Source organism: Bos mutus, chromosome 3 (assembly GCF_027580195.1).
Source record: "Bos mutus isolate GX-2022 chromosome 3, NWIPB_WYAK_1.1, whole genome shotgun sequence".
NCBI classification, from domain to species: domain Eukaryota; kingdom Metazoa; phylum Chordata; class Mammalia; order Artiodactyla; family Bovidae; genus Bos; species Bos mutus.
In genome coordinates this window covers 12,537,173-12,609,261 of record NC_091619.1, presented here as the reverse complement: position 1 = coordinate 12,609,261, position 72,089 = coordinate 12,537,173, and the positions used below count along the sequence as shown (strand labels likewise).

General features: G+C 40.8%; 1 protein-coding gene across 1 annotated transcript; it reads right to left on the bottom strand.

Annotated features, from left to right (window-relative positions):
* Positions 1 to 39,145: 39,145 nt before the first annotated feature.
* Positions 39,146 to 60,429, bottom strand: SFT2D2 (SFT2 domain containing 2). The gene is made up of 8 exons (XM_005896972.2): positions 60,263 to 60,429; positions 54,526 to 54,612; positions 54,189 to 54,274; positions 51,119 to 51,200; positions 48,707 to 48,742; positions 48,561 to 48,619; positions 46,659 to 46,688; positions 39,146 to 44,861 (listed from the first exon to the last, which is right to left on the bottom strand). Exons 1-8 carry the CDS (start codon positions 60,323 to 60,325, stop codon positions 44,822 to 44,824), a joined length of 483 nt encoding a protein of 160 aa, XP_005897034.1. The 5' UTR covers positions 60,326 to 60,429; the 3' UTR covers positions 39,146 to 44,821.
* Between the last annotated feature and the right edge of the window lie 11,660 nt (positions 60,430 to 72,089).

The following is a 72,089-nucleotide window of genomic DNA, read 5'->3' as shown; positions in this document are numbered from 1 at the left end:
GGTAATATACACAATGGAGTATTACTCAGCCATTAAAAAGAATACATTTGAATCAGTTCTAATGAGGTGGATGAAACTGGAGCCTATTATACAGAGTGAAGTAAGCCAGAAGGAAAAACATAAATACAGTATTCTAACGAATATATGGAATTTAGAAAGATGGTAACAATAACCCGGTGTGTGAGACAGCAAAAGAGACACTGATGTATAGAACAGTCTTATGGACTCTGCGGGAGAGGGAGAGGGTGGGAAGATTTGGGAGAATGGCAATGAAACATGTAAAATATCATGTAGGAAACGAGTTGCCAGTCCAGGTTCGATGCATGATGCTGGATGCTTGGGGCTGGTGCACTGGGACGGCCCAGAGGGATGGTATGGGGGAGGGAGGAGGGAGGAGGGTTCGGGATGGGGAACACATGTATACCTGTAATTCATTTTGATATTTGGCAAAACTAATACAATTATGTAAAGTTTAAAAATAAAAATAAAATTGGAAGAATAAAAAAAAAAAAAAAAATTCAATAAGAGCTTGGAAGTCAGAGTTTGTGAAATTTCTAAGAAAGTAAAAGAGTGACAATGAATTCCAAAGAGAAAGAACAGTGAACATAAAAGTGCAGAGATTCTTCAAGAAATAATACAGGAGATGTTCTTAGAATTGAAGAACATAAGTTTCCATATTGAAAAGTCCATGAAGGGCACAGAATAATGAATAAAAAATATTTATCTGCTCCAAGACACATACATCATCATGAAATCTTCTAGAGAAAAAGCAATTTGTTACAATAAATAACAAATTATAATGCTATCAACCTTCTCAATAACAACCTGAAAGCTACAAGAAAATTAAACAATGCTCTCAGGACTGTGATGGAAAATTACTATTCATTCAGAATTCTATACCCATTCAAAATACGTGGTTTGAGAGTAAAGACATTTCAGACCTACAAGGTATTTAAAAATTTACCTACCATGCACTTTTTCTCAGAAGTTGCTAGAGAACGTCCTTAAGTGAAACAAAAGAGTAAAATAAGAAAAGAGAGCAAAATACGAAACCTGGGAAACAGGAGACCCAACACAAGATAAAAACAAAGGAAAGCCCCTGGAATGATAAGTGTATAGACAAACGACAATTTACAGACAAATGTCAGTGGTAGGCTAGGCTTTATGAAGAGATCAGAAACTGAGAACATTTGGATAAATCAAAGTTTGTTTGCCTAACAGTTATGGAAGGCAGTGAGCACACAGAGCAGAGAAGTCAGCAACATTCCCCAGAGTACACAGAATGCAAATTTCTGTGTCCTAAAAAGTCCTCACCAGTAAACATATTGTTGACTGATGAATTTGAGTAAGTATGCCGACACACCTGCTCCCAAGACTAAATGCTCCCACATATACATCTATATTTTCTTCCAGTAGTCACGTATGGATGTGAGAGTTAAACTATAAAGAAAGCTGTGGGCCAAAGAACTGATGTTTTTGTACTATGGCATTGGAGAAGACTCTTGAGAGTCACTTGGACTGCAAGGAGATCCACCCAGTCCATCCTAGAGGAAATCAGTCCTGAATATTCATTGGAAAGACTGATGCTGGAGTTGAAACTCCGATACTTTGGCCACCTGATGCGAAAAACTGACTCATTTGAAAAGACCCTGATGCTGGGAAAGATTGAAGACAGGAGGAGAAGAGGACAACAGAGGATGAGATGGTTGGATGGCATCACCGACTCCATGGATATGAGTTTGAGTAAGCTCCAGGAGTTGGTGATGGACAGGGAAGCCAGGCATCCATCGGATCACAAAGAGTCGAACATGACTGAGCTACTGAACTGAACTGATACATCTAAATTTGAAAAAGTGCTACGCATGTATCAAGAACCGCCTCTTGGGGCCAGTAACCCCAGAATTCTTTAAGTTGTGCAATATTACAATAGCCAATGAGAAGTATAGCTAGTATTTGAGCCTAAGGACAGGTTATAATCTTAACCATTATGTTTTACTGACCGTTTATTATGGACCAGGCACTGTATTATGTTTTTATATACATGATTCATATCATAGTCATAACTTTGTAAAGAATCATTGCCACTCTTTTTTTAAAATGAGGCAGGTACTCCAATTCCGAGAGATTATGAATCCTCCCGATGTCACATAATAAGTAAATGGAAAAGTCATTTCAGTCTAGGTCATTCTCATTTTGAGTACAATTTATAGTCCAAATAGATAGACTTCATTTTAGCCCATCTATCTCCAGGAATTCATTCATTCAGCAATTTAATGATCAAATCAGGAGATGATAATTATCTCCATATTATAGGTGAAAAAACTTGGTAAGGGAGGAAAAATTATTTATCCAATCAGAAATGAACCAGGGAAAGAGTTAGAAAAGAAATGACCCTCCCACCCCCAAAATACAGTGCAAAAATAAGTGCATTTTTCAGGATCCAGAAAGAAAGACCTCATGAGTGGTCCTATATCCCCTTGCTGGGCTGAAAGGTTACCAGGGAACTAGCAGGTAGGATTCCCCACTTCACCCTCCCCTTGCTCCACTGAACATCCTTCAATCACAAAAATTCTTTTTCTACATTGGGTTGCCATGGAACTTCTTGTTTTAAAGAAAGGTGAGAAAAAATGGTCTCATAACACAATTTGTAAAGTTTAAAAATAAAATAAAATTTAAAATTAAAAAAAATACATTTCAAAATCCCTGGTATAAATGATGCCAAAGGTGTTTCCCAGCTCTAGCAATCTAGCATTCCTTTGATATATATTGGTGGTACTACTATAATTGTTGCTATTTTACCTACTAGCAAGGGACCAATTGGTTCATGTATTAAAAAAAAAAAAAGGGGGGGGGGTCAAAAATCCCTCATGGAAATCTTGTCTTCCTCAGATATAATATACTATTCTGACTTTCCATGGCAGTGTGTTACCACTTTCTGATGTTCTAAGGGCCTCATATTGGGGTCCTTGGCACATTTTATAAGTAGAGATGTTAATCAAGCTTCTTAAAAAACAAATCATTCATTTTATTCTCCCTTCAGTTGTCTTAACAGCACAATGCCTTCCTAAAGTACAGAGTTAAATCTTATATAATATGTAATTCACTATCAAATTTTCAATAGTTCAAATAGACCTTCATATCTACATTTTAGGATTAAATTGCTAAGTTGTTTTGCCTCCAATATCATGTCCTTACCGCCTTTATCCATAAAGTTAGTAGCCAGCCCATAGTAGATCCTCTATACTTACTGTTTGGTTTATTGCTTAAGGTCAGGTTGCAATAAGGTAAAAATTCATATTTATTAAGAAAACCCATTGTGTTTCTTTAATAACAAACTTTAAGGGGAATCACAATATATTTTTTATTAAAGTATCAGTTCAGTTCAGTCACTCAGTCGTGTCCGACTCTTTGCGACCCCAGGGACTGCAGCACGCCAGGCCTCCTTGTCCATCACCAACTCCTGGAGTTCACCCAAACCCATGTCCATCGAGTTGGTGATGCCATCCAGCCATCTCATCCTCTATCATCCTCTTCTCTTCCTGCCTTCAATCTTCCCCAGCCTCAGGATCTTTTCAAATGAGTCAGCTCTTCACATGAGGTAGCCAAAGTATCCAGGTTCGATGCACGATACTGGATGCTTGGGGCTAGTGCACTGGGACGGCCCAGAGGGATGGTATGGGGAGGGAGGAGGGTGGAAGGTTCAGGATGGGGAACACATGTATACCTGTGGTGGATTCATTTTGATATTTTGCAAAACTAATACAATTTTGTAAAGTTTAAAAATAAAATAAAAATTTTAAAAAAAAGTATTGGAGTTTCAGCTTCAACATCAGTCCTTTCAATGAACACTCAGAACTGATTTCCTCTAGAATGGATGGGTTGGATCTCCTTGCAGTCCAAGGGACTCTCAAGAGTCTTCTCCAATGCCACAGTTCAAAAGCATCAATTCTTTGGCACTCAGCTTTATTTATAGTCCAACTCTCACATCCATACATGACTACTGGAAAAATCATAGCTTTGACTAGACGGACTTTGGTTGGCAAAGGAATGTCTCTGCTTTTAATATGCTGTCTAAGTTCATGATACTTTTCCTTCCAAGTAGCAAGCATCTTTAAATTTCATGGCTGCAATCACCATCTGCAGTGATTCTGGAGCCCAAGAAAATAAAGTCTGACATTGTTTCCACTGTTTCCCCATCTATTTGCCATGAAGTGATGGGACTGGATGCCATGATCTTTGTTTTCTGAATATTGAGCTTTAAACCAACTTTTTCACTTTTCCTCTTTCACTTTCATCAACAGGCTCTTTAGTTCGTCTTCCCTTTCTTCCATAAGGGTGGTGTTATCTGCATATCTGAGGTTATTGCTACTTCTCCCAGCAATCTTGATTCCAGCTTGTGCTTCATCCAGCCCAGAATTTTGCATGATGTACTCTGCATAGAATTTAAATAAGCAGGGTGACAATATAAGCAAGGTGACATACTCCTTTTCCTATTTGGAACCAGTCTGTTGTTCCATGTCAAGTTCTCACTGTTGCTTCCTGACCTGCATACAGGTTTCTCAAGAGGCAGGTCAGGTGGTCTGGTATTCCCATCTCTTTCAGAATTTTCCGGTTTATTGTGATCCACACAGTCAAAGGCTTTGGCATAGTCAATAAAGCAGAAATAGATATTATATTAAAGTGTAGTTGATTTTAAATATTTTATTAATGTCAAGTGAACAGCATAGTGATTCAGTATTTTTATAGATTGTATTCCATTAAGAGTTATTGCAAGATAATAGATATACTTCCCAATTTTATGCAATATATCTTTGTGATGCTAGTGGTAAAGAACCTGCCTGCTAATGCAAGAGACATAAGAGATACAGGTTTGGTCCTTGCATTGGGGAGATCTTCTGGAGGAGGACATGGCAACCCACTCCAGTATCCTTTCCTAGAGAATTCCATGGGCAGAAGAGCCTGGCAGGGTGCAGTTCAAAGAGTCACAAAAAGTCGGACACGACTGAAGCAACTTAGCACAGCACATGCAGCACAGTCTGTATTTCTTACTCCCATCCCCATAACATGCCTCTCCCCCTCCCCCCCACCCAATAGAAACCACCTGTTTGTTTTTTTAATTTATCTATTTTTAAATTGAAAGATAATTTCTTTACAGTATTGTGTTGGTTCCTACAAAACATCAACATGAATCAGTCATACGTTTACCTATGTCTCCTCCTACTTGAACCTCCCTCCCATCACCTGCCCCATCCCACCCCTCTAAGTTGTTACAGAGCCACTTGGTGTTCCCTGAGTCATACAGCAAATTCCCATCGGTTAGCAGTTTTACATATGCTATTGTAAGTTTCCATGTTACTCTCTCCATGCATTTCACCCTCTCCTTCCTCCCACCATCCCAACATGTCCATAAGTCTGTTTTCTACATCTATGTCTCCACTGCTGCCCTGCGAATAATTTCATTAGTACCATCTTTCTAGGTTCCATATATATGCATTAGCATACGATATTTATCTTTCTCTTTCTGACTTACTTCACGTGATACATGTATATAATAGGCTCTAGGTTCATCCATCTCATTAGAACTGACTCAAATGCATTCCTTTTTATGGCTGAGTAATATTTCATGTAAATATGCACCACAGCCTCTTTATCCACTCATCTGTCAATGGACATCTAGATTTCTTCCATGTTCTAGCTATTGTAAATAATGCTGCAGTGAACATTGGGGTACCTGTGTCTCTTTCAATTTTGGTTTCCTCAGGGTATATGTCTAGTGGGATTTCTGGGTCAAATGGTGTCTTTATTCCTAGTTTTTTAAGGAAACTCCATACCGTCTTCCATAGTGGCTATATGAATTTATCTTCCCACCAACACTGCAAGAGAGTTCCCTTTTCTCCACACCCTCTCCACCATTTGTTTGTAGACTTTTTGATGATGGCCATTCTGTCTGGTGTAAGGTGTTATCTCATAGTTTTGATTTGCATTTCTCTAATAATGAATGATGTTGAGCATCTTTTCATATATTTGTTAGCCATCTGTATGTCTTCTTTGGAAAAATGGCTGTATAGGTCTTTTCCCCATTTTTTGATTGGATTGTTTGTTTTTCTGGTATTGACTTGCATGAGCTGCTTGAATATTTTGGAAATTAATCCTTTGTCAGTTGTTTCATTTGCTATTATGAGGGTTGTTTTTTCACCTTGTTTATAGTTTCCTTTGATGTGTAAAAGCTTTTAAGTTTAATTAGGTCCCACTTGTTTATTTTTATTTTTATTTCCATAACCCTAGGAGGTGGGTCATAGAGGATCTTGCTTTAATTTATATCATCAAGTGTTCTGCCTATGTTTGCCTCTGAAGTTTTATAGTTTCGGGTCTTACATTTAGGTCTTTAATCAATTTTGAGTTTATCATTGTGTGTGGTTTTAGAAAGTGTACCAATTTCATTCTTTTACATGTAGCTGTTCAGTTTTCCTAGCAGCACTTATATTGAAGAGGATATTTTTACCCCAATGTATATTCTTGCCTCCTTTGTCAAAAATAAGTTACCCATAGCTTTGTGGGTTTATCTCTGGGCTTTCTATCTTGTTCCAATGGTCTATATTTCTGTTTTTGTGCCAGTTCCATGCTGTCTTGATGACTGTAGCTCTGTAGTATAGTTTGAAGTCAAGAAGATTGATTCCTCCAGCTTCATTCTTTTTTTCTCAAGATTCCTTTGGTTATTTGGGGTCTTTCGTGTTTCCATATGAATTGTGAAATTTTCATTCTAGTCCTGTGAAAAATGCCACTGGTAGTTTGATAGGGTGGAGAAGGAAATGGCAACCCGCTCCAGTGTTCTTGCCTGGAGAATCCCAGGGACAGAGGAGCCTGGTGGGCTGCCGTCTATGGGGTCGCACAGAGTCAGACATGACTGAAGCGACTTAGCAGCAGCAGCAGCAGCAGTTTGATAGGGATCACATTGAACTTGTAGATTGCATTTGGTAGTATAGTCATTTTCACAATATTGATTCTTCCAACCCAAGAACATAGAATATCTCTCCATCTGTTTGTGTCATCTTTGATTTCTTTCATCAGTGTCTTATAATTTTCTGCATACAGTTCTTTTGTCTCCTTAGGTAGGTTTATTCCTAGATATTTTATTCTTTTTGTTGCAATGGTGAATGGAATTGATTCCTTAATCTCTCTTTCTCATTTTTCATTGTTAGTATATAGGAATGCAAGTGACTTCTGTGTATTGATTTTGTATTCTGCGACTTAGCTAAATTCAATGATTAGCTCTAGTAATTTTCTGATAGTATCTTTAGGGTTTTCTATGTATAGTATCATGGCATCTGCAAACAGTGAGAGCTTTACTTCTTTTCCAAACTGGATTCCTTTTATTTCTTTTTCTTCTCTGACTGCCGTAGCTAGGACTTCCAAAACTGTGCTAAATAACAGTGATAAGAGTAGGCACTCTTGTCTTGTTCCTGATCTTAGAGGTAATGCTTTCAGTTTTCAACCATTGAGACTAAGGTTTGCTATGGGTTTATCTTATATGGCCTTTACTATGTTAAGGTAGGTTCCTTCTATGTCCATTTTTTGAAGAGTTTTTGTCATAAATAGATGCTGAATTTTGTCAAAGGCTTTTTCTGCATGTGTAGAGATTACCATATGGTTTTTCGTTTTCAATTTGTTAATATGGTGTATCACACTGATTGATTTGCATATATTGAAGAATCCTTGCTTCTCTGGGGTAAACCCAATTTAATCATGGTGTATGAGCTTTTTTAATGTGTTGTTGAATTCTGTTTGTTAGAATTTTGTTGAGGATTTTTGCAACTACGTTCATCAGGGATATTGGTCTGTAATTTTCCTTTTTTGTGTGTTGTCTTTGCCTGGTTTTAGTATCAGGATGATGGTGGCCTCATAGAATGAGTTTGGAAGCATTCCTTCCTCTGCAATTTTTTGAGAGTTTTAGAAGGATAGGAATTAGCTCTTCACTAAATGTTTGACAGAATTCTTCTGTGAAGCCACCTGGCCTTAGGCTTTTGTTTTTTGGGGGAGATTTTTTTTATCACAGCCTCAATTTCAGTGCTTGTAATTGGGTTGTTCATAATTTCTATTTCTTCACGGTTCAGTCATGGGAGGTTGAACTTTTCTAAGAATCTGTCCATTTCTTCCAGGTTGTCCATATTATTCCCGTATAGTTGCTCAAAATAGTCTGTTATAATCCTTGTGGCTTCCCTCATAGTTCAGTCAGTAAAGAATCTGCCTGCAATGCAGGAGAACTCGGTTTGATTCTTGGGTTGGGAAGATCCCCTGGAGAAGGAAATGGCAACCCACTCCAGTATTCTTGCCTGGAGAATCCCATGGAGAGAGAAGCCTGGCAGGCTACAGTCTATGGGGTCACAAAAGTCATGCACGACTGACCAATTAAGCACACATACACACACATACACAAATCTTTGTATTTCTGCATTGTCTGTTGTAACCTCTCCTTTTTTCATTTCTAATTTTGATGATTTGACTCTTCTCTCTTTTTTCTAGATGAGGCTGGCTAAAGGTTTGCCAATTTTGTTTATCTTTTCAAAGAACTAGCTTTTCATTTTATTATTGTTTCTTTCATTTCTTTTTCATTTATTTCTGCTCTTATTTTTATGATTCTTTGCTTCTGCTAACTTTGGCAGGGAGGGGGAGGGGTTGTTCTTCTTTTTCCAGTCATAGTAGGTGTAAAGTTAGACTATTTATTCAATGTTTTTCTTGTTTCTTGAGGTAGAATTGTATTGCTATATAATTCCCTCTTAGAACAGCTTTTTCTGCATTCCATAGATTTTGAGTTATCATGTTTTCATGGTCATTTGTTTCTAGGATTTTTTTTTTTTCCCTTTTGATTTCTTCAGTAACCTGTTCATTATTTAGAAATGGATTGTTTAATATCCATGTGTTTGTATTTTTACAGTTTTTTTCTTATAATTGATATCTAGTCTCTCAGTGTTGCAGTCAGAAAAGATGCTTGATACAATTTCAATTTTCTTAAATTTACCGAGATTTGATTTGTGACCCAAGATGTGGTCTATCCTGGAGAACGTTCCATGTGCACTTGAGAAAAACGTGTATTCTTCTGCACTAGGATGGAATGTCCTGAAAATATCAATGAGATTCATCTGGTCTGTGTCATTTAAGGCTTGTGTTTCCTTATTAATTTTCTGTTTTGATGATCTGTCCATTGGTGTAAGTGGGGTGTTAAAAGTCCTCTACTATTATTGTGTTATTGTCAATTTCTCCTTTACTGTATGTTAAGTGTTTGTCTTATGTATTCAGGTACTTCTGTGTTGGATACATAAATATTTACAATTGCTATGTCTTTCCCTTGGATTGATCCCCTTGATCATTATGTAGTGTCCTTCCTTATCTCTTGTAATATTCTTTAAGGCCTATTTTGTCTGATTTGAGAATTGATACTCCAGCTTTCTTTTGCTTTCCATTTGCATGGAATATATTTTTCCATCCTCTCACTTTCAGCCTGTACATGTGTTTAGGTTTGAAGTGGGTTTCCTTTTTTTTTTTTTTTAATTTTAGTTGGAGGCTAATTATTTTATAATATTGTAGTGGTTTTGCCATACATTGACATGAATCAGCCATAGGTGTACATGTGTCCCCATCCTGAAACCCCACCCACCTCCCTCCCCATCTCATCCCTCTGGGTCATCCCAGTGCACCAGCCCTGAGAACCCTGTCCCATGCATCAAACCTGGACTGGTGATCTGTTTCATATATGATAATATACATGTTTCAATGCTATTCTCTCAGATCATGCCACCCTCGCCTTCTCTCACGGAGTCCAAAAGACTGTTCTATACATCTGTGTCTCTTTTGCTGTCTCGCATATAGGGTTATCTTTACCATCTTTCTAAATTCCATATATATGCATTAGTATACTGTATTGGTGTTTTTCTTTCTGGCTTACTTCACTCTGTATAACAGGCCCCAGTTTCATCCACCTCATTAGAACTGATTCAAATGTGTTCTTTTTAATGACTGAGTAATATTCCATTGTATATATGTACCACTGCTTTCTTATCCATTCACCTACTGATGGACATCTAGGTTGCTTCCATGTCCTGGCTATTGTAAACAGTGCTGCGATGAACATTGGGGTACATGTGTCTCTTTCAATTCTGGTTTCCTCAGTGTGCATGCCCAGCAGTGGGATTGCTGGGTCGTATGGCAGTTCTATTTCCAGTTTTTTAAGGAATCTCCACACTGTTCTGCATAGTGGCTGTACTAGTTTGCATTCCCACCAACAGTGTAAGAGGGTTCTGTTTTCTCCATACCCTCTCTAGCATTTGTTGTTTGTAGATTTTTGGATCGCAGCCATTCTGACTGTATGAGATGGAACTTCATTGTGGTTTTGATTCGCATTTCTCTGGTAATAAGTGATGTTGAGCATCTTTTCATGTGCTTGTTAGCCATCTGTATGTCTCCTTTGGAGAACTGTCTGTTTATTTCTTTGGCCCAATTTTTTGATTGCGTCATTTGTTTTTCTGGAATTGAGCTGCAGGAGTTGCTTGTATATTTTTGAGATTAATTCTTTGTCCATTGCTTCGTTTGCTATTATTTTCTCCCATTCTGAAGGCTGTCTTTTCACCTTGCTTATAGTTTCCATTGTTGTGCAAAAGCTTTTAACTTTAATCAGGTCCCATTTGTTTATTTTTGCTTTTATTTCCAATACACTGGGAGGTGGGTCATAGAGGATCCTGCTTTGATTTATGTCAGAGAGTGTTTTGCCTATGTTTTCCTCTAGGAGTTTTACAGTTTCTGGTCTTATGTTTAGATCTTTAATCCATTTTGAGTTTATTTTTGTGTATGGTGTTAGAAAGTGTTCTAGTTTCATTCTTTTTTACAAGTGGTTGACCAGTTTTTCCAAGTACTGCATTTCGGACTCTGTTTTTGACCATGATGGCTACTCCATTTCTTCTAAGGGATTCCTGCCCACAGTAGTAGATATAATGGTCATCTGAATTAAATTCACCCATTCCAGTCCATTTTAGTTCGCTGATTCCTAGAATGCCGACGTTCACTCTTGCCATCTCCTGTTTGACCACTTCCAATTTGCCTTGATTCATGGACCTGACATTCCAGGTTCCTATGCAATATTACTCTTTACAGCATTGGACCTTGCTTCTATCACCAGTCACATCCACGACTGGGGATTGTTTTTGCTTTGGCTCCATCCCATCATTCTTTCTGGAGTTATTTCTCCACTGATCTCCAATAGCATATTGGGCACCTACTGACCCGGGGAGTTCCCCTTTCAGTATCCTATCACTTTGCCTTTTCATACTGTTCATGGGGTTCTCAAGGCAAGAATACTGAAGTGGTTTGCCATTCCCTTCTCCAGTGGACCACATTCTGTCAGACCTCTCCACCATGACCCTCCCATCTTGGGTGGCCCCACACAGCATGGCTTAGTTTCATTGAGTTAGACAAGACTGTGATCCGTGTGATCAGATTGGTTAGTTTTCTGTGATTATGGTTTCTGTGCGTCTGCCCTCTGATGCCCTCTTGCAACACCTATCATCTTACTTGGGTTTCTCCTAACCTGGACATGGGGTATCTCTTCACGGCTGCTCCAGCAAAGCACAGCCGCTGCTCCTTACCTTGGATGATGGGTATCTCTTCACAGCCGCCACTCCTGACCTTGAAGGTGGAGTAGCTCCTCTAGGCCCTCCTGCACCCATGCAGCCACCTCTCCCTGAACGCAGGGTACCTCCTCTTGGCAGCCGCCCTCACACGCTAGTAAAGTAATCTCAAAATTCTCCAAGCCAGTCTTCAGCAGTACGTGAACTGTGAACTTCCAGATGTTCAAGCTGGTTTTAGAAAAGGCAGAGGAACCAGAGATCAAATTGCCAACATCCGCTGAATCATCAAAAAAGCAAGAGATTTACAGAAACACATCTATTTCTGCTTTATTGACTATGCCAAAGTCTTTGACTGTGTGGATCACAATAAACTGTGGAAAATTCTGAAAGAGATGGGAATACCAGACCACCTGACCTGCCTCGTGAGAAACCTATATGCAGGTCAGGAAGCAACAGTTAAAACAGGACATGGAACAACAGACTGGTTCCAAATAGGAAAAGGAGTACGTCAAGGCTGTATATTGTCACCCTGCTTATTTAACTTATATGCAGAGTACATCATGAGAAACGCTGGGCTGGAAGAAGCACAAGCTGGAATCAAGATTGCCGGGAGAAATCTCAATAACCTCAGATATGCAGATGACGCCACCCTTATGACAGAAAGTGAAGAAGAAATAAAAAGCCTCTTGATGAAAGTGAAAGAGGAGAGTGAAAAAGTTGGCTTAAAGCTCAACATTCGGAAAATTAAGATCATGGGATCTGGTCCCATCACTTCATGGGAAATAGATGGGGAAATAGTGGAAACAGTGTCGGGTTTTTTTTTTGGGGGAGCTCCAAAATCACTGCGGATGGTGATTGCAGCCATGAAATTAAAAGACGCTTACTCCTTGGAAGAAAAGTTATGACCAACTTAGATATCATATTGAAAAGCAAAGCTATTACTTTGCCAACAAAGGTCCGTCTAGTCAAGACTATGGTTTTTCCAGTGGTCATGTATGGATGTAAGAGTTGGACTGTGAAGAAAGCTGAGCACCAAAGAATTGATGGTTTTGAACTGTGGTGTTGGAGAAGACTCTTGAGAGTCCCTTGGACTGCAAGGATATCCAACCAAGCCATCATAAAGGAGATCGGTCCTGGGTGTTCATTGGAAGGACTGATGCTGAAGCTGAAACTCCCAATACTTTGGCCACCTCATGCAAAGAGTTGACTCATTGGAAAAGACCCTGAGGCTTGGAGGGATTGGGGGCAGGAGGAGAAGGGGACAACAGATGATGAGATGACTGGATGGCATCACCGACTTGATGAACATGAGTTTGAGTGAACTCCAGGAGTTGGTGATGGACAGGGAGGCCTGGTGTGCTGTGATTCATGGGGTCGCAAAGAGTCAGACACGACTGAATGACTGAACTGAACTGAACTGACCAGTTTTCCCAGCACCACTTGTTAAAGAGATTGTCTTTTCTCCATTGTATATTCTTGCCTCCTTTGTCAACGATAAGGTGTCCATAGGTGTGTGGATTTATTTCTGGGCATTCTATTTTGTTCCATTTATCTATATTTCTGTCTTTGTGCCAGTACCATACTGTCTTGATGACTGTGGGTTTGTAGTAGAGCCTGAAGTCAGGCAGGTTGATTCCTCCAGTTCCATTCTTCTTTCTCAAGATTACTTTGGCTATTCGAGGTTTTTTGTATTTCCATACAAATTGTGAAATTATTTGTTCTAGTTCTGTGAAAAATACCATTGGTAGCTTGATAGCGATTGCATTGAATCTATAGATTGCATTGGGTGGTATACTCATTTTCACTATATTGATTCTTCCAATCCATGAACACGGTATATTTCTCCATCTATTTGTGTCCTCTTTGATTTCTTTCATCAGTGTTTTATAGTTTTCTATATATAGGTCTTTTGTTTCTTTAGGTAAATATATTCCTAAGTATTTTATTCTTTCCATTGCAATGGTGAATGGAATTGTTTCCTTAATTTCTCTTTCTGTTTTCTCATTATTAGTGTATAGGAATGCAAGGGATTTCTGTGTGTTAATTTTATGTCCTGAAACTTTACTATATTCATTGATTCGTTCTAGTAATTTTCTGGTGGAGTCTTTAGTGTTTTCTATGTAGAGGGTAATGTCATCTGCAAACAATGAGAGTTTTACTGCTTCTTTTCAATCTGGATTCCTTTTCTTTTTCTGCTCTGCTGTGGCCAAAACTTCCAAAACTATGTTGAATAGTAATGGTGAGAGTGGGCACCCTTGTCTTGTTCCTGACTTTAGGGAAATGCTTTCAGTTTTTCACCATTGAGGATAATGTTTGCTTTGGGTTTGTCATATATAGCTTTTATTATGTTGAGGTATGTTCCTTCTATTCCTGCTTTCTGGAGGGTTTTTATCATAAATGGATGTTGAATTTTGTCAAAGGCTTTCTCTGCATCTATTGAGATAATCGTATGTTTTTTATCTTTAATTTGTTAATGTGGTGTATAGTTTGATTGATTTGTGGATATTGAAGAATCCTTGCATCCCTGGGATAAAGCCCACTTGGTCATGATGTGTGATCTTTTTAGTATGTTGTTGGATTCTGCTTGCTAGAATTTTGTTAAGGATTTTTGCATCTCTCTTCATCAGTGATATTGGCCTGTAGTTTTCTTTTTTTATGGCATCTTTGTCTGGTTTTGGTATGAGGGTGATGGTGGCCTCATAGAATAAGTATAGAAGTTTACCTTCCTCTGCAATTTTCTCAAAGAGTTTGAGTAGGATTGGTGTTAGCTCTTGCCTAAATTTTTGGTAGAATTCAGCTGTGAAGCCATCTGGTCCTTGACTTTTGTTTGCTGGAAGATTTCTGATTACAGTTTCAATTTCCATGCTTGTGATGGGTCTGTTAAGATTTTCTATTTCTTCCTGGTTCAGTTTTGGAAAGTTATACTGTTCTAAGAATTTGTCTGTTTCTTCCAAGTTGTCCATTTTATTGGCATATAATTGCTGATAGTAGTCTCTTATGATCCTTTATATTTCTGTGTTATCTGTTGTGATTTCTCCATTTGCATTTCTAATTTTGTTGATTTGATTCTTCTCTCTTTTTTTCTTGATGAGTCTGGCCAATGGTTTGTCAATTTTATTTATCTTCTCAAAGAACCAGTTTTTGGCTTTGTTGATTTTTGATATGGTCTCTTTTGTTTCCTTTGCATTTATTTCTGCCCTAATTTGTAAGATTTCTTTCCTTCTACTAACCATGGGCTTCTTCATTTCTTCCTTTTCTAGTTGCTTTAGGTGTAGATTTAGGTTATTTATTTGACTTTTTTCTTGTTTCTTGGGGTAAGCCTGTATTGCTATGAACCTTCCCCTTACCACTGCTTTTACAGTGTCTCATAGGTTTTGGGTTGTTGTGTTTTCATTTTCATTCATTTCTATGCATATTTTTATTTCTTTTTTGATTTCTTCTGTGATTTGTTGGTTATTCAGAAGCGTGTTGTTTAGCCTCCATATGTTGGAATTTTTAATAGTTCTTTTCCTGTAACTTAGATCTAATCTTACTGTATTGTGGTCAGAATAGATGATTGGAATAATTTCAATATTTTTGAGTTTACTAAGGCTAGATTTATGGCCCAGGATGTGATCTATCCTGGAGAAGGTTCCGTGTGCACTTGAGAAAAAGGTGAAATTCATTATTTGGGGGTGAAATGTCCTATAGATATCAATTAGGTCTAGCTGGTCCATTGTGTCATTTAAAGTTTGTGTTTCCTTGTTAATTTTCTGTTTAGTTGATCTATCCATAGGTGTGAGTGGGGTATTAAAGTCTCCCACTATTATTGTATTATTATTAATTTTCCTTTTCATACTTATTAGCATTTGCCTTACATATTGTGGTGCTCCTATGTTGGGTGCATATATATTTATAATTGTTATATCTTCTTCTTGGACTGATCCTTTGATCATTATGTAATATCCTTCTTTGTCTCTTTTCACAGACTTTATTTTAAAGTCTATTTTATCTGATATGAGTATTGCTACTCCTGCTTTTTCTTGGTCTCCATTTGCCTGAAATATCTTTTTCCAGCCCTTCACTTTCAGTCTGTGTGTGTCCCCTGTTTTGAGGTGAGTCTCTTGTAGACAGCATATATAGGGGTCTTGTTTTTGTATCCATTCAGCCAGTCTTTGTCTTTTGGTTGGGACATTCAACCTATTTACATTTAAAGTAATTATTGATAAGTATGGTCCCGTTGCCATTTACTTTGTTGTTTTGAGTTCAAGTTTATACACTCTTTCTGTGTTTCCTGTCTAGAGAAGATCCTTCAGTATTTGTTGAAGAGCTGGTTTGGTGGTGCTGAATTCTCTCAGCTTTTGCTTGTCTGTAAAGCTTTTGAATTATCCTTCATATCTGAATGGGATCCTTGCTGGGTACAGTAATCTGGGTTGTAGGGTTTTCTCTTTTATCACTTTAAGTATGTCCTGCCATTCCCTTGTGGCCTGAAGAGTTTCTATTGAAAGATAAGCTGTTATCCTTATGGGAATTCCCTTGTGGGTTATTTGTTGTTTTCCCCTTGCTGCTCTTAATATTTGTTCTTCGTGTTTGATTTTTGTTAATTTGATTAATATGTGCCTTAGGGTGTTTCTACTTGGGTTTATCCTGTTTGGGACTCTCTGGGTTTCTTGGACTTGTGTGACTATTTCCTTCCCCATTTTAGGGACGTTTTCAACTATTATCTCCTCGAGTATTTTCTCATGGCCTTTCTTTTTGTCTTCTTCTTCTGGGACTCCTATGATTTGAATGTTGGGGTATTTCACATTGTCCCAGAGGTCCCTGAGGTTGTCCTCATTTCTTTTAATTCTTTTTTCTTTTTTTTGCTCTCTGCTTCATTTATTTCTACCATTCTATCTTCTACCTCACTTATCCTATCTTCTGCCTCCGTTATTCTACTGTTGGTTCCCTTCAGAGTGTTTTTGATCTCATTTATTGCATTATTCATTATTAATTGACTCTTTTTTATTTCTTCTAGGTCCTTGTTAAACATTTCTTGCATCTTCTCAATCCTTGTCTCCAGGCTATTTATCTGTAACTCATTTGTTTTGAAGATTTTGGATCATTTTTATTATCATTATTCTAAATTATTTTTCAGGTAGACTCTCTATCTCTTCCTCTTTTGTTTGGTTTGGTTGGCATTTATCTTGTTCCTTTACCTGCTGAGTATTTCTCTCCCTTTTCGTCTTGTTTAGATTGCTATGTTTGGGGTGGCCTTTCTGTATTCTGGCAGTTTGTGGTTCCTCTTTATTGTGGAGGTTCCTTCCTATGTGTGGGGTGGGACGAGTGTCAAGGTTTTCTGGTTAGGGAAGCTTGTGTTGGTGGGTGGAGCTGGATTTCTTCTCTCTGGAGTGCAATGAAGTGTCCAGGAGTGAATTTTGAGATGTCTATATATAGACAGCCTGTATATTGAAGAGCAGCCTGTATATTGAAGGGCAGCCTGTATATTGAAGCTCAGGGCTATCATTGCTGGAGAATTTGAGTGGTATGTCTTTCTCTGGAACTTATTGGCTCTTGGGTGGTGCTTGGTTTCAGTGTAGGTATGGAGGCTTTTGGATGATCTCTTATCAATTAATGTTCCCTGAAGTCAGGAGTTCTCTGGTGTTCTCAGGTTTGGGGCTTAAGCCTCATGCCTCTGGTTTTCAGTCTTATTCTTACAGTAGCCTCAAGACTTCTCCATCCATACAGCACTGATAATAAAACTTCTAAGTTAATGGTGAAAAGATTCTCCACAATGAGGGACACCCTGAGAGGTTCACAGAGAAGAGGTTTTACATGTAGAAGAGAAAAGGGAGGAGGGAGATAGAGGTGACCAGGAGGAGAAGAGGGGGAATCAAAAGGGTAGAGATAGATCTAGGCAGTGCTGTTTCCTAAGTGATCTCCACAGCCCAGAACACCCACAGAGATTCACAGAGTTGGGTTGAGAAGAGAAGGGAGAGGGAGGAGATAGAGGTGACCTCCTTTTGAAGACAATGGGCTGCTTTTCTCAGTGCCTGATGTCCTCTGCCAGCGTTCAGAAGTTGTTTTGTGGAGTTTGCTCAGCGTTCAAATGTTCTTTCGATGAATCTGTGGAGGAGAAAGTGGTCTCCCTGACCTAATTCTCTGCCATCTTCTCATCCCCCTGAAGTGGGTATCTTATAGACAGCATATATTTGGGTCTTGTTTTTGTATCCATTTAGCCAGTCTATTGGAGCATTTAATCCATTTACATTTAAAGTAATGATTGATATAAATCTTACTATTGCCATTTTCTTTTTTTTATTTTATTTAACTTTACAATATTGTATTGGTTTTGCCATATATCAAAATGAATCTGCCACAGGTATACATGTGTTCCCCATCCTGAACCCTCCTCCCTCCCCATACCATCCCCTCAGGTCGTCCCAGTGCACCAGCCCCAAGCATCCAGTATCGTGCATTGAACCTGGACTGGCGACTCGTTTCATATATGATATTATGCATATTTCAATGCCATTCTCCCAAATCATCCCACCCTCTCCCTCTCCCACAGAGTCCAAAAGACTGTTCTATACATCAGTGCCATTTTCTTAATTGTTTGGGGTTTGTTTCTGTAGGCTTTTTTCCTATTGCATTTCCTGACTACATAAGTCCCTTTAACATCTGTTGTAAAGCTGGTTTGGTGGTACTAAATTCTCTTAACTTTTGCTTGTCTGTAAAGCTTTTGATTTCTCCATCAATTTTGAAGGAGATCTTTGCTGGGTATAGTAATCTTGGTTGTAGATTGTTCCCCTTCAGTATTTTAAATATATCCTGTCATTCACTTCTGGCCTGCAGAGTTTCTGCTGAAAGATCAGCTGTTAAATATATGGGGTTTTCCTTATATGTTACTTGTTGCTTTTCCCTTCCTGCTTTTAATATTCTTTCTTTGTGTTTAATCTTTGTTCAAACTGATTTTAGAAAAGGCAGAGGAACCAGAGATCAAATTGCCAACATCAAATTGCTGGATCATTGAAAAAGCAACAGAGTTCCAGAAATACACCTATTTCTGCTTTATTGACTATGCCAAAACCTTTGACTGTGTGGATCACAATAAACTGTGGAAAATTCTGAAAGAGATGGGAATACCAGACCACCTGACCTGCTTCTTGAGAAACCTATATGCAGGTGAGGAGGCAATAGTTAGAACTGGACATGGAACAACAGACTGGTTCCAAATAGGAAAAGGAGTACACCAAGGCTGTATATTGTCACCCTATTCATTTAACTTACATGCAGAGTACATCATGAGAAACGCTGGGCTGGAAGAAGCACAAGCTGGAATTAAGATTGCCAGGAGAAGTAACAATAACCTCAGATATGCAGATGACACCACCCTTATGGCAGAAAGTGAAGAGGAACTAAAAAGCCTCTTGATGAAAGTGAAAGAGGAGAGTAAGAAGTTGGCTTAAAGCTCAACATTCAGAAAACTAAGATCATGGCATCTGGCCCCATCACTTCATGGGAAATAGATGGGGAAACAGTGGAAATAGTGTCAGATTTTATTTTGGTGGGGGGGGGGGGGCTCCAAAATCACTGCGGATGGTGATTGCAGCCATGAAATTAAAAGACGCTTACTCCTTGGAAGGAAAGTTATGACCAACCTAGATGGTATATTCAAAAGCAGAGACATTACTTTGCCAATAAAGTTTCGTCTAGTCAAGGTTATGATTTTTCCAGTGGTCATGTATGGATGTGAGAGTTGGACTGTGAAGAAAGCTGAGCGCCAAATCAAAGAATTGATGCTTTTGAACTATGGTGTTGGAGAAGACTCTTGAGTGTTCCTTGGACTGCAAAGAGATCCAACCAGTCCATTCTAAATGAGATCAGTCCTGGGTGTTCTTTGGAAGGAATGATGCTAAAGCTGAAACTCCAGTACTCTGGCCACCTCATGCAAAGAGTTGACTCATTGGAAAAGACCCTGATGCTGGGAGGGATTGGGTGCAGGATGAGAAGGGGACGACAGAGGATGAGATGGCTGGATGGCATCACCGACTCGACGGACATGAGTTTGAGTGAACTCTGGGAGTTGGTGATGGACAGGGAGGCCTGGCGTGCTGCAATTCATGGGGTTGCAAAGATCAGACACAACTGAGAGACTGTTTGATTAGCATGGGTCATGGCACGTTTCTCCTTGGGTTGATCCTTTATGGGACTCTCTGTTCTTTTAGGGTTGATTGACTATTTCTTTTCCCATGTAGGGGAAATTTTCAACAATAATCTCTTCAAAAAATTTCTCACACCTTTTCTTTTTTTCTTCTTCTTCTGGGACCCTATAATTTGATGTTGTTGTGTTTAATACTGTCCCAGATGTCCTTGAGACTATCCTCAGTTCTTTTCATTCTTTTTCTTTTATTCTGCTCTTCAGAAGTTATTTCCACCATCTAGCTTCCAGCTCGCTTATCCATTCTTCTGCCTCAGATTCTGCTATTGATTCCTTCTAGAATATTTTTAATTTCAGTAATTGCCTTGTCTCTGTTTGTTTGTTCTTTATGTCTTCTAGGACTTTGTTAATTGACTCTTGTATTTTCTCCATTCTAGTTTTGAAGTTTTGAATCATCTTTATTATCATTATTCTGAATTCTTTTTCAGGTAGTTTGCCTATGTCATCTTCATTTACTTGGATTTGTCTGTTTCTAGATTGTTCCTTCACTTGTGCAGTATTTCCATGACTTTTCATTTTCTTTTTAACTTATTGTGTTTGAGGTCTTCTATTCCAGGGCTTCCCTGATAGCTCAGTTGATAAAGAATCCATCTGTAACGTGAGAGACCTGTGTTCAATCCCTGGTCTGGTTAGGGAGATCCCCTGGAGAAGGGAACAGCTAACCACTCCAGTATTCTGGCCTAGAGAATTTCATGGACTGTATAGTCCATTGGGTCACAAAGAGTTGGACACAACTGAGCAACTTTCACTTCACTTTTCACTTCACTCTAAGGCTTTGAGGTTGAATTATTTCTTCCTTTTGGCTTCTGCCCTCATAAATTTGGTCCAGTGTATTGTGTAAGCTGTATAGGTGTGACTTGTGCTTGAGATCTGATGGGAAAAGGTGAGTTTGTTTTTGGTTTTTGTTTTTCTTTTTTCCTCTGATGGGCAGGGCTCTGTGAGGTGGTAATCCTGTCTTCTGATGATTGGGTTTATTTTGTCTTGTTTGTTGTTTGGATGAGGCGTCCTGCACATGGTGCTGCTGGCAGTTGGATGATGCCAGGTCTTGTGTACAAGTGGTTGCCTTTATGGGACTTGTCTTCTATTGATTCTCCCTAGGGTTTAGGAGTTCTCTGGTAGCCTAGGGTCTTGGAGTCAGGGCTCCCACACCAAAGCCTCAGGGATTGCTCTCTGGCCAGAGAATGGAGATTCCACAGGTGGTTTTTTTATGGTATTAAAACAAATACACAAATATGAGAAACAAATGACGCACCCCCAGACAAATGGCAATTACAGAATCAGGCCAATAATAACTAAAATAATGGACTATACACATATACATATACACCCATAAACCAAACCAAAACAGACAAAAAAATAATAATAACATACAATAGATTGACCTGGTGAACAAAGGAAACCAAAAATGATGTCCACCAGTTAAAAACAAAACTAACTACAGCACAAATTGGAAAACAAAACTAAAGCAAGATGCGACCTGGGGGATAAAGCAATGAAAACAAAACAAACTAACAAACACGGTGAGGAAAAGAGAAAAAAGAAAAAATAGAAACACAAAGTTAAATAGAGGTATATAAAGAAGATATACATATATTAAAGATTAATTACAATGGAAAAAGAACAGAAGGAAAAGCAAACAAAAAATAAATGTAGAAAAAGTAATAGATTTTTTAAATGCAAAAATTTAAATTTAAAAAAAAAAAAGAAAAAAAAAAGGAAGGAAAACCCACAGAACCACAAAAGGCCCAACATAGAGACAGAAGTATATAAAAGAAACAGAAAGTGTGATTTTTTAAAAAAATTCTCAAAAACTTAAATATATTTAATAGTACTAATAAAATCAACAACTACAACAACATAGAGGGAAAAGGGGGAGGAGGGAAAGAAAAAGAAAAAAAATCCAGAGGCAACTATAGAACATGTCAAAATATAAGAATAATAAACGTCTTTCTTGAGTCTCTGCTGTCAGCATCCTTCCCCTCGCTGGGAGTCACAGTCTACCTCGCTTCCCTAGGATACCCTCCAACACTGGGCTGGTCTCTGGACCTGCTGTGGGGGCAGCTCAGACTCTAATCTGGTCCCACTCTTGGGTGTTCTTGCCTCCAAGGTCCACACTGTCAGAACTAGTGCATTTTCTTTTGTGGGAACTCTCATTGTCCTTTAATATATTCCATAGACACAGAGTCTGCCTAATTGATTATGTGGATTTAATCTGTAGCTTGTACAGCTGGTCGGGAAGGTTTTGGGTCCTCTTCCTTAAGCATACTGCCCCTAGGTTTCAACTGTGGTTTTATCTCCTCTTCTGTGAGTCATCCACAGGGATTTGCTCCCGAGGCTGCCCTGGAGGCCTTGGGTGTGCACCCCAGTGAGGGCCAGGTGTGGAAGTGCCACAGCTGCCTGGGTCGCAGAAGCCCTGGCAGCACCAGGTATTCAGGGGAGCTGGTGGCAAGGGCAGCGGGAAATATGGTGCTCTAGAAGGGTACAGCAACCCACTCCGCTATTCTTGCCTGGAGAATCCCATGCACAGAGAAGCCTGGCAGGCCACAGTCCACAGGGTCACAAAGGGTCAGAAATGCCTGAAGCAACACTACATGCACAAGTGCAGGATTTTTTCTAGCCTCTGGCAGCTCTGTCCCTCTGGGGATCATGCATAGAAGTGGCGTGGTTACTTGGATCACAGACTCTGGCAACACCAGCTACACAGGAGTGCCGGTGACTATTGTCACAGGATACATGGTGCTATTAGGGCTTTTTCTAGCCTGTGCAGCTCTGCCCCAGTGAGGGTTAAACATGAAGGTGGTGCAGCTGCTTGGGTCGTGGAGACTCTGGCAGTGCCACATGTGCAGGGACACCAACTACCTCAGCTGCAGAAGCTATAGCCCTAACAGAATCTTTCTAGCCTCTGGCAGCTGGAGATCAGAAGGCCTTTTTGGCTGGTCCTTCTCTGTTGCTCAGTACATCAGGCACTTAAAGAGGCCCCTGGCTAGGGTCCTACTCTGTTGCTTGGAGGTCAGGTGCTTAAAGGTCCAGCCTCTCTATTGTTCAGCTATCAGTGCTGGCATGTGGGGAGAGAGAGGTTGCAGTGATGACCATCCCCTACACATGCCTCAGCAGTATCGCCTTGCTTCCGTGGCTGCCTGGTTTTCCTCCACAGGCATTGCCCACCACAGTCCCCTCTCTCATAGTCCCTTGGGCCATCTCCTCACAGTCAGCAGCAGACCTCATCCTGGGATTCTTCCACAATCCCTACACTCCAGCTCCCAGCCACTGTGCCTTCTAGGGGACCCGTGTCCCTGTCCATGGTATGTCTGGTGGTGGCAAGGATTGTCTGTGTGATTCTCATTCCATTAGGATTGTTGCAGCTCACCTGCTTCACTCTCAGCCTCAAATGTTTCTCCTCTGTCCCAAACAATTGCCCCAGTGGGGGGATCAGACCTCTGCTTCAGTTCCCCTATCTGCCAAGGGCAGGTCCAGTCCTACTAACTCTTCTCTTTTTCCCCCTACTTCCTTCATTCTACCAAGTTTTGTGTGGTTCTATATATTCTTTTCTGGTGATCAGGTACTCCTGACTGCTCTCAGCAGGTATTCTGCAAACTCTTTTGTTTCTGAAGGTGTATTCCTGATTATCCATGGAGAGAGATGTATTCCACGTCCACCTACACCTCCACCATCTTGTGTTCATCACTAGCTTGTTTTTTGTATCTGTTTTATTTCTGTTTTTCTATACATTCATTTCTATTATTTTTTAGATTCCATATATAAATGATATTCTGCAATATGTGTCTTTCTCTGATTTATTTCACTAGTATAATATTCTCTGGGCTTCTCTGGTGGCTCAGCAGTAAAGAATCCACCTGCAATGCAATAGACACAGCTTTGATCCCTGAGTCAGGAAAATCCCCTAGAAAAGGAATGACAACCCACTCCAGTACTCTTGTCTGGGAAATCCCATGGGAAGAGGAGCCAGGCAGGCTAGAGCCCATGGGGTTGCAAAGAGTTAGACACAACTTAGCGACTAAACAATAATAGCAACATAATATTCTCTGGGTCCATCCACAGTACTGCAAATGGCAGGATTTCATTCTTTTTATGGATGAGTAATATTCCACTATGTGTACATATGTATGTATATATGTGTGTGTGTGTGTGTGTTATCTTTATATATTAATATCTCTATTCATTCATCTGTTGATGGACAGTTGGTTTACTTCTATATTTTGGCTATAGTAAACAGAGATGCTATGAATATTGAGGTGCATATATCCTTTCAAATTAGTGTTTCCTTTTTTTCTGTATATATAACCAGTATGGAATTGCTGGATCATATGGTAATTCAATTTTCAGTTTTTTAGAAACTCTCATACTTTTTTCCGTAATGCTGCACCAGTTTATAGTCTCACTAATAGTATACAAGTGTCCCCTTTGGTCCACATCCTTGTCAACATTTATTTATAGACTTTTTTATAACAGATATTCTGACAGGTGTGAGGCGGTATCCTATTTTGATTTGCTGTTCTCTGATTATTCACAATGTTGATGATCTTTTTCATGTGCCTATTGGCCATGTCTTCTTTAGAAAAATGTCTGCTCAGATCTTCTGCCATTTTTTTTTTTTTTTTGGTGGGGGGTAATCTTTTTGATGTGGAGTTATATGAGCTGTTTATATATTTTGCAAATATTTTCTCCCATTCTGTAGGTTGTCTTTTTGTTTTGTTGATGGCTTCCTTTGCTGTGCAGAAGCTTTTATGTTTAATTAAGTCACATTTGTTTACTTTGCCTTGAAGACAGTTCCCCCAAAATATTGCTACAATATTGCTATGTTGAAGAGTGTTCTTTGTTCTTTTCTATGAGTTTTATGGTTTAAGGTCTTACATTTAGGTCTTTAATCCACTTTGAGTTTATTTTTGTATATTATATAAGGAAATACTGGGCTTCCCTGGTACCTCAGCTGGTAAAGAATCCACCTGCAATGCAGGAGACCCCAGTTTAATCCCTGGGTTGGGAAGATCCCCTGGAGGAGGGCATGGCAACCCACTCCAGTATTCTTGCCTAGAGAATCCCCATGGAGAAAGGAGCCTGGTGGTCTACAGTCCATGGGGTCACAAACAGTCCATGGGGTGACAGCACATAAGGAAATACTATAAACTCATTGTTTTAGATGTTGCTTTCTAATTTTTCCAGCACCACTTATTGAAGAGACTGTCTTTTTTCCATTGTATATTCTTGCTCCCTTTGTTATAGATTAATTGACCATAGGTACATGGGTTTGTTCCTGGGTTCTCTATTCTGTTCCATTGATATATGTGTCTGTTTTTGCTCCAGTACCATGGTGTTTTGATTCCTATAACTTTGTGATATAATCTGATGTCTGGGAGGCTTATACCTCCAGCTTTATTCTTTTTTTCTCAAGATTCCTTGGACAATTTAGAGTCTTTTTCAGTTTGGGGTTCCACAGAATTTTAGGATTATTTGTTCTACTTCTATGAAAAACGTCATGGGGTATTTTGATAGGGATTGCATTGTCTGTAGATTGCTTTGGGTAAGTATGGCCATCTTAACAATATTAATTCTTTCAGTCCAAGAGCACGAGGTATTTTTCCATTAATTTGTATCTTCAATTTATTTCATCAATTTTTTATGGTTTTTAGAATATAGGTCTTTTACTTCTTTGGTTAAGTTTGTGTGTTAGTTGCTTAGCCGTGTTTGACTTTTTGTGACCCCATGGACTATAGCCCACCAGGCTCCTCTGTCCATGGGATTCTCCAGGCAAGAATACTGGAGTGGATTGCCATTTCCTTCTCCAGGGAATCTTCCTAACCCACGGATCAAACCCAGGTCTCCTGCATTGCAGTCAGATTCTTTACCATCTGAGCTAAGGAAGTCCCTGGTTAAGTTTATTCCTGGGTATTTCAGTCTTTCTGATGTGATTTTAAATGAGATTTAAAAATCTATTCTCTGATGGCTCATTATCAGTGAATAGAAAAGCAGTATATAAATCTGTATATAAATCCAGTATCCTGAAATTTTGCTGAATTCGTTTATTAGTTCTAATAGTTTTGGGGTGTGGATTTTGGGGTTTTCTATATAAAGTATCAAGTCTACTGCAAAAGCAACAGTTTTACTTCTTCCTTTTCAATTTGGATGTCTTTTCCTTCTTTTTCTTTAGTACTGTAACTAGGACTTCCAATACTATGTTAAATAGAATTGGTGAGAGTAGGCATCCTTGTCTTGTTCCTGAATTTAGAGAAAAGGCTTTCAGCTTTTCACCACTGAACACGATGTTAGCTGTGGGTTTGTCACAAATGGCCTTTATTATGTTGAGATACAGCAACCCACTCCAAATATTTCTGCCTGGACAGAGGAGCCTGGAGGTTTACAGTCCATGGAGATACAAAAAGTCAGACACAACTCAGTGACTAAACAACAACAACAATTTTCCTTTTATATTCACTTTCTGGAGTTTTTATCGTGGATGTTGAATCTTGTCAAATGCTTTCTCTGTGTCAATTGAAATGATCATGTGATTTTTATTCTTCCTTTTGTTAATGTGGTACATGTGTGTGTAGTTAGTAGTTCAGTTGTATTCAACTCCCTGCAGCCCCATGGACTATAGCCCACCAGGGTCCTCTGTCCATGAAAATTTCTAGGTGAGAATACTGGAGTGGGTTGCCATTTCCTCCTCTAAGGGATCTTCCCAACCCAGGGGTCGAACCCACATCTCCTGTGTCTCCTGCACCGGCAGGCAGATTCTTTATCACTGAGCCACCTGGGAAGCCCAATGTGGTGCGTAACATTGATTGATTTGTGAATGTTGAATCATCCTTGTGTCCCTGAAATAGATCCAATTTGATCATGGTATATGACTCTTTTTATATATTGTTGAATTTGGTTTGTTAATATCTTTTTTGGGGGGCGGGGGGTGGGTAGGGGAGAGCTGTGCTGGGTCTTCGTTGATTTTGCACAGGCTTACATCAGCTGTGGCTAGCACTGATTACTCTTCATTGTGGTACATGGGCTTCTCACTGTGGTGGCTTCTTATTCCGGAGCACAGGCTTCAGTAGTTGTAGCATGGGTGCTTCAGTAGCTGTGGCTTGCAGGCTCTAGAGCACGGGCTCAGTAGTTGTGGTACAGGGGCTTAGTCACTCCATAGCATGTGGAATCTTCCCACACCAGGGATCAAACCCGTCGTCCCCTTCATTGGCAGCTGGATTCCTACCACTGAGCCACCAGGGAAGTCCCTACTAATATCTTCTTGAGTATTTTTACATCTATATTTATCAAAGATATTGACCTATAATTTTTTTGGTAGGGTGTTTGTCTGGTTTTGATATTATAGTAATGGTGTTCTCACAGAATGAATTTGGGAGTGTTCCCTTCTCTTCAAATTTTTGGAATAGTTTGAGAAGAATAGGTATTAGTTCTTTATATGTTTGGTATTATTCCGCAATGAAACCGTCCAGCCCTGGACTTTTGTTTCCTTTGAGTTTTTATTACAAATTCAATTCTACTAATAGTGATCAGTCTGTTCAAATGGTTTCTTCTTGGCTCAGTCTTGGCAGGTTGTATACTCAAGTAATATCAAGGAGTCAAACCTGTGAAACATTAGACTAGAGAGGAAATGACAAAGGGCTTTGGATGTTAAGTATTTCCCACAAGAAACAATTTTAGATGGCAAATGGACTAACATCAATTATTATATTAGTTACAGCAAAGAACTTTAACTAGCATGTGAAACCCAGGCCATTCCTAGGACAAGTAAGACTAAAAGGAGTGGTGTGGTTTAAACTAAAATACTAATAAAGAAATAGTGAAGGTAAAACTTGAACATTACAAAGGTGGTAAGAAGATTGACGATTAGCAAAAGCTGCTGCATGTGACTAGGAGCCACTCTGTAACTTTAAGCAGGTTACACAACCTGAGATTGACACTTCTGGAAGAGTGCTTTAGTAGTCATGTGGAAGCTGGACAGGAAAGTGATGGGATTTCAGGCAGGCAGGGAGAATGCTGCAGAAATCTCTGGTTGGGTGGTGAAGGAGAACAGGGTAGGTGCCATGGAGGAGAGGACACAGTAGATGTGATAGCTATTTAGAAGGCACATGATACCAAGCATCTGGCTGGATGACTGGGCAGATGACAGGGCCATTCTCAATATATCAAATACAAAAGGAGAAAAGTTGGGAGGAATGGTGTTCATGTTCACCACTAGCAGGGTGTTAATTTTCAAGAACAGCCAGCAGTTCACAGACTGTTTGTGAATACACACTCAGACACCAACTTGAATATTCAAAACTCGGAACTTGGGAAAGCAGATGCCCAGTTCAGTGACTTCCAGCCTTAAATGCTGCCGAAGGAATTAAGAGGGCTAAATGTTCCTCTTCTTCCTGATGACATAAAGGAGTTCTATCTCACAGGTGCAGCAGATGGCTTGCTGGAGGTGAGGGGCTATTAATTAAGGTGTGTAGTCTAACTGACATCCGATAGCACTCTTGTGTCCTCTGGCACACACAGGTTCATGTCTCAGACATAAAGGGCAGAAATTGAATGCCATGCAATCTGAGCACATGAGCATGAGCTCCCCTGAACATTGTCAGCATCCTTGGGCACAAACCAGGTAGAATCCATGTCTGCACATTCAGTCCCTGCAGTGTACAGAAACCTAACACCTTTCTCCACCCACCTCCAGTGCCACCAGGAAATTAACACTCCCCCAGATATTGGGTCATAATTAAACTGAACAAAAAGACAGCTGCTCCTACTTTTCTTTTTTAATCACCAACATGCAGCCCTAGGGATTACTAGCTTTTGGGTGATTTAAGGAAGATTACTCTTTCATTAATGTCTGAAGTCATTTCCAAATCAATCATAAGAGCCTTTTAAGATACCTTTCCATAACAACAGCTCATCCTTTTCCATGTGTGAAAGGTTAGATTTTATAAAGTCACTAACAACCTATTTGTCAGACCCCTACATATGTGATTTTTCACTGAAAACTTCACTCAAAAATTAATTGGGCCCTGAGTTTTTAGGTGTCCATGAGAATGTCATTCTAAATTCTCAGTTGAGTTTCTAACAATAATGAGAAGGAACAGCACTGGGATAGGAATATGACTGTTCTCCATGTGGACAAAGTAAAAAGACCCTTGACTTCCCCATAGATACCCACTGTGCATCTGCCATGCCCTCATGCAGCCAAACCAAGGAACATAAACACTCTAACATGAATGAAGGACAGGCACATCAGAGACTAGGGAAATGGAAATGCACATGTCAATCCAGAGGCCTCAAAAGACATTTTAAACATAGTGTGGGAATAAACAAAATACATCTATAAGCCAAAGTGACCCACTTGTGACCATATATGCCTATTTATACTTTCATTCCTTCAGCAAATATTTCTTAAGTGTCTATTCTCTGTTAGGTGGTATGCTAAGTGCTAGAGAAAGGGCAGCTAAAAGAAACACAGCCCATGCTCTTGTGGAACTGTTACGGTCTGCTAAGGACAATGGCACTGAGTCAAGGAGGTCAGGGCAGAGCACCCTTGGAAAGCAAAGCTTGCTCTGAAATACAGAAGGTAAGGAAGAAATAACTTGGCTAACAGGAGGAACACAGGCAGATGAAACAGCATGTGCAAAGACCACATGACAAGAGAGAACATGACAAAAAGAGAAACAAATGGAGGCAAAATGAAGATGAAATGGTAGATAGAAGCCAGACCATACAGGACAATATACAGTCTTATAGGTCAAAATATGAAGTATTCAGTAATCCTAAAAACAATGGGAAAATGCCCTTTTGAAAGACCATTCTGCACTATTGATACTATGTGTACAATAGATAACTAATAAGAACATACTGTATAGCACAGGAAACTCTTTCATGCACCATGGTGACCTGAATGGGAAGGAAGTCTAAATCAGAGGGAATATATGTATAGCTGATTCACTCTGTTGTACAGTAGAAACTAACACAACATTGTAAAACAACTATATCCCAATAAAAATTTTTTTAAAAAAAAAATCACTCTGGTTACAATAAAGAGACTATTAGAAGAATGCTAGAATAGATGTGAACAGACGAATTAGTAGACAGCTCCATTAGTAACTGAGGGCTTCCTTCATAGCTCAGTCTGTAAAGAATCTGCCTGCAATTCAGGAGACCCAGGTTCAATTCCTGGGTTGGGAAGATCCCCTGGAGGAGGGCATAGTAACCCACTCTGGTATTCTTGCCTGGAGAATTCCATGGACAAAGGAGCCTGGCAGGCTACAGTCCATGAGTCAGTCACAAGAGTTGGATACAACTTAGCGACTAAACCACCACTAACTTGGACTATGTGTATTATTTCTCAGAATCACAAACATCACATTTACTCCCCTGCCACAGTCATTTCTGTTTGTGACCCCGTGGACTGTAACATGCCAGGCCTCCCTGTCCTTCACCATCTCCCAGACTTTGCTCAAACTCATGTCCATTGAGTTGGTGATGCCATTCAACCATCTCATCCTCTGTCGTCCCCTTCTCCTCCTGCCTTCAAACTTTCCCAGAATCAGTCTTTTCCAATGAGTCAGCTCTTTGCATCAGGTGGCCGTAGTATTGGAGCTTCAGCTTCAGCATCAGTCTTTCCAATGAATATTCAGGGTTGATTTCCTTTAGGATTGACTGGTTTTATCTGCTTGCTGTCCAAGGGACTCTGAAGCATCTTATCCAGCACTACAGTTCAAAGACATCACTTCTTCAGTGCTCAGCCTTTTTTATCATCCAGCTCTCACTCCCCTGCTATATAGTAATGATTTGAATCTAAAATGGTCTCCTTTAATTTTCAAGGAGTACCTCCAGTTCTGGGACTTAAGGATTTGTGACACCAACCTGTGTTTTCTTCAATGACTATCATTCTTTTTTTTTTTCCCCCATTCTTTCTATAATTATAGAATCTCCATTTATAGCCAGTTAGCTAGCTTCATTTTTCTACCCTAAGGACTTCACATGTTTTTATTCTCACCTTATTCAGAAACCCAAGATTTTGTGAACCATTTCCAGCTGTATTACAGCTTTTGTGAAGTGTGCTGATAGAACTGTATCCAGTGTTTTGGTACAAAAAAAATCCATGGGAAGACTTTCTCTGTTTTGTTTATAATACCTTCCCACCAATACCCATAAGGACTCCAAAGTTCCTCTCAAGGTTGCAATAGGCAAGTTGAAGCCCATGATCATAAACACAATTTGGGTTGCTTTATACTCTGTGCTTAGTCTTCTACCACTTTTCTGACCATTCTTAAGATCTGGTTGGATTTTCCTGCACTTTATATCAGCTCAGAATTTTACTTTTTAGGTGAACTTTACCTCATCTATAAATTTCTTAATTTTATATGTAATCACTCTTGAGGAATATTTAAGAGAATACTAAAATAGAAGCAACCTCAACTTTGATCCTCAATGGACCTCATTATTTGACATATTCCCTTATTTCTTACTTTAATTCCCAAAATACAATGATAATTTATAACAGAAGAGTTTTACTTGCTTGTTTGGAAAATAAAACATTTCTATATAGAAACTTATGAGTGGTTTTTGGAAGTATCCTCTATCAGTTGGTTAGCTTATCTACCCCCTAAATCAAGTTCTTTGATGTTCTATCTAGAGGCCAACATTCTCTCCCTTTTTCCTAAATTAGGTTTAGGATAAGTATACTCCAGAAAACAGAAGTATGACTTCCATGAAATAGTTCAGAAGAAAATAAATTAAAAGTAGGTTTTTATTAATTACCCATTTATGTGTATATATATGTCTAATGAGAATTTTAAATTTATATATATATATATAACTAAAAGATGTTTTTAAAATGTACAGTTCAAGCATTTTATCTAAGTTACTAAATATTATGGTATCTTCTAATACTAAATTCCCAAGCAAAAGAATTCTAAGGCCCAACAACTACTCTTTTTATGAGGAAGAATGAAAACAAATTTTACCTTGCATATATGGATATATTCACAACACACAAGTTTTTTGTTGTTGTTGCATGCAGCTTTGAAATAACTTGAGAAAAGATGCCAAATGAAAAAATAAACGTTGAGGGTGAGCAAAAAGTCAACAACAACAAAAAAACACAGGGAAGGAAGCTAAATAAGGTCATTATTCTTATTAGTCAAAAGCTTAAGCACCATAAAAAGCATGAAAAGGTCATTTGTGACTATGATAGAATCACAAAAGTTAATAGGAAGACCTTTTTGCTTCCATTCATAGCAAACCAAATAATCTGAACTAGCCTTCATCCTGAGGACAAATAGAAAATCTGAACAAAATGTAATTATCTACTTGAAAGCATTAGAGAGCCAACAAAATGGTAAGGATTTATAAAGTCAAGATAGGAAAGAAGACAGAGACTGGAAAAGTGATATAACTGTTTGGGGTGCTTTTTCTAGGAAGGTTTTGCTGATTCCAAAGGGGTCTAGCAAACACTTCTGAAGGCTTCCTGAATCTAGGTCAGGGCAGGGAGACTAGGACACAGGGAAGAGATCCTCCTTTTCTTGGGTTTGGCCTTGAAGATCTGTGCACTGGGAAACAGAGTAAACCAGGAGTAACTTATCTATCAATCACCTTGAAATTACCCTGAGTGCTAGTATTCCCAGCTACTCGACAGAAGCGAATATAAATTATCTCTGGAAGATATAGGCTTCAAATTATTTCCACAGAGCTTTCTGTAAAGCTCTTCCTAGCATGCAATAGTCAGGCAAATAAGGGAAACGCGACAACATGAACAAAACCCATAAAACCCAAGACACTAGAAAGGGAACTATCGGGACCTTCAAATAATAGATGCACGGATTCCACAGATACATGCTGACCATTTTCAGGGAGATAAAAGATAGTATGGGGATTTTTCAGCAGAAAACTGGAAACTATTTAAGTACTAAATAGAAACTTTAAAACTAAAAATACAACTGAAATTAAGAATTCAGTGTAGATAAGTTCAACATAGGAGAGCTGAAGAGCAAATGAACTGGAAGAAGTCATAAGATAATATCTAGAATCAAATGTGAAGAAACAAAAGAACTAAAAGCACACAGAAAACAGGGTAAGAGACATAAAGTGAAACTATCACATTGATTACAGTCCCAGAAGGAAAGGAGAAAAATAATGGAAGAGATAAAAGCTAATATTTTTCCAAAACTAATGAAAGACATTGAGCTAACAGTTCATGAAGCCCTAAAAATTCGAAAAACATAAAAAGAAATGAACATCTAAGAATGTCATAGTAAAATACTGAGTACAGAGAGCGGGTAGAAAAAATAGATTACCTTCAAAGACGTACTGATTATCATAAAACTGACTTCTTAATGAACACAATGAAAGTAACAGACAATGAAAATTCTAAGAAGGTTGGCAGAGTAAAAAGCACCAGGAATCTGCCTCCCCACCTAGACAACTACATTTGGCAGAATGTGTCTGATTTAACTATTTTGGAATTCTGGGGTCTGTTGAAGGCTTGCAACTTTGAGGAGAAGGCTTGGACAATAAATTGTGGTCAATTTCAGCTCTAAGCTCAGTAGCACCTACCCATCACCCATCCCCACCCAACTGGAAGGCAGCCGTGCAGTGTTCCTGAAACAGTCTGCACACAGCTTATGGAAGCTAGGGTAGTAAAAAGGACTTAAATGTGGATTTGAGCAGACAGAAGAATCAGTGAATTGAATGTAGGACAATGGAAATTATCAAGGCTGGGGCAGGAAGAAAAAAGATTGAAGAAAAGTGACCAGAGTCTAAGGAACATTTGGGATACCAGCAAGTGGGCCAACATATGCATCGTGGGTTTCTCAGAAGGAAAAAAGACAGACAAAGGGAAAGAGAAAATATTTGAAAAAATAATGACTGAAATCTTCCCAAATTTCATGAAATACATGAAACATCCAAGCCCAAAAACTCTACGTAAAGTGAATTCAAAGAAACCCACACCAACACACAGGATAATCAAACTTTCAAAAGCCAAAACAAAGAGCAAATATTGAAAGCAGCAAGAGAGAAGCTAATCATCACAAGGGATTCTCAATAAGATCCTCAATGAGATTTCTCATCTGAAACTGGGAAGGCCAAAAGACAGTAGGCCAAGATAGTTAAAGTACTAAAACAAAAAACTGCCATCTGAGAATCATGTTCAGAAAAACTGTCCTTCAAAAGTGAGGAAGAAATCAAAATACCCACAGATAAACAAAACCCGAGAGAGTTCATAACTATTAGACCTGCCTACAAAAAGTGCTCAAAGGAGTCCTGCAAGGAGACCTGGAAAGATACTAGACAACACCTCAAACCCATATGGAAAAATAAAGATCTCAATAAAAGTAAATACCTAGGCAATTATAAAAGGTAGTTTTATTGTAACAACAGTTTGTAATTGTACTTATTTTCTACACGACTTTAGAGACTAATTCATTTAAAGAAAAAAAGCAATTATCAACAAAGTATAAAAGACTATATTATTATGACTTTGGTTTGTAACTCCAAATTTTGTTTTCTACAAAATTTAGGAGAGTAATACATTTTAAAAAATTATTAGTTTATGTTTTCAGGCACACAAAAATATGACACTGACAACCAAAAGAAGTGTGGGTAAGAACTATAAAGAAATACAGTTTTTATTTGTTATTGAAGGTAAGCTGCTACACACTCAAATTAGAATATATTCAAATTTATACCTTTAGGATGTTAAACATAATTTCCATGGGTAACCACAAATAAAATGGCCCAGAATAAGCACCGAAGGAAATTAAGAACATATTTAAATATTTCACTCCAAAAAATATCAGTTAAACACAAAAGAAGATGAACATGCAGAAAATGAGGGACAATAAAGCTATAGAGCATATAGAAAAGAAATAGTACAATGACAGATGTAAGTCTTGCCTGATAAACAATTACGAATACTTTAAATGTAAATCTACTAAACTTGCCAATCAAAAGACAAAATTTTGTAGAATGGATTAAAAAAAAAAAAAAAAGCATGATTCAACTACATGCTATCTACAAGAGATTCACCTGAAAGCCAAAGTCACAAACAAGTCAAAAGTAAAAAGATGAAAAACGGTACTTCATGCAAATGGTAATAAGAAGAAAGCAGAAATGGCTATACTCAAAACAGACTTTAAAGCAAAAAGACAAAGAATTACACTATATATTAATGAAAGATTTAATACAGCAAGAGATGTAACAACCATAAACATTTATGCACATAATGACAGAATGAATATCTATGAAGCAAAAACTGACAGAATTAAAAAAAAGAATAAACAGTTCTACTATAATAGTTGGGGATTTTAATATCTCACTCAGTAATGAACAGAACCACCAGCCAGAAGATAAGGAAATAGAGGACTTAACACAATAAACTAATGAGATCTAACAGACGTATACAGAACACCAACCAACAACAGCATAAACATTCTTCTCAAATGCACAGGACATTTTCCAAGATAGTCCATATATTAGGCCATGAATTAAGTCTCAATAGATTTTAAAAGACAGATATCATACATAAGATCTTCTCTGACTGGAACAGGATTAAGTTAGAAATCAACAGCATAAAGAAAACTGGAAAATTCACAGATTGTGGAAATTAAACCAAAAAAGTCATTAGGAAATATAAAGAAGAGGCTTGTGGACACAGTGGAAGGAGAGGGTGAGACGAATTGAGAGAGTAGCACTGAAACAAATATATTACTATATGTAACATAGTCAGTGGGAATTTGCTGTATGACGTAGGGAGCTCAAATCTGGTGCTCTGTGACAGCCTAAAGGGGTGGGGTGGGGAGGGAGGTAGGAGGAAGGTTCAAGAGGAAGGGGACGTATGTATACCTATGGCTGATTCATGTTGCTATATGGCAGAAACCAACACAGTATTGTAAAGCAATTATCCTCTAATTAAAAACAATTTTTTAAAAAGAAAGAAAATAGTTGAACAAAAATGAAAACACAACATACCAAAACTTATGGGATGCAGCAAAGGCAATCCTGGAGGAAATATATAGCTATATAAACGCTGACATTAAAAAATGAAAAAGATCTAAAACCAACAGCCTAACTTTACAACTTAAGAACTAGGGAAAAAAAGAACTAAACTCAAAGCTAGCTAGTAGTAAAGTAATAAAGTAAACTTAATATAATAAAGGTTAAAGCAGAGATAAACAGAGAATAGAAAAACAATAGAAAAAAATCAATGAAACAAAAACAGGTCAATAGATCTACAAAAGACTGACAAAAGATCAACAACAAATAAAGATCAATAAGATCAACAAATCTTTAGTTAGATGAACTATGAAAAAAAGAGAGACAACTCAAAATATTAAAATGAGATATGAAAGTAGGAGCATTACTACCAATTCTACAGAAATAAAAAGGATTAAGAGAGTACTATGAACAATTATTGGATAACCTAGTTTAAATGAACACATTCCTAGAAACACAACACTTGGTATTTGTCTACCAAGATTAAGTCACAAACCAATACAAAATCTGAATAGACCTATAACTAGTAAGGATGTTGAATCAGTAATCAAAAACATTCCCACAAAGAAAAACCCTGGACATGATACAGACACTACAATTCTACCAAACATTTAAAGAAAAACTAATCCTTCACAGACTTTTCCCAAAACTTGAAGAGGAAGGAAGACTTCCTAAATTATTCTATGATGCCAAACATACTATTTAAAAAAAACTAGAGACCAATATTCCTTATGAACATTGATGCAGAAGTGCTCAAAACAAGCAAAACAAAAAAAGCCCCAGGAAACCAAATTCAACATCATACTGAAACACAAACACAGGAATACTGTGCAGCCATAAAAAAGGAAATCCTGCCATTTATGACAGCATGGGTGGATAAGTGAAGTCAGACAGAAAAAGACAAATACCATATGATCTCACTTATATGTGGAATCTTAAAAATAAAACTCAGAAAAAGATTCTGATTTATACTTACTATTTATACATTTATAGACAGGGATTGGAAGATGGGAAAATTGGATGAAGGTGGGTAAAAGTTACAAACTTCCAATTAGAAGATAAATAAGTGTTGGGGATATAATGTACAACACGATAACTATAGTTAAAACTCTGTATATCTGAAAGTTAAGAAAAGTAAATCCTAGAAGTTCTCATCACAAAGGAAAAAAAATATTTTTCTTTTTCTTTTTTTGTATATATATGAGATTATAGATGTTAACTTATTGTGGCAATCAATTCAAGATGTATATAAGTCATTATGCTATATGCCTTAAACTTATACAGTGCTGTTGTGTCAATTATATCTCAATAAAATTGAAAGAAAAAACTCTGAAGAAACCAAGGAAGTGACACTATAAAATCAGAATACTGGTCCCCTTTTTGAAGGAGAGATATAGGAAATGATACCTGGAAAGGAGCATAAGGGAACTTTGGGGTGATGGCAATGTTCTATTTCTTGACCTGGGTGGTAGTTAGACAATCATTCTGTAATAATTCATTGAGCTAAACATTTTTGTCTCATATTTTGTTTCTCCACATTTTTTATTTTATTTTTTAATGCTTTAAATAAGCTATTTTTAAAAAGCTAATTGAATGGATAATTAAATTCAATTATAATTTACACCATCTCACTCAATTTATATAAGTAGGCAAAATTAGTAAGGTTAGAATTTAAATAATACTATTAACCAATTTGACCTGGTACCTATAGAGTACTCCACACAACCAGTGCTAAATGCAATTCTTTTCAAATATACATGGAACATCCATCAAGACAGACTATATGCTGGGCCATAAAACAAGTCCCAATATACTTAAACACATTAAGATAATGTAGACTATATTCTCTGACTACAACAGAATTAAATTATAAATCAAGAAAATCCCCAAATACCTGAATATTAAACACACTTGTATATAACCAATGGACCAAAGAAAAAAAATCAGAGAAATAAAAAATATATTGGACTGAAAATGAAAACACAATATATCAAAATTTGTGAGATGTAGCTAAAATAATCTTTAAAGAGAAATTTACAGTATTAAATTATATTACGAGAAAGATCTAAAGTCAACTATTTAAATGTCTTAACTTTGAAAAAGCCAGAAAAGTAATATAAACCCAAAGTAAGTATAAGAAAGGAAAGAAGAAATGTAAGAAATTAATTAAATAGAAAACAGACAACCAATGAAACTGGAGCTGGTTCTTTTATTATAAAATACAACACATCACAAAAGTGCACATGCAGGGGCTTCCCTGGTGGTCCAGTGGTTAAGAATCCACCTTCCAACGCAGGGGACACAGGTTCAATCCCTGCCTGGGAAACTAAGATCCCACATGCCGTGAAGCCCATGTGCCTCAACTACGAAGCCAGCACAGTGCACCTAGAGAGAAGCCTGTGCACTCCCATGGAAGATCCCACCCGCATGCTGCAATGATGAACCTGTGTGCTGCAACTAAGATCCAGTGCAGCCAAAAAAATAAATATTCTTTTAAAGAGCACATACACGAAAAATACAAAGTGCGATGATTTACTCATGAACACCCTGTAAGGACCACTTGATCAAGAAATACAATCAGCACCCAGGGTCTCCCTACACATTCTGTTTCTTCTCAATCATTAACCTCTCCATCCTTCTCAAAGCAATCACTATCCAAACTTTTATGCAAATAACTTCCTTGCTTTCATTATAATTTTACCACTTAAGAATACATCCTCAAAATCTAGGATTGAGTTTTACCTGTTTTTATTAACTTCATATAATGATGATATATTATTATTAGATGTGTTTGCTTGCTAGTCACATATTTTCTTAAGTTAAATGTCTGTTCAAATCTTTTTAACTGAGTTGTCTTTTGAAACAATCAATACAATTGATAAACTTCAAGCTAGACTGATCAATATAGACACAAATAATCAGTATCAGCAATGAAAGAACTGACAAGTTCTTTCAATGTCTGTACAAGTCTGTACAAGTGTAATGTCTGTATAAGTGCTACAGACATTAAAAGAATAAGGAAATATTATTATTAAAAACCTTACAGGAATTAATTTGACAACCTGGTTTCCACAAAGTAACTAAACTAGCTAGGTATACAGGAATAATCCAGAATAACCACTTGAAATTTCTTACATTTCAAAACCTTTAAAACTGTCCTTAGATCTGTATTTATCCTAAGTCATTTGAAAAAAGGATAAGCATATCAGTTTATCTCAAAACACATCTTTAAGTACCTATGACATGTGCTACCATTAAAGGTTCATCTTAAACACATGGTCTTTTCTCATAGTCATGCAGTCTTCATTTGGCTTAGTGACTCCTGGAAAAACAAACATGAATAAGAGACAGCATAAGATTTATTAAAGATCATAATGCTCTCATTTATTAGAGAAAAAAAAAGTTTTGTGATATTTGGGGGAAAAACAGCTTGCTTAACAGTAAAATTCTTTCTCTTTGAAAGGAGTTAGTAAAAAGAAAACAATATTCATTGTATGAAATAGGATCTCAAGGTAGGAAAAACAACACACAATATATTTTTGACATAAAAATTTAGGTATGCCATCAGCAGCATTCAAAATTAGCTGAGTATCTATACAATTATAAAAATTGAATGTTTAACAAAGTGTCTTAAAAGCTTATCATATTAGAACAGGCACAATGTTCTGTAGGCATATAAACTCCCCAGGGGCTTTTAAAAATCCGTCATCTCAACTGCACAATCAGAATGTACAAAGCAGCAAAAGATCATAGTTCAGGTTTTAATTGTTTTTCCTTGTTCAAAGTGGCTAAGTCAAGCAAATATATTGAAAAAGGCAAAGAAAGCACTTTTCATAGCATTAAGACCACAAGATTGCATGTCAACTGTGTTTCTCCTTTAAGACACTAAACAAGTATAAGGTTCATCCACACTTAAGGTGCATTAACCTCTTAAGGTGCAGTCTGGAAGTTCAACAGGCAGAAAGCAACATTCTGCCCAGTTTGAGTCTCCATTTGGTCTCAAAGGATGGCTCCCACGGACAGATCCACAATGATATTAAATCTAGGCAGCCATTTATATCAGGGAATTTTTGCCTATGCTATGTCTGTTTTTTGGTGCTATTTATTAAATGTAATGACCACTGTAGCAATTACCCTCCACTAAAAAAATGTAGTGATATTGTTCTGAATATACACATCAATAGTAGTAGTTATTACGATGCTGTGGATTGTTTATTACAATGCTATGGATTGACCTTTCACTTCAAATAGCCATGCTCCTTCTGCCTAGTGAAGATACTCTTCCCTGCTTTCAGTTCATTCCATCTATAGAAAATGCTTTGTATATTTTCAAGCTCATCATCAGTTTATCAGCTCCAGCTAAAAAAGAACATAATGTTATTCTGTCAGTTTACATCAACAAAGGCACTGATGGTCCCTGGGCTCTGCTCACAAGCTCTGCAGCGAGATCTCTGCTTTGTGAAGTGCTTTGTGAAGCCAAGGGGCAGAAATTTGAGCCAAAAACAGCAAAGCGTAAGCGTACCAGGGCCTTAGGAGTGTTATCAAGGCATTCAGGGTAGAACTAGATAACTGAAAAGTAGAACTAAATGCCTTACCCCAAGTAAACTGGGCAACTACACTGCATGGCACTCTCCTCTTCACTTGACCAAAATACCCTCAAGGTCTCAGACTTTCATAAAATTATAAATGAGAAGGTATGTTAAAGTCACATGATTTAACTTTCCAACTTTTAAAATAAAAATTGGTTAAAAAAAAATGTAGACTTTTAAATGTAAATTCTTTTGTTAATCTTTTCAACAGCTACACATCAGGTGTAGAGTCTATTCACTTTTTAAAAATGCTAACTGCAAGGAAACTACTGCGTATCTAAAAACTTAAGTCTTGGATTTTAAAATCAAAAGAATGATGCCTACTATCTAGCAAAATGACTTTATAAACCTTAAACACTGATTTTGTTGTTTTTATTTGCTTAAAATGAAGTTTAAGGATGGGTTGTGAACTCTGAAGTATCTGTAATTCTGTAGCCGACTCTAGTCAGAAGTTATCTGAGGAAAGAGATGAGAAGACAAGCCTTGTATAGGCAACCCCATACAAAAAGAATACTGAAGTCACAGGGCTGCAGTTTTATTTTCTAATTCATTCCACCAAGTCTCATCACGTGTGTCGTAACGTGTCACTCTTGTGGAGATACCAAAAGCAGAAGCAGCCAAACCAGTGCCCCACACCATTTTTTTTTAAGGTATGACCCTCTTCTTAATTATCTTTCCTAATGGAAGTATCCAAAAGTAATTTTAGATGCATTTCATGATTATATTTCTTGCTTCTCAGCATATACTGATTAGGGTAGCACTCAGGTGGATAATCCACAATCACCACAGAGGAGTGATGCACAGAAGCTCCAAGCACTGATAATGAGGCCAATGAGAATGCTCAGCCAGATGTGTTTTGCTCCTTCCCAGAGACAAGACAGTCTGTGGAAAAGAAAGAGGAAACCTTGGGCCAGGTCTCAGCAGCCCATAGCCATGGGCACAGCCATGCAGAGAAGTTGGAGAGCCAGAGGCCACCCTGAACACATCAGGCAAAAGCGAAGAACTCTGAGACCGGAGATGGGGGGCAATGAGTTAGAAAACACGCTGGCCCAGAATCAGACTAGCAGTTTCTAAGGGGCGGGGAAACCTAAGAAGCCAGGCCTCCAGGACTGGAGAGCAGTGCTGCTCCCAGCACAGTGGTCACAGACCAACACAGCCAAGGAAGAGCGTTCAGGCCAGCCTCCCAGCCAGCTGCTGGAAGCACCGCCTTGAACAAACACATTTCTTGTCTACAAAAGAGCCACCTCAATGGCTCCCTTCATTCCAAAATGCAAAGATCTAACCCAGCAATGAACAGGTAAGGTAGAAGGCAGAGGAGCAGGGAAACAGACCACGAAACAGCCACAGGATCTAAAGCCCTAACTCTCCACTCCTTGTCTCATCCATGGGGTTGCTTTTTAACCGGCACTGTTGCTTGGTAACAGATTTCAGTACATTTGAAATGGGCACCTACAATCCGGCAGACAAAAACAAGTAGGGAACCAACCAAAAGGTAAGGCAGCAGAAAGAAAAATGTAGGAGTCTGGGAAGATCCTGGAAGGCAAGATCACCCACGAGCTGCTAAGGTGTTGGAATGGACCTGTCTGAGCAAACTGGCCACAGGACTCAAGAGTAGACAAAGTAGGAGCTTTTATCTAAGAACTGGCGTCCTCTGCCGGTGAGATCTGGTACAGACTCTTTACCCTTTCCGAGGCTGTTTCTTGTCTAATAATAGAGACAAGACTGCTAGTCTATGGTAACTCACTCTAGTATCCTTGCCTAGAATATCCTATGGACAGAGAAGCCTGGTGAGCTACAGTATGTAGGGTCGCAAAGAGCCAGACACAACCCAGCGACTAGCATACACTGCTAGCCTAGCAAAGTTATTGTGAATATTCAGTGAGATGTTGCATGGTGATGTCTATAGTGCCAGACACATACTACAAAATAAATTTTTTTAGATAAATTAATGACCAGAGACATTCACCCTGTCACCTTCAATGGTCATCCATTATTGTCAAGCTTAAATAATAATACCCACCTTTTACTGAGATATTTACCTATGCTGGGCCCCCTGCTAAGCACTTGACATATTTCTCATTGACATCCTGCAATGATCCAGCAGCAATTATCCCCATTATTTTTAAACAGATGAGCAACATGAAGACCAGAGGTTAAGGAGCTTGTTCAACCTGACACTAGCATGTGATTGAGCCACAACTCACCCGGACCTGTTTAACTTCATAGCCCACATTAACTACCACTACATCACACAGGCCAGGTGACCCCTTAACCTCATGTCTCACAAAGTCCAAGTCCAGCCTCTGAAACAGGTACAGAGGGGTCAGCCACAGAGACCCTGTGGCTGTCTGTAGCCTCCAGAGATCCTGTGGCTGTCTGTGGCCTCCAGGCTAGTTGAAGCTCACAGTGAGACCAGGTTAGTTTCACATTAGCTTTAAAGAGAAGAAACAATGAAGACTCCTGACTTCCTTCTGGCCCCATTCAGGGTCCTTCTGAGACCTGAGCAGTCTCTTGGAAGCACCTGGCATGTTAAGGTAACCCCAGATAGTGGTATATACTTTCCACTTCTAGCTGAATGAATATTAGGGGTCTCAGCAGAAGACAGGATGCCCTCAACAGCCTAGAAAGGACCCAGTAACACTGGTTCCTCACTCTGGCACCATCAGGCCTGTTCATACCTTCCCCAGATCAGAAGAAAAGTCTTGCCAGTCTGAGGTCTCAGCTACAGCAGAAGAAAGAATTCAGCAATTAGCAAGCAAGGAGACAAGAGGTGGAACACTGCGTTTGGTTTGGAGGCTCCCAGAGCAAGAGCCTGAGTGGACAGGCCAGACCTGGAAGAAGACAAGAAAGGCAAACACAAATAGACTGGCTTTGAAGGAGACTTTGGAGGCCCTGCAATGCCAAGAGCTCTGATGATCAATACAGGACATTCTGATGGTCATGCAGCAAGGAAGGGCAAACGGGCACAAAAGAACTGATGAAGAGGCCACAGATCCAGGAGAAAGCTTCCCACAGGGAGACTAAGCAGGAGAAGATACAACGATGTAGAGGACTGGGCCAGAAAAGGAAGAAGCTTGCTGATGAAAGCGGGGGAAATAGTTACAGGAGATATCACCAGAGCCACATCCAGAAATGCGGGTTACAAAGGGGACTGAAGTGGGGGCACCCAGGCTCAGGACTCAGTTCTGCCATCAACTCTGATTTTGGGTTAGGGTTAGTAACTTCTCTGAGCCTTGATTTTTTTGGCCTGCCAAGTGGGTTGACAATCTCTGCTTCATCACAAGGCTCTTACCAGTACTAGACAAAATCAGGGACACGAAAGCAGTCTGTCTGTGATCAGGCTTCAGGCTGTGATGTGGCCACTTTGCAGCCCCTGGTGTCTTCTCCCACTGTTTCCAGCACAGACTCCAGTGCAAAACACTGGGACTGTTTAAAGGTCACTGGGTGGGCGTGCCTACTTTCTGCTGGCTCCAGGGTTGGGCTCTGTCTTCCCACCTACTCTCCCCTGGCCCCATTCCAGGGGAGAATGGAAAATAAAATCGGTTTAAAAGCAAACATTTACAAATAATGGTGGTGGGGGCGGAACACAGCAGAGAGCAGCATGGTTTTCCACCTCCTACTGGCTCCTGTCCAAAAGGAAACACTAGTATTTACTGCCGCAGCTTTGTTCTCTTTCAATCTCGTTCCAGGAGGTCAAGAGTAAAGAAACGTTGGGGAGGGAGAAAGAAAGAAATAAAAACCCAAGAAGAAGAGTATGCAATGAGCATTAGAAAATACATTCCCACCCAACACTGTAAAGCAACTATATTCCAATAAAAGAAAAAAAAAAGGAAAGAAAAAATACATTCACAGGTGTGGAATCAGAAGACAGCTGTTCCGGTTTAAAAACAACACACATCATCAGAAAGTGCTTTTCTACCTCATTCCACAGCCAGGCTCTTCACAGGCTCATGTTCAAATGTCAGGATGGCAGCTTGTTCCTGGACACCAAAGTAGAAGTATATCCATGTTGTATGGGGCAGGCGTGACACGCTGAGGGACAAATCTACAAAGTCCCATTGATTCCCAAACTCTATCCCTTCCTGTTGCACCTTTGTATCCAATGGGGCCATTGTCACTAACTGGGAATCACTGGCTCCCAAGGCTTATCTGCTGCTGCTAACAAGGTTTTTACCCATAAAAACTCAGTGGAACACCATCCAAAGGTATGAGGAAGATTCCACTCTGTCAGATACAGAACCATTTCTTGTATCATGTGGCAGACACTTGGGTTTGGGAACACAGTTGCCTCCAGAAGCAATCCTCAAAGGTTCAAAATGCAAGCCACGTGTTGCTTGCAAGATCAAAGGCACATGTCTCTGAGACAGAGGTTTAGAAGATATTTACAACACGGTCCACCCACATCCATCCACGGTGTTTTCCAGAGCTTTGCAAAACTGGCTGTGTTATGCAAGACACACAGTAAAACACTTCTTTACAGCGTCCCTGGGAGAAAAAAACACAAAGAAAAACAGGAGATCATCACCCCAAAGCCTCCTGGAAGTGGTAAAGGCCCTCCTTGAGATTTCCTGGGCACCCAGAGTAGCATGCTGCAGAGCAGAAAGCACCTAGACTATGAGGTCAGACCTACATGGCATCGACTTCAGCTTCAACATCTATTAGCAATGTTATACTGGGCAAGTTACTTGCCTTACTTGAATTTCAAATTCCTCACCTGTAAAAGGACATGTTCCCACCAATCCTACTGACCAGTTCAGGGATTAATGCACTGAACAGAGGAGGTATTTAATAAACAACAGCTATTTTGACAATCAGAGGAAAAAATAGGAAGAAAGCAGAAACTTTCTGAAACCAAAAAATTAGAACTGTGTACTTTAATATCAACCAGAAGCACAGAATGCACTAAAAACATTAAATAAAATAAGCACTAGGGCCTTTCTTCCTTCTAAGTAGGCAGCAGAAACTTGTTAAGAGACATCATGCAGTTCCCTAGCACATGGAGCTCTCTATGAGGACTAAGCACTTGTGACCCTGCTGTATGAGCCCTAACTCAGGCACTTACTCCTTGGAATTCAGTGCAGAGCATGCAAGAAAAGAGTGAGGGCTCAGCAAATTACTATGCTCTCCAAGCAGGCATGTCCATCCCACCTCCACATCTAAGACTTCTCACCCAAGCTCTATTCTCTGTGTTCTTGTGCTAAGGACGCTACAGTCACCTGAGGGAGGGAGCATGAGAGAACGCATTCACATGAAAAGACACTGTATTTTACTATCAAGATAATTCTAAGACTGCATTTCTTAAGATACGCTCCACACTGAAGTCAGCAGATCCACGAGAAAGTGTTTTGTGACGAAGATCCTTCGTGGCAGCTCACAATATACATAACATATTAAAGGACTTGGGAAGTCCATTCACACAGCCTTTAACACAATGAGCTGGTTAACTTCCTGTCTAATCAGTCACTCCCCAGCATCTTCTGGTCACTGTCAGACACAGCCTTGGAAGGCGTTGAAACTTAAGCCTATTCTTCCTCATTCTCAGCTCTCCCACACTTCTCATTTCCTTAACACAGTTAAGGAAAAGCCCCTTTTTAGTTCACAGGTTATAAAAGAATGGACATTAAAGAGTGACATGAGAACAGAGTCAGAGATAGAGATCACTGAAAGTGCTAATTTAAGGAGGTCTTGAGGTCAGAAGCTCAAAGTGAGAAGGGGTGAAACTATTCTTAGTTATCATGAGTCCTTTCAGGCCAAGGTGGGGCCAAGTGAGTTGCCCAAGGTCATACTGCTTTCATTAGAAAACTGCAGTCCTCCAGAGTTCTGGCCCTGCTTACTTCCCTTTATGAATTCTTTTCTGAAATGTTCCATCAGTGGGATAGGGCAAGAAAACAAGCATGAACCTTCCATGCTTTGCTCAGTGATTATTAAGGTGATAATCACCTTTAAGAAAATATCCACAAAGTTACAGGTTAAAAAAGCGATAAGGAATCCATCTATCTATCTATCTATCACAGCAGAATGTTCCCAGCATCAGGAATTGGTAGACCTGGGTCAATGACCATCACTGGTTGTATTATAGGTGGGGCTGGGGATGAGCCTCAGCTTACAAATGTATAAAATCATAAAACAGATGTATAACATCTGCCTATTTGTCTCAAGGATTTTTCGTAACCATATAATAGCATGAGCTCTATAAAACCACCCTAAACTAAAAGGACCTGTGCAAACATATCCTCATCCCCAAATACTTGATGTTACAGTCCTAAGGAGAGTCAGTCTTACCTTGCAAATGGTATGTAGGAAAGACTGTACCTACAATGAAAAACAAACAAAAGATCTAGTCAGATGAAGCGAGTGGAAGGTTACAGAGTGAACTGGGCTTCTGAGCATCTGCAATGTGTGGAGGGTGCATGAACACACACACAAGCACACACACACACACTGTGTCATGTGTATAACAAGGAAGCAAGTATTATCTGTAATCAAAGTTGGAGGGCAAAAGGCCCATGTGGTGGTAATTGTCACCTCAGCCTCACGGGGTTAATCTTTAACCAAATGAGCCAGCAACATCACCTACAACATACAGATTCCAGATATCCTAGAAGCCCTATTCTTAAGGAACACTAAATAAGATCCAGATCAGTTGTCCCCTAATATTTTACAAATCCTCAACAGAATGTACCTTCTACCCAACTAGGACAAATTTTCTGGTCTGTGCCTATTAATTGTAAAAGAAGTGAAAAGAGAATAGGTAAAGGTGGGGAAACACACTACCAACTGCTCTATGGATGAAAGTATAAGCAAGCTATGATTCTTTTTTTTTTTAAACTATGATTCTTTAAGAACCCAAGCCCACAGATTTCTTGGTGGTCTCAGTTAACTCAGCCCCTTCCCCAGGAGGGAACCACACAGGGAGGAAGCTGGCCACACCCTAAAAGACCAGGCCTGGGTGTCAGGCAGGCTGGAAGTCAATCAGCCCTAAGAAGGCGCATATAGTTGAAACACATCAGCATTGTAACAGGGCCATTTGCTTCTGCCCATATGAATGCTAAACCTTTAAAAACTGGCTTCATAATCAGTCGATAAGCAAAGAAAGGCATGGGCATGTGAGGACTGATTTCTGCCTCCAGAAAAAAAAACAAAAATATAAACATAAGCCATTACACCAGGCGCTTTCAATACATTAACACACTGTATGTGTCATATTAAAATCAGGCCATCCTTCTCTGAATCTGACACTCACCATGTACAGAAGCTCACTTACTTGGAACAGAGTAAATTCCAAAGGGAATTTTGAAAGTACATTTATTCAAAAGTCCAAAATTACTAAAAGGAAGAATGGATGTTAAGCACGCAGTCTCAAGATTGAATTCTATCCAATAAGACTATACTTGATCCCTGGAAGTTTTAAAGCTTTCAGTCCTCCTTTCTTTGCATTAGAGCCAACATTTTTTTCCCAAAGTAGATCTAGTCACATTTTTATGAAACTGTCCTGGCAGACATCATCCTTTGATAAACTGTGGACATATTACGGAAATGTCTCAGGAGCTGTTGTCTCCATATGTGCCTGGGCAGGTGTGAAATGTCCATGAACCTACAGCACCATCCATGGTTTTGAATGTCTCCAGTGGTCCTTTCTCTATGCTTGGGCTCTGGGCCACCATTCTCTGGTCATGCTACAGCCCACAGCCACACGGTTTTCCATTTCATCAGTCACTGTTTCTGGACAGTGACACTTTTTGTCCTTCTGTTAAATGATTCATCCAACCATAAATATAACACTCATGATTTTTTTTGCCAGTTTCCCTTTTCTTTAATGTCTATTTGACTCACAAGCCTCTTTTTACCAGCCCCTACAATACTTCATTGTCCTTGTCCTTACCGGACGTGAATGGTTGAATAATGCTAGCAACATCTCAAAATCAACCCTGAGCCCAGCAAAAATGCCGCAGTGGGCAAACAGCCTCCCATGACCACTCAAGACCACTAATGCCACCTATTGGCAGTGCGCTGAGTTGACAGGTTTTGGCTCGACAGTGTACTTGACTTGCATCATTAAGGATTTTTAAATTGAAAAGCTTCTGTTTTCCTAATCCTCCTACCCAAATCATGTGGGATTTTATCTCCGTCAGCTGCATGAGTCAGAGACTGATGTGGGAGCGGACGGCTGAAAAGGTTACTTACCACGTCAGGGCCAGAGACTGCAAAATGCAGAAGATGAGAGCAAGCCCTTTGTTGTGCCACTGGAAGAAAAATGATTCGGTTACAGGAATGTGTACGACAAGAGGCACACACCAAAATGGTTACGGAAAACTAAAAGAAACACTTACCCAAAAGGCAGAACACAGGGTAAGTGCAAAACACAACTAGAGAGAGAATGGAAACGTTAATTAATATAGTGACAATGACAACAGGGAGGGGAAAAACTGTCGTTCTTGACAAACTTACAACAGCACATCAAACTGCGGTAATCAGATTCTGTGATTATCACAGCAACCAAATGCATCCATTATTTCAAAGCATCTAAGCTACCTCAGAACCCATGTTTTGGCGGAACAGTACAAATGAAACTGTCAATAAGGATTCATGTAGATTAAAAAGAAAAGGAGGATCCTCTTCTACTTTCAAATCTTCTCAAAATCTCTGTCCAGCAAATACAAGCACATTTCTGGTCTACCCATCCATCCATCTTTCCATTCAAATGTGCGAAAGTAGGTTTAACACACACTTCTTTATAGTCTCTGGAGTAGAAAGGACAAAGTTTAACATGAGATGGCACTCTCAGAGCCCATGAGTCAGTTATCTGTTTGTATCTGTTTACACCTAACACTTTCCCCGAGTCCTTTCTAGTCTTCTTTTTTTCTGGCTGCGCCACACAGCTTGTGGGATCTTAGTTCCCTGACCAGGGACTGGACTCAAGCCATGAGAGTGAAAGCACAAAGTCCTAACCACTGGACTGCCAGGGACTCCCACGCCTTCCCCTCAGCACTGCATCCTTTCTTAGAAAGTTCTTTCTGCAAGAGACTTCTCCAGCTCATCTACCTCCAGGGCTGGCCAACAACAATTAATCCAGCTGTCAGTCACGCTTGTCCTCTCTACCCTGCTGTATCAGTAATTGCTAAATAAATACGATGGAAATAAACTGGTGTCCAGCATTGTACCCAATGCTCTCAAAGAACACAAAATAGTTGCAATGGACTTTTACCTATCTGAACAAATGAGATGTACACAAAACTAAAAACAGAAGTATATGGATCAAGTTACAATACTGTAATACTGGTAATTATAACAGAAGTCCAGAGAATATGGTCTGGAATGATGGGATGGTCCAAGGGAACGAAATGGCCCAAGGAAGAGAGAGGCATTCCCCATTAGGGACAGAAAGACAGGACAAGACTTAAGGCACTGTGGTGACCAGCAGGGAACGGGGGTGCTGAGCCAGAGGGAGACCAGACCCACCACAGGAAAACTGACAAAAACAAACAGGATTCCAAAGTCAGATAATGACAAGGAGAAAAAGAGACCATGTTAGACTGGATACCCACTCTAGAGAATGAACCCTGTATTCCTGAGTAATGCCCTCCAAGCTCTGCTTGTATGTGGCATCACCCGTTACCAGAAGGATGTCACAGCTCTCTTATTACCACATGCCTGCATGCGTGCTGTCACTTCAGTCAAGTCTGACTCTTTGTGACTCTATGGGCTGTAGCCTGCCAGGCTCCTCTGTCCATGGGATTCCCCAGGTAAGAATACTGGAGTGGGTTGCCATGTCCTCCTCCAGGGGATCTTCCCAACCCAGGGATCAAACTCACGTCTCATGTCTCCTGCATTGGCAGGCAGGTTCTTTACTCCAAGCGCCACCTGGGAAGCCTTTTACCACATGAGTTTGGCTAAATTGACAAGCAACACCTTCTGGGAGGTCTTTATAGAACTGGCAATACCTTAATACCAACTAAAACACAAGTCAAAGGGAAGAGAAAAATTATTAAATAAAGAATGCTCCTGGGGCTTCCCTGGTAGTCCTGTGGTTAAGACTCCTCACCCCCAACGCAAGGGGCCCAGGTTCGATCCCTCATGGGGGAACTAGATCCTGCATGCCACAACTAAGACCCAGCACACCAAATAAATAAATAAAAATAAATTTTAAAAAAGGGATACCCCCTTCTGCCACAGCGGGTGCAGACACTGGGTGGTAACTGAAGATGAAAGAGAAAAGGGTAGAAGTCTATAGATTTAAGAGGAAAAAAACTCCAAACAGCAGAAACAAAAACTCTATCCAGAGTGAAGTAAGCCAGAAAGAAAAACACCAATACAGTACACTAACATATATATATGGAATTTAGAAAGATGGTAACAATAACCTTGTATACGAGACAGCAAAAGAGACACTGATGTATAGAACAGTCTTTTGGACTCTGTGGGAGAGGGAGAGGGAGCGATGATTTGGGAGAATGGCATTGAAACATGTATAACATCATATATGAAACGAGCTGCCAGTCCAGGTTTGATGCATGATACTGGATGCTTGGGGCTAGTGCACTGAGACGACCCACAGGGATGGTACGGGGAGGGAAGAGGGAAGAGGGTTCAGGATGGGAAACACGTGTATACCTGTGGCAGATTCCTGTTGATATACGGCAAAACCAATACAATATTGTAAAGTTAAAAATAAAATAAAAATTTTTAAAAATAATAATAATAATTAAACAGGTAACTTCTGTTACCTGACAGGCAGACCTTACCAGCACCAAGACAGTTGCAATCAAACGCGTAGGCTCAAACATTCGCTTCAGCTGTGTCATTGGTCCCATGAGGAAGACAGTGCTAAGAAGCAAACACAGACAAGCCGTTCAGACTGGAACAAAACCACACTGGGGACACCAAGGTGCCGCCTCATCGCCCGCTGCAGCTCACCTGTGGCAATGCGAGTGGGAACAGTGGCGGGCACTCGGAAAGCTCTGGGCCAGGTGCTGTGCTCAGGGCCTTTGTGCCTTATTCTTACTCAATCCATTAACAGTTTATGAAGTGATCACAGAACAGTTACCATACTTATTTTGCAGGTGAAGAAACTTAAATCCAGAAGTACTTCTTACTTATCCAAGGCCATCCAACTAGAAAATGGTACAGGGAGGCTGCAGATGCATGTAGGCCTGACTCCAGAACAACCTCCAAAACCACTAGGCTAGAGGACCCCTCTCTCACAGGTGCTACCTTGGCCTGCTTAACAACCTACCCATGGAGACAAAAAGACTCAGGAAATTGAAAAAAGAAAAAACATATCTTACAGGCTTAGGCAGTTTATGTTAATAAGTAGAGAATTCCATTTTCTTTCATAATCTCCAGAGAATAATTCTAATGATGATACTAGTAGCATCCATGATGTATGGACTATTTGCTAAATGCTAGCGACTTCCCTTTCACGCATTGGAGAAGGAAATGGCAACCCACTCCAGTGTTCTTGCCTGGAGAATCCCAGGGACGGGGGAGCCTGGTAGGCTGCAGTCCATGGGGTCGCACAGAGTCGGACAGGACTCAAGCGATTTAGCAGCAGCAGCAGCAGCAGATATCACATACATGATTCCATTTCATCCTCTCAACTACTCTGGCAGTTAGGTATCATTACGCTTATTTTGGAGTTGAGAAAATGAAGTTCAGAAAGGTTAATTTACTTATCCAAGATCACACAGCTAGGCATTTAAACAAGCTGGCATTCCAGCCCACATCTATTGGATTACCAAGCTCCAAAGGACAGGTTCAGCATGTCTTCTGCAGGGATGAAATTTGAGAGGTGGCTAATGCTGCTGCTGCTGCTAAGTCGCTTCAGTCGTGTCTGACTCTGTGTGACCCCATAGACGGAAGCCCACCGGGCTCCTCCATCCATGGGATTTTCCAGGCAAGAGTACTGGAGTGGGGTGCCATTGCCGTCTCCGGAGGTGGCTAATAAGAAAGAGTAAATACAAATGAATCAGACATGCCTAACACAGCAAGAGCCAGGGCCAGCTGTAAGTCATGCTTCCCAACTCCTCTGACAGAAATGCCACAAGAAGCATCGCTCCAGGAGTAGCTGGTTATAGTCAGTGTTTAACACAGCCAACCAGCAGATGACATGAGCTACTAAGTGTTCTATTAAAAAAAAAAAAAAAAGCTAAATAAATCTACCTCTCTTTGAAGTGCCATTAAGTTTCCACTTGAATTCAAGGCTGCCAGGTCAAGTGTTTGAGCTGAGTGCACTCTTAAGCCTACACTGAACAAGAAGCAAGAGCCAAAGGCAGCTTTCAAAATTAAATGCAGCACATATATAAAAATATAAAAGATTACAGGTAAAATCACAAACTCCTAGACACATGCTGAAATAATTCACTCCCTTTATTATCTCCCCAAGCAATGCCATGAAGGGTCAGTTCCATTAGGATTTGTTAAATAGGTCTTTTGGACTAACACACCTATATATTTCTGCTCAATCTAGACTCTACATTATAACCTGTGCTGCCTACCCAAAGCAAAACTCCCCAAAAGTTAGTCTTTGAGAGAGCTTTAGAGCCAGATTAGACATCTCCAAGGTCCAGCATTATACTATCATAAGAATTAATAAACGAAGCTTCAGGAAGGTGTCCAGTGCATTATACTTAATCATTTGGTTAGCATTTCCAGCCAGAAAAAGACCTACATTGGGGGACATGTAGAGACAAGTAAGACAGAAGTGCAGCCCATGTCAAGTGGTTTACACGCCTGCAACAAGTCAGTGTAATAAAACGCTATCTGTGTTGTCACATAAATATATATGGGATAGACAGAGCCCATTTTAAAGGAGGAGGTCCGTGATTCTGAAGGGGAAAATGGAACTAAGAGAAGTTTCATAGAAGAGGTGACTTTTGAGTCAGGTACTGACAAATAAGCAAGTACCCGTCAAATATGGGGCGCACAAGGGCCAGGACCCCAGGCAGAGAATAGTCCCAGCAAAGAACAAAAACGTTTGGGGGAAATGCAAGTTGAGCCTGGTTGAGGAGGAGGGCTGGAAGGGTCTGCCCCACATGCATGCTGAGGGGTTTGGATTTCACCTGATGAGAGGGAATGGGGGGGCCACTAAGGGGGCAAGGTGGGCTACAAAAGGAGTGACTCCACAGTCCTGTGGGAAATGGCCCGGCGAGGGGTCCATAAAAGAGGCAGGGAAGCCCAACAGGAAACTCACACAGTCTTCAGAGGAGCAGTGACAGATGCCAGAGCTCTGAGCAGCTCAAATAGCACCTTCTCCACAGAAAGTCCTCTTGGCTCCCCAAGTCGGGTCAGATCAGCTCAGCCCACCTGCCCCTCTCCCAGGCATCCCTCTCTCCATGTCCTGTATGTCTGTCTGCCTGGCCAACCAGTAAGGATCCAAACCCTGTTTGTCTGTGAATCTGCTGAGCGCAGCACAAGGTGGGAGCATGTAAGTCACTCAGCGAGGAGCAGAGCAGTAAGACGAGAGCAATGGAGAAGGCGGTGTTGGAGATGGTGGAGTTGTAAATCTTGAAGAAGTCATTCAACTGCTCTGCGCCATGTAAAATTACAGTGGTAATTTTTACAAGTGGTTCTTGCCTCCTCCCGGGGGTACTTCAAAGATGAATTAAGATATAAATACATGCTGAAGTTAAAAATACATATGTATATACAGAAGTGGTAGGATATAAAAGTGATGTGTTTTAATGACTTCTTTACTCTCCAAATCCTTATAATTACTGAAGCATTCTCCTTCACCTCCCTCTAAACACAATCTACATCCATTTCCCCATCTAATAATTGGCTAAGGTTAGATTTAAAAAAAAACAAAACTGTTACCTCCCAAGAGATGCGATGTTACCAAAGGTATAAAACACTGCGAACAGATATAGTCCCTTCCTGGGCACCCAGAGCAATAGAGTTCCCTGTAAGACAAGACACAGGGCATTTGCACATGAGGAACCCCTTCTACCACAGCCACAGAACCAGGAGTTCACAGAGGAACCTGTTCCCTCCCCGCACCCCTCAGCTCCCTCTCCACCCCTGTTACCTACCTCCCCCTCCTCTTATCCATGCATTTCAGTGAAAAATAAAAGAGAAAAGGGGGTTGATGAAAGTACAAAGAGGAGAGAAGGCAGGCAGCGGGAAAGACTGGAGGAGGGGAGAGAGGTCTTACCAGAAGTGAGCAGAGAATTCCTGCAGCAAAACAGGCAATGAAGCCTTTTATTCTGGTGCCCGAGCTTAATGAAGTTGCCTCAACAACCTAAAATAGTTAAAAAATAAAATAAAAAAACTAATTACATACATGTGTATGCATATTTAATCACCAAAACAAAGGATACACATAATTAAATTTAGAATTTGTACTGAGGAAGGCAGGAACACGGACTCCTAATTGGTCATGTCTACAACAGCCCTCATGAGTCACTGAATCCAGCTCCTTATCCATCCCATGAATCTCGTCTCCTGTAGCTAATTAGAGGCTACCAACTTCTGGCTGAATATCTGCAGAGGTGAAAACTCTCTGCCTTAAGCACAATGCACTTCACAAACAGAAAGGCAAGACTGCAGAAGATCCTAGAGTAGCCTGAGCCCTTACGGCAGCCCAGACATGATGAGGACACCTGGAAAGGCATGAGCTCTGCCTGTAGAGGCCCAGGAAAAGGGGAAGAGACAGGGGTGGCACTCAGGCAGTGGGGTCCATGGGGCACCATCTCCTAATTCAACCAGTCAAGTTTTGTCACTCACTGCTTTTGCTGGCCCTTCCAGGACCCAGGAGGAGTCTGACTCTCACCCTAATCAGGATTCTTATCCAAGTCTATTTACTCTTGGTAGAAACTGTTCTTCAGGGTGTTGGCATCAGCCAAGCCACCCTCATGTGAGACGGATCCTAGTTAATTAATGACTGTCCTACTCATCCCTCTCTGCCATCACGATTGATCCTTCCCAAGAGCAAAGTTCAGAAGGGGCCAAGATTTCCAGAAAAGCTCTGCTAAAACAAGGGAGCCTATGAGTAGCTCTTGAGGCTATTTTTCCCCATGTCAAAGATGACAGTCAGGTGTCTGCACCAGAGACATGAGGCCTGTTCACCTCATGCACTGGCCACAGCTGTTCCAAGTTGCACAGGTAGCTGCCAGGGAGACCAAAGGCCTTTCCTCCGGCCCAGCTGAGGCAGGGCAGCCAGGCCCCACGTATATTCATTCACCCAGGCCTCGCCTCAGGTGGACAGCACAGTCTCCACCAGGCCATGTGGGAAGAGCTTACAGACTCCACATCCCATTACCTAATGGAAGAAGGCAGCGTGGTAGAGGCTGCGAAAGTCACCAGATGGGCACCGCCTGGACTGCTCCCAGCTTAGGAGCCTGTTCTCAACCCTGTCTCCAAACTTCCTGTCAAACCAGAAGCCAGAAGAACAGGACCAGAGGCTCCCCCAGGCATGGCAAGTTTGCTACAGCATGGCTTCCTCTCCACTCACAAGCAAAGTATTTAGGGCAGCTTATCAAAAGGGGCTCTCCTGTCCCATCTATTCACACATACTGAAAGTGGGCTCATGACACTGCAAACCCCTTCACACACACACACGTACACAAACACACAAAGAGCCCCTGCAGACACACACGGCCACAGAATGCACGAACAGCATGATCAGAGATGGTGACGTGCAAGGGGAGCAGGAGTCAGGAGCTGACAGCAGAGCCACCTGATTCCACACTCTCCCCCGAAATGAGCCTTGTGATGCTCTGTTACCAGGCTTTACTGGCATCCCAGAAAATCAGGTTAGACCCTTTTTCAACCTCCTACCAAGGACAGAGGAAAAAAATCAAAAGCTACCACTCTTGCTACTCATGCAAGCACCAAAGAAGGTGCTTGTCAAGGTGGAAAAAGGAACAGAGCTCCGTGAGAAGGAAAAAAAAAAGTGTGGTAGCGAGATTGGATAGGATTGCTTGGCATCTAGAGACATTTTAAGAGTCATCTGTTTTTTAAAGAAGATAAGCCACAATAGTTTCAAAAGGATGATGAGATGCCAGCTCTTGTAAAAATTAAAATCATTTGTTATAGGAAGCAGTTCTGGTTTCTGCCTTCAGAAAGGAAAGTAACGCGTTGGTTCTACACGTCTCTCAAGCTGACTACCATCCAGATGTCACCCTATTTGGCAAAATGGGGGAGGGGCCATAATTTTTCATCCATGTAATGGCAGGTTCTTTCACACCCGTGCTTGGTCACAGGCCAGAGGAAGCTGTTGCTGTTGTTCCACTTCCAACTAGACCCAGCGAAAACGAAACACTTCTTTTTGTCTATTTGTGAAGATCAACCGTGTGGATGCAAAATAACTCCCTAAATTCATGGTTTCTAGAAACTGCTAGTGCACTTTTTGGAAATTAGAGTAGTTGGAATAGCACCTGGATAGAAGCTGTAGGCAAACAGCTCCCAGGCTGTCTGACTGGTAGTTATGCACAAAGGTCCCTTTGACTCTAGGATGTGGAGAGAAGAGGGGCTCTTGCCAAAATAAGAAAAACTGATAATCATTCAGGAAAACAGGACTGGTAACTAGAAGAAGGTGAGAAAGGAACACTGCTTCATTCCTGTGCTTTCAAACCAGGTACCATTCAGACCTTCCTCGTCCCTACAATCCTGTAGAGAAAACGCAAAGCCTCTATTTTCAGAAAGCCCACAGAAAATAAAGGTTGAAGTTGGATTTATGAAGACCAGGTTATCAGTTAGAAAACTCATCAAGAAGCCATCTGTGACTAGACATTACCAGGCAAGTTTTATAATTCTGCAGTTTCATGTATAGGAGAAACAGAACTAATCATACTTCTATTGTTTGCATTAAAAGAATGACATTTTTTTTTAAGCACTCATTTCTGGTGACATCTGACAGCTTTTATAATTGAATGTAAACTCTTGAAAAACCTGTATGCAGGTCAGGAAGCAACAGTTAGAACTGGACATGGAACAACAGACTAGTTCCAAATAGGAAAAGGAGTACATCAAGGCTGTATATTGTCACCCTGCTTATTTTACTTATATGCAGAGTACATCATGAGAAACGCTGGGCTAGAGGAAGCACAAGCTGGAATCAAGATTGCCGGAAGAAATATCAATAACCTCAATATGCAGATGACACCACTCTTACTGCAGAAAATGAAGAACTAAAAAGCCTCTTGATGAAAGTGAACGAGGAGAGTGAAAAAGTTGGCTTAAAGCTCAACATTCAGAAAACGAAGATCATGGCATCCGGTCCCATCACTGCATGGCAAATAGATGGGAAAACAGTGGAAACAGTGGCTGACTTTATTTTTCTGGGCTCCAAAATCACTGCAGATGGTGACTGCAGCCATGAAATTAAAAGACGCTTACTCCTTGGAAGGAAAGTTATGACCAACCTAGAGAGCTTATTAAAAAGCAGAGACATTACTTTGCCAACAAAGGTCCATCTAGTCAAGACTACGGTTTTTCCAGTGGTCATGTATGGATGTGAGAGTAGGACTATAAAGAAAGCTGAGTGCCGAAGGAACTGATGCTTTTGAACTGTGTGTGGTGTTGGAGAAGACTCTTGAGAGTCCCTTAGACTGCAAGGAGATCCAATCAGTCCATCCTAAAGGAGATCAGTCCTGGGTGTTCATTGGAAGGACTGATGCTGAAGCTGAAACTCCAGTACTTTGGCCACCTGATGCGAAGAGCTGACTCATTGGAAAAGACCCTGATACTGGGAAAGATTAAGGGCAGGAAGAGAAGGGGACAGCAGAGGATGAGATGGTTGGATGGCATCACCAACTCAATGCACATGGGTTTGGGTGGACTTCGTGAGTTGGTGATGGACAGGGAGGCCTGGCATGCTGCGGTTCATGGGGTCACAAAGAGTTGGACACGACTGAGCGACTGAAGTGAACTAAAAGAGACTTTAAGGTCACCAAGTCTAACTTCACACACACACACACACACACAGAGAAATTTCACCAGCATTCTTAAGCCTTAAAAGCATAGGAAATGTGAGACAAGTCAGGACCAACATTTTCAAGGCGGCCTGGACCTAATAAGTAAAAACTAAGCCAAAAGCAACCCTGAGAGTGATTCAGCTAGATGCAAAATGCTTCCTGGGAGTGGGGACTCAGAAAGTACCACACAGTGATGTATGTAATCAGGAATCTCACACTCAAGAAAGAGGAAACTGACAGCAGTGTTTTAGAACAAGAGAGAAGCACCTTGTCTTCCTAAAACAGACTTTACATGCCTGAGCTTACAACTCTTTAAAGCCCTTCATTGTATCCAACATAGGCATTCACTATCTTAGGTAAAAACAAACTCAGCATTTATATTTTCAATCTGTACTACCATCATTCACTCTTGAGGGTCTGTCTACCACTTCATGGTGGTTTTCCAAATCAAAATAACTGCATAATTCCCACTGTCCCCCCAAGAATTCTCAGGAAAAGAAAACATCTCCCTTTTGAACCCCAGCTGCTTTAAAACTTTATTGACAGTCTGTGCAGCAAAAACTTAAGATAAGCATGACTGTCAACCATCTAAATTTTCTTAGGCCTAGTCTGAGGTTGGGCTTAAGGGTTCATATTAGAAGCCAGAAATCAAGAACAGGAACTAATGAAATTACTTCTGAGCCTTGACCAATTAATAAAGGCAATCGATTTAAAAGAAGCCAGAGGCTGCTATGAACTGTTCAAAAAATGTTAAACCCCAATTCCTATAACACTCAACATCTATAGTGTTACTTCTTCAAGGTGAAGATTCAGACAGCAAATTTTAGGGTTCTGAGATTTCAAGGAGGGGTGGAGGTATCAGGGTCACTCAACATAAAATCAGCAACTGCAAAACCAATTGAAAGCAGCATGCTGAGATAACCACTAAAGACACTGATGAAAATCTGAGGAAAAACTTAGGTACAGAGTTGAAAGAAGCTATATTATCTTGTGCAACGGCTTCTTTTTATAATTGAGGAAACCAAAGCCCATGGAATACAAAAAAGAATACAGAGAAATGTTATTTTGTCATCTACAAAGGAAAAAAAAATAACAAAAGCTCAAAGCATTTGAAATAGGCAATAAACATACTGTGTAGCTCTAGAACATAGTGGGTAATACTGCCCACGTTTCAGCTCGACCAAACCTTTCTAATAAGCTAAACACACAAGCAGGCGGCCTCAAGAGGTTTTGGGCGTCGATGAAGTCTAAGACGCCTACGTGCCGGCAGAGAAACAAGATGTGGTCCCAAAGCTCCAGGAATTCACGGTTTTCCTGGAGACAATTTACAGCAGCAGTGTACACAAACGTCGGGTGGGCATATAACACCCCACAACTTAAACCGAGCCGGGGCTACCAGGGCGCGGCCACAAGCCCCGTCGCGTAGTGGGCATCGAGCAGGGACCCTCACCAGGGCCTAGCCCAGGCAATCTATACGAAGACTCCCTCCGCCGGGTTCTCAGAGGCCTCAGCCTAGCTCGGCGCTAAAGCCTCTTCCCTGGCCAGCAGGAACGGGGTCGCCGACGGCCACCCTTCCTTTCGCAGATGTTTCTCAGTTTTGCTCCAGCGTGGCCCTCCCTTTGTGAGGGGATGGGGCGCGGAAGGTTGACAGGGTGAAGCACAAAAAAAGTAAACAGGTGCCAACCGCCCTATGCAGAGTGCCTGGGCCCTGGCACTTGGGGTGGACAGTGAGGGGAACGCGAAGGTCTTGAGCCTGCGAGGGAGGAGAAAGGGGCAGAGGCAGAGTTGCTTTCCAAGAAACCCTAGAAGTCCAGCATGCTTTTCTCACCAGCCAGCAACAAGAGCCGGCGGAGCTGGGGAGCGGGCTTGGTGCTCTCCGAGGCCCCCGACGGACCTACCACCGCTGCAGGGGAGCAGCAGCCGCGGGGCGGAGGTGAGTGCGAGCAGGAGGGTGGGGCGCCAAGGTGCACTCACCTCAGACAGGCCGCCCCGATCCTCAGAGTCCTGCCCGCTCAGCACCTTCTTCAGCTTGTCCATGGCGGGACGGGTCCACCCGGCTGCCCCTCCAGCCGCCTGTTGCGCTGGCTAAGTCGCAGGTTCTTCCGGGTGCTGCCCCAGCCGTCGCCAACCACAGCGCGCCCCCCGCCCAGGTACTTGCCCACCTGGCTCCGACCCACGCAGGCGCCCAGCGAGGCCACCGCCCACAGCCCGCCTACGCCCCGCCCTCTTTCTCCGGCTGATTTTGGTCTGGGAAGGCGGGGTGGGCAGGAAGAGCTGGATTTAAGGTCTGCCGAGCTAGGAGAAGTCGCGGTTCTGCGTCCAGCGCTGCGTTACACACTGCAAGCGGCAGCCCTCCCTTCCGGGGGCCCTCCATAGGTTCAGTGAACAAACGCGGAGTCCCTAGCACATGAAAGACACTGCAAAAACAAGACTGACGCCTGGAACCCATGTTCCTGTGCCCCACACTCCCTCTGGTGTGGGTGCAAACTTATAAACAAATGCTGTGAGGAATCTGCATTCATGTCCTAGTTACAGTGTAAACAGCTGTTTAAAAATCACTTGAGGCCAACTGGAGTAAATTTAATAAGCTTTATGGAAAAGTTAACAAAAACACTACTGTAATTCCAACTGGAAATGCATCCAGAAGACTGATTTTGGCAGAAAGGAGTAGAACTTGCTTGAGGGAGTGTAATCTATATTAGATTGTTTTGTGTTTTTTGGTGTTGACTAAAAAATTAGTCACAACCTGAAAGTAGAGAGTTATTTTATTTCGTGGGAATGTTAACGACTCTGAGCCTGGAAGACTGAGCCTGGGAAATAGTGTCTCAGTAACCCTGAGAAAACTGTTCTGAGGAGGCAGGAAAGGGAGTCAGGCTATATACACGTTTGTAACAAAGCGGGCAGGCAGTCTGAACATCAAAGATTATTGTTAAGTAGTAAGGAAAGCCAGATGTCAAGCTAAGAAATTTAGTGTTCTATGTATGGGAAGATGCAAGCCTCTGGGCTCACTGAACTCATTCCTTTTACATGTACCTTCAGTACTTTGGCCACCTCATGCGAAGAGTTGACTCATTGGAAAAGACTCTGATGCTGGGAGGGATTGGGGGCAAGAGGAGAAGGGGACGACAGAGGATGAGATGGCTGGATGGCATCACTGACTCGATGGACGTGAGTCTGAGTGAACTCCAGGAGTTGGTGATGGACAGGGAGGCCTGGCGTGCTGCAATTCATGGGGTCGCAAAGAGTCGAACACGACTGAGTGACTGATCTCTCTCTCTCTCTCTCTCTCTCTCTCTCTCTCAGCTATCTGGGGGGCTTTCCAGGTGGCGCTAGTGGTAAAGAAATCGCCTACAGGTGCTGGAGACATAAGAGATGCGATTTGATCCCTGGGTTGGGAAGATCCCCTGGAGGAGGGCATGGCAACCCACTCCAGTATTCTTGCCTGGAGAATCCCATGGACAGAGGAGCCTGGCAGGCTACAGTCCATAGGGTCACAAAGAGTCAGACACGACTAAAGCCATTCAGCCGCCACTGCCAACTATATGGGGCCAAATCCTGTTTCTAGATTGTTTACCTTCTTAATTTCTTGTTCACCCTAAGGGGTGGCAGATGTAGCAGATGGCTTCTTCTTGCATTCCCCCACCCCCAGCTCCTCAGCAATCTGTGTGGGGTGGGGGAGAGGGCGTGGGGTGTTGGTGGCATCTGCTGGTTTGCAGGCATTGTGTTCCATTTTGGGAGCCTTCATTCACATTTGGAGGCCTGAAATCACTGATGGCTGTGACATTTCTTGCTCACCATATGGCAGAAAATATTTCATTTCACCTTGGTTTGTTGTACTGAAACCAGACTCCAGTGCTAATGATTCTATGTTAGAGAATCCATGTTACCTTCAGATGGTGCATAGACAGGACATGGTCTCACATCTCAAACTGCTTGCTGGGAAATGTCTGGAAAACTAATTTCAAGTGTAAAAAGGCTTAGAAAAAAGAAATCCACAAGGAGAGTACCAGGAGTACCCACTAGAGAATATTCCTATACCCTCTTTCTCCACCATGAACACACACACACAGGAGAACATTCATGAAAGAGTAGGAATGCTGTGTCTGAATGGAGAGAATTTAGATGTTACCAAGAACTTGACCTTTAGAAAGTATTGTAAATCAACTAAGCAAAGGGATTTGCACAGGACCCTATGCAAATCAGTCAAATAGCTGTAATTACATGTTTATGTGATTTCATCTTTATGGATAGGCTGTGCTTTATAATTTTAGTTTACACCTGAGATCTTGAACAACAAATGCTACTGCTCTTGCCTGGATGCTCTTTACCCTCTTGTTTCACTCAAGTAAATTCCTACACGTCTTTCAAGACTCTTCAAATATAAGGACACAGTGAGAAGTCCATCCATAGTGGAGTTAGGAAGAAATGGGTGTTAAACATCTTACCGTCACTTACTAGCTGTGTAACATTGAGCAGTTTACTTAACCTCTCTCATGCATAAAATGGACACAAATGACCACCTCTACAAGTGATTGTGGGCAGTAAACATGGCAGTTTATAGAAAGTCTGGAACATGGCAGGCATTCAGTTAGCAACTCATGGGAGCCAGCATTACTCTGCCTCATCCTATAAGCCTGCTCTAGGCCATACTAACATGGCAGTTGCTCTTTCCTCTGTGTTCCCGGAGCCCCTTAAGCATACTGTAAATACTTAACCTCACAGTATTACCTTTATTACACGCCTGTCTCCTCTACATTGGGAGACCCTCACAGTGCCACTCATCTCTTTATTCCCTGAACCCAGAGAAGACCCACAAAACAGGTGCTCAGTAAATTCACATTTAGTGAGTGAATGAATGAATGAGAAATTTGCCTCTGTCTTTTGCAATTCAGTGAATTTAACAGCCAGATTGGCAGATATGGTGACATTTAAATGGCCATGCTATGTAACTCAGCAGAGAAAGCCTATTTTTGTTAGCAAAGTGAGACCCACTGGTCTGCCCTCCACCTCCACCTCCACTCTGCATTCATCAGAGTCAGTGAGATTTTGATAAGAAAGACCATACTTGTAATCTCACCTCATGCCTAAAATTAGTATTTCTTTTTCGACTGGGTAGGGATAGACTGCTCTTAGCCCAGGCTGGCAAGGGAGCCTGAAAACCACAAATACACGCACACATGCATTAAAGAACACAGGACACTGTGGTTATTTGGGATCTCACTCTCAACACTGTGACACCCCGTTCTCGTGGTTAACACTGCTCAGGTCCCAGGGAGCTGCTTATCCATGGTTTCTAGCCAGTGTCCTTGAAACAGAAGACAACATCTGAATGCTGTGAAGTTCCTAGGTTGTGCCACTACCTGTGCAGAGACTGCTTCGCCAGTGAATACGAACGAAGGAAGAGCTTAGGCAACGGAAGAAAGCTAAGTCCACTTGTCAGATCCCTCCACTAAGACTCCTTGAATGCAATAGATTCTTGTATAAGAACATACCATCTCCCAGCACTACGAAATAACCATTTTCTTGTTTTTCTGCATGCTCTAATTTAAGATCCCAGAGGTACCCATAAATTAATTCAGTATTTGCAGCAGTTCACATGGAGGCTGGCAAGTATTTTGCAAAATTAAACAATTCATATTACTCTTTAATATGAATACACATAAAGTATGTGAAACATGACTCTAACTTGATATTGAACACTTGAATCATAAATAACTTTATTTAACAAAATTTCATTACATTTTCAAAATGTCAAGTAAAAAGTTTCAACTTTATTTAAATACTTGATGTTCAATTCTTAATGTTTATTAATCATAAATTATATTTCTTCCCTTTAACTTTTGATTTTGAACATTTTAGAAAAATTACTCTTGAAAACATAAAAAAGTGACAATTTTATTTGAAAATTGAATTTATGTTGTTATAATATATTCCAATGGCTTTTAAAATAGTATTTAGACATATGGACTTCCATTTTTACAGTTTCTCAGGCCCTGAAAATCTTAGGGGAACACTTACCTGGAAGTGGTCCAGTCAAAGGACTTTTGAGTTGTCTGAGGGGAAATGCTAGATGGGTTCAGATATAAAAGCACAAAGACTTTCTGTTTCATTTTTAGTTTCTTTATTTTATATTATAATTGATTTACAATGTTGTATTACTTTCACATATACAACAAAGTGGTTCAGTTATGTATATATAATATTCTTTTTCAAATTCTTTTCCTATATAGGTTATGACAGAATATTGAGTAGAGTTCCCTGTGCTGATAGAGTTAAAGCTTAGGGCCCTTTAAGGAGGAAGTGAACATTCTGGCTCATGATTTCCTCAAGCCTTGTGCAACAATGTACCCAGCCTCAGAACTGGCCTTTCTTTAGATCAGGAACTAAGGAACTAATGATCACACACACAAGGTCTTGCTCATGGAAATGCTTTTCTTAGGCTCTATATTAATGATTGTAACTGTAACAGATCTTGCCTGGGAACCTGTTTCTCAAGACATGTACCCCTGATTACAGAGCAACAGTATATCTTTCCCAGAGACCTTTCCTAGAATCCTTCCTCCCTGGCTAATCTTGTGCCAAAGTTATCTCAAAATGTATGCTTTGGGTAATGGTCTGGTGAAAGTCTTATGCCTTAAGGTATTCTTTTTATCTATTCTCAGCAACCAGCTGAGAGGTAAATAAGGCCCTGCTTAAAATAGGGAGGTGGGTTCTCTGCTACCCACTTCTGATGTCTATGTCAGAAGCTTTTTCTGTCACTTTTACTTTAAAGGAAAATCTACACAAAACTCTGAGTGACTGAGACTGTTTTTGGTTTCAGAGTTAAAGCTTCTCCTTTGGAGACCACAAATCCGGTGGCACTGTTCACCATTCACTGCTAAGCTATCATCTTGGGGGCTCATCCAGGATCTTCAAAGCAAGGTAAGAATACTCAGAGCTGGAACTCTTTTACTGTTTTACTGTAAAGGCTCTATTTTGCTAACTCAAAAGCATATGGACTGAAGTTCTTTTGCCCAATCAGCTTTTCCTGGTCTCTCCGACCATTTTGTAACTGCTTGGGGAATTTGAAGCTACTAACCTAGTGTGCCAATCACTTCAGTACTCTTGCCTTGAGATCCATATGAGCAGTATGAAAAGGCAAAAAGATAGGACACTGAAAGATTAACTCCCCAAATCAGTAGGTGCCCAATATGCTATTGAAGAAGAGTGGAGAAATAACTCCAGAAACAATGAAGAGACAGAACTAAAGCAAAAACAACACCCAGTTGGGGATGTGACTGGTGATGGAAGTAAAGTCTGATGTGTAAAGAGCAATATATAGGAACCTGGAGTGTTAGGTCCATGAATCAGTGTAAATTGGAAGTGGTCAAACAGGAGATGGCAAAAGTGAACATCAACATGTTACAAATAGTGAACTAAAATGGACCAGACTGGGCAAATTTAATTCAGATGACCATTATATCTAAATACTGTGGGCAAGAATCCCTTAGAAGAAATGGAGTAACCCTGATAATCAACAAAAGAGTCTGAAATGTAGTACTTCAGTGCAACATCAAGAAAGACAGAATGAACCCTGTTCATTTCCAAGGCAAACCATTCAATGTTATAGCAATCCAAGTCTATGCCCCAACCACTAATGCTGAAGAAGCTGAAGTTGAACGGTTCTTTGATGACCTACAAGACCTTCTAGAACTAACACCAAAAAGAAGTCCTTTAAGTCATACGGGACTGTAATGCAAAAGTAGGAAGTCAAGAGATACGTGGAGTAAAAGGCAAGTTTGGCCTTGGAGTACAAAATGAAGCAAGGCAAAGGCTAACAGAGGTTTACGAAGAGAACGCATTGGTCATAGCAAACACCCTCCTCCAACAACACAAGAGATAACTCTACACGTGGACATCACCATATGGTCAATATCAGATTGATTATATGTTTTGCAGCCAAAGATGGAGAAGCTCAATATAGTCTGCAAAAACAAGACTGGGAGCTGACTGTGGCTCAGATCATGAACTCTTTATTGCCAAAATCAACTTAAATTGAAGAAAGTAAGGAAAACCATTAGAACATTCAGGTATGACCTAAATCGAACCCCTTATGATTACACAGTGACAGTGACAAATAGCTTCAAAGGATTAGATCCGATAGAGTGCCTGAAGAACTATGGACGGCAGTTAGTGACATTGTACAGGAGGCAGTGATCAAGACCATCCCCAAGAAAAAGAAATGCAAAAAGCCAAAACGGTTGTCTGAGGAGGCCTTACAAACAACGGATAAAAGAAGAGAAGAGAAAGGCACAGGAGAAAAGGAGAGATAAACCCATCTGAATGCAGAGTTCCAAAGAATAGCATGGAAAGATAAGAAAGCCTTCCTCAATGATCAATGAAAGAAATACAGGAAAACAGCTTCTATTGTTTGGGAAAGATTAGAGTTCTTTTCAGGAAAATTAGAGATACTAAGGGAACATTTCATACAAGCTCACAGTAACGGATAGAAATGGTATGGGCCTAACAGAAGCAGAAGATATTAAGAAGAGGTGGCAAGAATACACAGAAGAACTATACAAAAAAGGTCTTAATAACCCAAATAACCACAGTGGTGTGATCACTCACCTAGAACCAGACATCCTGGAAAGCAAAGTCAAGTGGGCCTCAGGAAGCATCACTACAAACAAAGCTAGTGAAGATGTTGGAATTCCAGTTGAGCTATTTCAAATCCTAAAAGACGATGCAATGAAAGTGCTGCAATCAATATGCCAGCAAATTTGGAAAACTCAGCAGTGGCCACAAGACTGAAAAAGGTCAATTATCTCACAAGCTAACAAAATAATGCGCAAAATTTCCAAGCCAGGCTTCAACAGAACTTTCAGATGTTCAAGCTGCATTTAGAAAAGGCAGAGGAACCAGAGAGATCAAACTGCCAATATCCACTGGATTATAGAGAAAGCGAGAGAGTTCCAGAAAAACATCTACTTCTGCTTTATTGACTACACCAAAGCCTTTGACTGTGTGGATAACAACAAACTGTGGGAAATTCTTAAAGAGATGGGAATACCAGACCATCTTACCTGCCTCCTGAGAAGTCTGTATGCAGGTCAAGTAGCAACAGCTAGAACTGGATGTAGAACAATGGACTGGCTTCAAATTGGGAAAGGAGTATGTTAAGGCTGTATATTGTCACCCTGCTTATTGCAGAGTACATCATGCGAAATGCCAGGCTGGATGAAGCACAAGCTGGAATCAAGATTGCCAGGAGAAATATCAATAACCTCAGATATGCAGATGACACCATCCTTATGGCAGAAAGTGAAGAGGAACTAAAGAGCCTCTTGATGAAAGTGAAAGAGGAGAGTGAAAAAGCTGGCTTAAAACTCAACATTCAAAAGATGAAGATCATAGCATCCAGTCCCATCACTTCATGTCAAATAGATGGGGAAACAATGGAAACAGTGACAGACTTGCTTCTCTTGGACTCCAGAATCTTTGCAGATGGTAACTGCAGCCATGGAATTAAATGACACTTGCCCCTTGGAAGAAAAGCTATGATCAACCTAGACAGTGTATTAAAAAGCAGAGACATCACTTTGCTGACAAAGTCAGTCTAGTCAAAGTGATGGTTTTTCCAGTAGTCATGTATGGATGTGAGAGTTGGATCATAAAGAAAGCTGAGCACTGAAGAATAGATGCTTTTGAATTGTGGAGATCACACCAGTCAATCCTAAAGGAAATAAGTCCTGAATACTCATTGGAAGGACTGATGGTGAAGCTGAAGCTCCAATACTATGGCCACCTGATGGGAAGAAGTGACTTATTGGAAAAGACCCTGATGCTGGGAAAGATTGAAGGCAGGAGGAGAAGGGATCAACAGAGGGTGAGATGGTTGGATGGCATCACCGACTCGATGGACACGGTCGCAAGGAGTTGGACACGACTGAGCAACTGAACTGACTGAACTGAACCTAGTGTGCCAGTTTATAGACTTTCAGGGGACCTTCAATCCATGCTTCTATTGTGTTTTTCTAGCCAGACCCCCATTTCAAGTTTTACAGACACTGCAGGCACAGACACATTAGGGAGCTAGCTAGAGCTCTAGCTCCAGGGACATCTCTCAGACTGGAAATCACCATCCTGACTTCAGAGACCCAGAGGCGAGTTCTTGTCACCACTATGCCTCTGGACTATATGGACAGAGACATTGCTGGTGAGCATGAGATTCCTGAGGATATAGATTGGGGCACCTCAGTTTGGGGCAAATTGGAAAAGCAGCACGCTTCTTCCCTTGGTAATGCTAGCTCTTAGCAGACCAGAGAATGCCTGGTGGCTCTGGTCTCAGCTCCTTAGATAATCTTTCTGTACAATCTGCAGGACAGGAATAGAAAGGCTGACCTTGACACTCCATGAACAGGATAGACTATCTTTTCACTGCTGGCCAACTCTTCATTGCCTCCTTGGAAATTCCATAGACTGGCATGGCTTTTCTCAGAAGAGACGTTTGGGTTTCACATTTGTCCCTTTGGACTTACCACTTTTCCTGCAACAGGGCACGAACACACACAGTCCTCATGGTCCCCTTGCGACTTTGGCATGGGGCGCATTCCAGAAGACTATCCTGTGGCACCCTGGGTGGCGTCTGAGAAAAGGGGGAAACGAAATGAAGGCTTGGATGGTAAGGGACTAGACATCAATGTGGAATGCTACCAGGTCCGCTCCTGGTGCATCTCCACCCCTCCCTGACGGTGGAACGAGTAGGATCAAAGAGAACAGATAGTACACCCTCGCCAATAGGAGACAAGTTAAATCCAATCAGGGAAGGGACACTTAGGTGGAAAACTTGTCTCCACCACCATCTAAAACAGAAAGATACACCTCTGGTAGAAAAAAAAAGGGTGTCAGGTGCCACTTTTTCTCTCTTACAAATGGGAGCTTCACACCATTTCAGTCCCATCCCTTTAGACTGTATCTTGGAAAGCCTGGGAGGTAACTAAAGAAGTGGTGTAAAGTCACCAGGGGAAGCCACTTTGGGTTTCAACTCTGACCCATTGGTGTATAGAAAAGTCACTCAGAACACATAGCACTGTCTCATATCATAAGAGCACAAATGAACACAGTAATGAGAGGGGTACCCGCTCTTCAGGATTTGACCATAGGAGCCTTGGAGCAAGCTACACTGCTCCACCCAGCATGTGATATGAGACAAAAAGGAAGCCGTGGGGTGATCATTTTTGACAGGGACTGGCAACGGGTTTGGGACATGGCCAGGGACTTTCCCAACCAGTCCTCACCTTTCCCTCAGAGCAAGCTGAGAGAAAGATGGGCACCTGCACCAGATGAATGGGCAGACTCTGACCGGCCAGTGCAAGGGAGAGGCCAGATATTCTACCCATCACCCAGCAGAGACCTGGGGGAGGGGTGCTTCCACAGTAAGAAAGAACAGTCGCCGAACATCATCTCTTTCTTTGTCTTACAGATGGGAACATCACAAAGTGCCAGTGCTGCTGCTGCTAAGTCACTTCAGTCATGTCCGACTCTGTGCAACCCCAGAGACGGCACCACCAGGCTCCCCCATCCCTGAGATTCTCCAGGCAAGAACACTGGAGTGGGTTGCCATTTCCTTCTCCAATGCATGAAAGTGAAAAGTGAAAGTGAAGTCGCTCAGTCATGAGCGACTCTGAGCGACCCCATGGACTACAGCCTGTCAGGCTCCTCCATCCATGGGATTTTCCAGGCAAGAGTACTGGAGTGGGGTGCCACTGCCTTCTCCGAAAGGGCCAGTATTACCCACTAAATCTGGGATAAGTTTGATAATTGTAATCATCTTATTCATGTGGTTTGTTCCTTGTATCTGTAATTGTATAATGAATTTTGTATCTAAGCAGCTTGAGACTTTTAAGTTACAATGGTTCAAGCTCCTACAATTGCCACAGCCTCCTCCAACTGTTACTTGGGGCCTCTAGATCAGAGACCCTGAGGGTAAGGAGAATATGTTGCCTTAACAGTTTAGGGTCTGTGCCACTTACCAACAGGAAGAAATTACATATGATTTCTCCACCCCTTTCCCTGACAACCATATTCTCCTAAAAGAAAAAGGAGGGAATGAGAGAGTTAAAGCTTAGGGCCCTTTAAGAAGAAGGTGAACATTCTTGCTCATGCTTCCCTTAAGCCTTGTGCGACAATGTATCTTGCCCAAGATCTGGCCTTTCTTTAGGTCTGGAAAATGATCACACACACACAGCACAGTGTATTATTCATGGAAATGCTTTTCTTCAGTTCAGTTCAGTCACTCAGTCATGTCCGACTCTTTGTGACCCCGTGGACTACACCAGGCCAGGCTTCCCTGTCCATCACCAACTCCCAGAGCTTGCTCAAACTCATGTTCATCGAGTCGTTGTTGCCATACAACTATCTCATCCTCTGTTGTCCCCTTCTCCTGCCTTCAATCTTCACCAGCATCAGGTTCTTTTCCCATGAGTCATATCTTCCTATCAGGTGGAGAAAATATTGGAGCTTCAACACCAGTCCTTCAAATGAATATTCAGGACTGATTTCTTTTAGGATTGACTGATTTGACACTCTTGCAGTCCAAGGGACTCTCAAGAGTCTTCTCCAACACATCAAAAGCATCATTCTTCGGTGTTAGGTTTCTTTATTATCCAACTCTCACATCCATACATGACTACTGGAAAAACCATGGCTTTGACTAGACGGACATTTGTTGGCAAAATAATGTCTCTGCTTTTTAATATGCTGTCTAGGTTGATCATAGCTTTTCTTCCAAGGGGCAAGCATCTTTTATTTTCACAGCTGCAGTCACCAGCCACAGTGCTTTTGGAGTCCAAGAAAATAGTCTGTCACTGTTTCCCCATCTATTTGCCATGAAGTGATAGGACTGGACACCATGGTCTTAGTTTTCTGAATGTTGAGCTTTAAGCCAGATTTTTCACTCACCTCTTTCACTTTCATCAAGAGGCTCTTTAGTTCTTCTTTACTTTCTGCCATAAGGGTGATGCCATCTGCATATCTGAGGTTATTGGTATTTCTCCTGGAAATCTTGATTCCAGCTTGTGCTTTATCCAGCCCAGTGTTTCTCATGATGTACTCTATGTATAAGTTAAATAAGCAGGGTGACAATATACAGCCTTGACGTATTCCTTTCCCAATTTGGAACCAGTCTGTTGTTCCATGTCCAGTTCTAACTGTTGCTTCTTGACCTGCATACAGATTTCTCAGGAGGCAGGTAAGGTGGTCTGGTATTCCTACCTTACCTGCTTTTTCTTAGGCTCTATGTTAACGATTATAACTGTAACAAATATTACCTGGGAACCTGTTTCTCAAGACTTGTACCCCTGATTACATAGCAACAGTATACCTTGCCCAGAGACGTTGCCCAGAACCCTTTCTCCCTGGCTAATTTTGTGCCAAAAATTATCTCAGGATGTATGCCTTGGGAAAGGGTCTGATGGAACTCTTACAACCTTGAGGTGTTCTTTTTATCTATTCTCAGCAGCCAGTTAAGAAATATGTAAGGCCCCGCTTAAACTAGTGAGGTGGATACTCACCTAACCCCTTCTGATGTCTATGTCAGAAGCTTTTTCTGTCACTTTCACTTTAAATAAAAATCTACACAAAGTTATGAGTGACTGAGACTGTCTTTGGTCCCAGAGTTAAAGCTTCTCCTTTGGAGACCACGAATCCAGCTGCACCGTTCATCATTCACCACTATGTTATCCGTGCTATGCAGTATCGTTGATGGTTATCTCTTTTTTTCCCAAAAAACTTTTTTTTATTTTGTATTGGGATATAGGTGATT

Coding starts and splice junctions, on each gene's coding strand:
- SFT2D2 (XM_005896972.2), bottom strand. CDS start 60,325: ATGGACAAGCTGAAGAAGGTGCTGAGCGGGCAGGACTCTGAGGATCGG. Junction 54,613..60,262: donor ATCGGGGCGGCCTGTCTGAG/GTGAGTGCACCT, acceptor TAACTATTTTAG/GTTGTTGAGGCAACTTCATT. Junction 44,862..46,658: donor TCCTACATACCATTTGCAAG/GTAAGACTGACT, acceptor TTTTTCTCCCAG/GGACGCTGTAAAGAAGTGTT.